The 72,089-nt window shown below is 43.8% G+C and overlaps 2 protein-coding genes across 2 annotated transcripts; both read left to right on the top strand.

Moving 5' to 3' along the window:
- The first annotated feature begins 13,247 nt into the window (after nt 1–13,247).
- On the top strand, nt 13,248–50,081 carry scrt2 (scratch family transcriptional repressor 2). Its single transcript, XM_062979108.1, has 2 exons — nt 13,248–13,508; nt 38,521–50,081. The coding sequence occupies exons 1-2, from the start codon at nt 13,295–13,297 to the stop codon at nt 39,228–39,230; spliced, it is 924 nt and encodes a 307-aa protein (XP_062835178.1). The 5' UTR covers nt 13,248–13,294; the 3' UTR covers nt 39,231–50,081.
- A 6,780-nt stretch (nt 50,082–56,861) lies between these two features.
- On the top strand, nt 56,862–63,400 carry srxn1 (sulfiredoxin 1). The gene is made up of 2 exons (XM_062979107.1): nt 56,862–57,278; nt 61,097–63,400. The coding sequence occupies exons 1-2, from the start codon at nt 57,054–57,056 to the stop codon at nt 61,298–61,300; spliced, it is 429 nt and encodes a 142-aa protein (XP_062835177.1). The 5' UTR covers nt 56,862–57,053; the 3' UTR covers nt 61,301–63,400.
- The last annotated feature ends 8,689 nt before the right edge of the window (nt 63,401–72,089 follow it).

The following is a 72,089-nucleotide window of genomic DNA, read 5'->3' as shown; positions in this document are numbered from 1 at the left end:
CATATATTATCTCACTCCTCTGCTCCTGAAAGGGGAAGATGGCCTATTCTTTCTTTATTTCCCCCCTTTCTCTCCCTCCCTCCCCCAGCTCCGATCTCCATTCCCCACCTTGTCTCTTACACTTAATTACCCCACTTATTACACCCCAAGCCTGAGAGAGAGAGAAATATCACAGGACAGCGGGCAAGGCGCTTGGCACAACTAGGGCATGAGTAATCACCAATTCGGCTGTGCGCTCTGTGTGTCTGTGTGCCTTCAAGGAAAATGGGGTGGAGGATGGAGACATGCTTCTATATATATTCATAAAGAAGGGGAGATGTGCATGTTCCCCTTCCACACATTTCCCCACAAAGCCTACAGAGGAAGGGATTTTCCAAGCAGCACAATAACAGAGAAGGAAGGTTGGAAGGCAAGGCGAGAAGAGGTGCCTTTTGGAGACTTTGACAAAGGGTTCGCCTTGAACTTGTAAAGGCCTGTGATGTCACGGCTCCTTGCTGGGGAGACAGATGGGCTCTGATGTCATAATGAACTCCGATTGTTCTCCCAGGCCATGTGTTGTAATGGGAGCCATTGTTGCCGCCGAGTGCACGGTTCGGAGGTGGGAAGCATGAATGGGGACATGGAGCAAGAAAGACACAATATGTTTGACAGGCCTTTGGGGACTTCATTATTTGCACCCGGGGCTCCGCTTGGACAAGGAAACATGCCCCCTAATGTCTCTTTGAGCTAGCTTTGTCATTACTCCATGAACATAATGATATATCTGCACCAGGCATGAGCAAACTTGGGCCCTCCAGGTGTTTTGGACTTCAACTTTCACCATTCCTAACAGCCGATAGACTGTTAGGAATGGTGAGAGTTGAAGTCCAAAACACCTGGAGGACCCAAGCTTGCCCATGACTCATCTACACTGTAGAATGAACACAGTTTGACACCACTTGTGGCTCAATGCATAGGAATTAGAGTTTGGTGAAGCACCAATACTTTTGTCTAGAAAAGGCTAAAGACTTTGTAAAATTACAATGCCCAGGATTCCTCACTCTTGGACCATAGTAGGCAAAATTGTTGGAAATAGCAACCTTCTTCAAGACACCACTAGTAATTTCTGTGTATATGATTATGTTTCTTACTGTATTGTCTATTGTATGTTTTGGCATGTAGCTTTCCCTTTACTCTATGTTTCTTCAGGTTGTGGGAGGGGCTGCTGACCAAATGATCAGATCTGGTTCTGCTCTGAGCTCAGACTCCATTTTAGAAGAACACAGAGATGTCATTAGACTTTGGACTGTTAAGAGCAAACTCATGTTGCTGTTGATTGTAAGAAGGACGCCTTGTGTTACATGCAGAGAAACCACTTCAAAACCTATCTGTTACTGGATTGACAATTTATGTACCTGTATGCTGAATACATAAAGGTTGTGAGTAAACCAGATATGTTACTTTTAACAAAGTCTACTTTATTCTTGTCTCTTAAGAGCATGATATAGAAACAAGATATTTTATGGGAGAGTAGATGTTTTGGGGCAATGAAAAGAACACTCTGAAGAACTGCTATATTTTGTGCATTGGCATAATCTCTGTTCCTAACAGATCAGAGACAACAAGGTTATCAGTCTAACAACTGGAAACCAAATTGCTTTTCATAAGGACATGTGGTTCTATAACACTGAAGAGAAGTTTTTACTCAAATGAGTTTCTGGCTCTTCTCTGGAAGATCATACTTTTACGTACAAAGAGTTACAATGTACAAATGGTTGCGGATGCCATCATTCTTCAAAAGGTTATGGCGATTCTGGTTTCCCAAAAGGTTATGGTTTCTAAAAGGTCATGCCTTTCCAAAACAAATGGTAGATCCACCCCAAGTATCTCTGTTTTTGTTTTACTTTTAAGTAATTTTTTATTCAAGAAAGAAAGAATGTAACAGAATGGCAATAGCAATACAAAGAAGCAAGGTTTTGTGAGGTATATAATCCTAAAACTACACAGCTACATTCTACCTAATACTACGACCAAACTAGATCAAAACAAAACCCAAATGCAAAATGCACACCTAGATACACAAACTAAACAAACAAGCAATAATTCTATGATTCACATTCACTATTTGATGGTTCTAATCCCCTATTATTCTAGGGTGCATCTGCACTGTGGAAGTAATGCAGTTTGACGCCACTTGAACTGCTATGTCTCCATGCAATTGAATCCTGGGGAATTGAGTTTTACAAGGTCTTCAGCCTTCTCTGCCAAAGATGGTTGCATCGCATTGAGCCATGACAGTGAAAGGGGTGTCAGACTGCATTAATTCTACAACGATGGTGCGCCCTGAGCGCAAAATCCTTGTCTAAATGGAACGCAATCTGCTGACGTAAGATGGAGACGAAGAGGGAAAGTATAAGGACCTTTTTCAAGGCAGCTGGGAAAGTGGGATAAATTATTCACTGAGATAGTCCCTGCCAAATCAGGACACTTGGAGGGTAAGACTTATACTTTGTCAAGCCATTGATCTATCTGCCTCAACTTACTCCCTGGCAAGCATTAGCTCTTCCATGGACAGGGTTTCATGTATAATGCGGAAAATGGTTCTCAATTACTTTTTTTTTTTTTTTTGCTGAGTGCAGGGAATTAGTGCTTATCTTAAAGGAAGAGTCACGCACATATGGAGATCCAGGATATGGGGTAAATCAAAGCTTATTTTAAAGTGCAATTGCATATAAATTGTGGGGCCAAGATCCTACATCGGGGTGATGTAGCATTAAATTGTGTTGCATAATGTTTGGTTGGAGCCTCTGGTGGCGAAGTGTGTTGAATCACTGAACTGCTAAACTTGCAGACCGAAAGGTCCCAGGTTCAAATCTGGGGAGCGGAGTGAGCGCCTGCTGTTAGCTCCAGCTTCTGCCAACCTAGCAGTTCGAAAACATGCAAATGTGAGTAGATCAATAGGTATTGCTCCAGAGGGAAGGTAAAGGCGTTCCATGCAGTCATGCCAGCCACATGACCTTGGAGGTGTCTACGGACAACGCTGGCTCTTCGGCTTAGAAATGGAGATGAGCACAAACCCCCAGAGTCGGACATGACTGGACTTAACGTCAGGGGAAAGCTTTACCTTCACCTAATGTTTGGTGCCGAAGAGTAATACACGCCTATCTGTATTTTATAATGTATTTTATGAATTCTGATGTAAGTTAATAATAATTTTAACTGATTTATATTGCACTGTATAATTTTTATATATGTGTTTTTTGTAAGCCGCCCTGAGTCCCCTGTTGGGTGAGAAGGGCAGGATATAAATATTGTAATAAATATAAATAAATAAATACAGTGGACCTGCTATATCCAAGGCATTTGGATCTGGTATCTGCCACAGATACAAAAAAAGGTCATTCCCCATTTTATTATATGACAGTGCTGTCAACGTTCATACGTGTGCAATGTGCAGTCACATGCATCCTGGGAATTGTAGTTTGGTGAAACACCAGCACTTTTTGACAGAGAGGGCTGAAGATATTGTAAAAGCAACTCCTTTGATTCCACAGCATTAAGGCATGACAGCTAAAGTGGTGTCTAACTGCAACAATTCTGCAGTGTAGATGCACCTTGAGTTGGAAATGGGCAACAAGTTGGAAGCAAAGAGGTATCAATGCTCATAAAGAAATTAAATTGGGATGTACCTACAAATACTGCAGTTTGATACCATTTCAGTGCTGTGGAGTCGTGGGAGTTGTAGTTTTACAAGGTCTTTAGCTTTCTCTGCCAATTGTGCTGGTGACTCACCAAACTGCAACTCCTTGAGTTATGGCAATTCTAAGTGGTGTCAAACTGCAAGGATCAACATTAGTTCATCCTTTGGAATCCTGGGATTTGTAGTTTGATTAATTACTTAGAGCATTCTGCCAGAGAGTTCTAGTCCACTGTTCTGAACTAAAGCACTAGAGCACTTTGACAAAGATCTTTAAGTACCTTACTAAACAATAAATCCCAGGTATCGATTGGATGGAGTGCCCTCAAGTTGCTATAATTGCACAGCGTAGAAAGATCTCCACAAATTAAGAGAGGCCATCGACATATATAGCAAAAGCTTTCAGGAAGGAACATTGCCTTGAAGGGTGTCTTCTCGTTCAGGTCCAGGAACAGGGCTATAGATATGTTTTGGGGGAAGGGGCAGGAGGAAGCTAAGGGTTAACATTTCTTCTTTAACAGAAAATTTGGTCCCAGAGGCAGAAATAACACGGAAAGCGTAGGGACCAAAAAAGAAGAGCAAAGTTTTTGTTTCAAACTGAGAATATGTGCATGTGAAATGAAACAACTAGGTCAGGTAAGCCTTACATAAGTAAGCAAAAATAGCCTTGTGCTTCCAGAGACCGCTTGAAAGCTTCTCGCAAAATGCATCCGAGGATAACTTTTTCCTTTCACCAGACGTCACTGTTCTTTCTACTTCCATTTTTCTGGCCAAACAGATACATTCTGTGCTTTAAAGAAAAACCTGCAGGGGATAACTAGTGAAGAAAGCTTCTCTGCTCCCTGTTTTTTCTCTGTTTTGTTGTTAATGGGCTGGCTGCCTACTATAGAATGAATGCAGTTTGACACCACCAGAACTGCTCTGGCCACATGGTATAGAATCATGGGAGTTGTAGTTTTCTACAGGAGAAAAGGGGAGCTTTATAGAAAGGAATGTCAACTATTATTATTATTACTATTATTACCAGCTTTATTTCTATCCCACTCTTCTCACCCTTGCAGAGGACTTAAGAGTAGCAAACAGATGACAATATTCAATGCTGCACATGCGCAATACAAAATACAATACATCAATATAACAAACAATTAAAACATATAAATATAAAACCATTAAAACAAATATCCAGTCTTGAGGTTGTCATTTGCATGCAACCATTGTGCAGATTTAATATTGCAGGGTGGGACCGAGAACATGACCTCCCCTGCAGATCCTAATTCTCTAACAGGTTCATAGGCACCTTTGGACAGGTAAGTTGGACCGGAACCAACACTTTTAATTGTACTCAGTAGCAGATTGACAGTCAGTGGAGCTGACGTAAGAGGGGAGTTGTATGCTCCCTGTATGTTGCTCTGATGAGCAACCTGGCTGCTGCCCATTGGACTACTTGGAGCTTCTGAACAGTCTTCAAAGGCAGCCCCATGTAAAGCATGTTGCAGTAGTCTATTCGAGATGTAATGAGAGCATGGACAACCGTTGCCAAGTCTGACTTCCCAATGTATGGGTGCAACTGGTTCACAAGATTTAATTGTGTGAAAGCTCACCTGGCCACTGCTGAAACCTGGGGTTCCAGGCTCAGCAACGAATCCAGAACTCCCAAGCTGCGCACGTGTGTCTTCAGAGGGAGTGTAACCCCGTCCAACACAAGCTGCCTGTAACCCTATACCCTGTTCGGCCTTTCAACTGACCAGGATTACCTCTGTCATGTCTGGATTCAGTTTCAATTTGTTCACGCTCTTCCAGATCGTCACAGCCATCAAGCACTGGTTCAGGACCTGGACAGCCTCCTTAGTGACAGATGGGAAGGAGTGACAGAGTTGGGCGTCATCTGCATACAATTCCAAAAGCTTTCTTAGTTGAGACAAGCCAGTCCAGTCAACCTCCATATCCATGGATTCTGCATCAATGGGTTAAACATTTGAATTTTTTTTTTCTAAAAAGAGAAACTTACAAAAATCTAAGAACATACCATTAGCCCTTTGTATCTATGGATTCTGCATAAATGGATTCCACCATGCACAGCTTGGAAGTATTTTATTTTAAAAATCCCCCAAACACATCTGGATGTTGCCATTTTGTATATGGGAAACCAGTTTACTATTTCACTGTAAAAGGTAAAGGTTTCCCCTGACTTTAAGTCTAGTCGTGTCCGACTCTGGGGGTTGGTGCTCATCTCCATTTCTAAGCCGATGAGCCGGCGTTGTCCATAGACACCTCCAAGCTCATGTGGCCATGGGCATGTTACCTTCCCGCTGGAGCAGTACCTATTGATCTACTCACATTTGCATGTTTACGAACTGCTAGGTTGGCAGAAGCTGGAACTAACAGCGGGAGCTCACTCCGCTCCCCAGATTTGAACCTGGGACCTTTCGGTCTGCAAGTTCAGCAGCTCAGCGCTTTAACACACTGAGCCACCGGAGGCTCCAATTTCACTGTATGCAATAAAAAAAGATAATCTACAGATTTTGCTATCCACGGTGAGTTCTGCAACCAAACTCAAGCAGATGCCGAAGGCCCACTCCACTGTGCTATCCTGAGAACTGCAGGCCCTGCGAGAACAGAAGGCAAGGGAAACAAATGGCCTTGGCTTCCCTCCAAGGGCTATAAAATTCATTCTCTGGTGATGATGTGGAGGACAGGATTCATCTCATCACTGAGCTGGCAACGCTTCGTGGATTTCCGAGGGAGCCCTTCCAAGAGGCCGTTTGGCCGGGGAAAGCGGCAGGCAATGACAGCAGGCCAGAGCCATATACACCATTATTCAAAGTCTGGGTGGATTCCGAGTCGATGCTTTGCTCAATGGCACAGAAGGAAGATGGCCCTCAGGTAAAATGACAAATGAGCTCTGAAGACAAAGGTGAGAGTCCCTCTGTTACCCCCAGCTAGGTTAATATCCCTGACCACGGAGGCTGAAATGTATTAACTCCACTGAGATTTTTGCAAATGCTCCCTACCACTCCATAAAACTTGCCAGTGCAATTAATTCTAGGCTGCATCAATAGGAGCATTGTATCTAGATCTGGTATGGGCAAACTTTGGCCCTCCAGGTGTTTTGGACTTCAACTCCCACAAATTCCTAACAGCCAATAGGCTGTTAGGAATTGTGGGAGTTGAAGTTCAAAACACCTGGAGGGCCAAAGTTTGCCCATGCCTGATCTACACTCCTGAATTATTAATTTATTATGACACAGCAAACAAGATAGACATGCTGGATTTCGTATCACAAAATCACAAGTTGAACACTTCCCAAGTGTCTAGGACTGTGTGATGTATTTTTGGATGATGCGTGCAGATCCCAGTAGGGTGGCCTTTTGCAGTTGGCAGATCATGATTTTGTCAATGTCTATTGTTTCCAAATGCCGGCTGAGATCTTTTGGCACAGCGCCCAATGTGCCCATCACCACCGGGACCACCTGCACTGGTTTCTGCCAGAGTCTTTGCAGTTCAATCTTGAGGTCCTGATAGAGGCTGAGTTTTTCCTGTTGTTTTTCATCAATGCAACTGTCACCTGGGATGGAGACATCAATGATCCAAACCTTTTTCTTTTCCACAACTGTGATGTCTGGCGTGTTGTGTTCCAGAACTTTGTCAGTCTGGATTCGGAAGTCCCACAGTATCTTTGCGTGCTCATTTTCCAATACTTTTGCAGGTTTGTGATCCCACCACTTCTTTACTGCTGGGAGGTGGTACTTGGGGCATAAGTTCCAATGGATCATTTGGGCCACATGGTTGTGCATCTGTTTGTAGTCTGTCTGTGCGATTTTCTTACAGCAGCTGAGGATATGATCAATGGTTTCGTCAGCTTCCTTGCACAGTCTGCATTTTGGGTCATCAGCTGATTTTTCGATCTTGGCCTTAATTGCATTTGTTCTGATGGCTTGAATTATTCTGAATTATTATTCACTCCTGAATAATAATAATAATAATAATAATAATAATAATAATTATTATTATTATTATTATTATTACCCCACTTTGACAAGTCTTGAAATGTCACAATTCCTAACAGCCTAGAGCCTAGGACACAAAACAATGGTTGAGATTTGATAGTATTCGTTGCTCATAGATCTTTACATTGATGTTGCTTGACTACTGCATTTCTATTTTACTGTTAAAAATTTAAGTGGTTGTTAACATGCAATTAAACTGTCTACTGAAATGAAAGCAATTGAAAACACATCTTACTTAGTCACAAATAGCTACTTTTTCGGTATCAAAGCCACATTTCAGTCCAGTTATATGTAACAGCGAATTGACTTCAACAGGGCAAAGAGGCCTGGTTGTCACTGCTTTCAAAAGTTGCTTTTGAAGGAGTGATTAGAAGTAGCTTTGGAGAGTTTTTGAAAAATGTTTTATGCAAGGTTTTCCACCCTCTCAAGAAGTAATGGAAAATAATAGAAAGCGTGAAGTTGTGCAGGAAATCATGTAATGTTGACACTGCAATCAGCAAGCAATTGGTTTATTTTTTCAAACATTACAATTAATAATTGGATTGTGAGAGCTGTTTGGTATTGGAGTGGACTCCTTGAGTTGATGGAGTCTTTCACTGGAGGCTGTTAAACTGAGTTTGGATGCTCACCTCTTGGAAATACTAAACTGTGGATTCCTGCCCTGGTTTGGGGGTGGACTGAATGGTCCTTGGGGTCCCCTCAGTTATCTAATTTCCCAAAGTCACTTTCCGAAGTCAACAGTTTTCCTACCAAGGCTTCCATGGAAAACCTTGGTAGGATCCTGCTGGTGAATCCCAGTCTAAGGTCCCATGTATTGAGCCCTGAATCCAAACAGATATAAATCCCATGGATTCAGTGGATCTCCTCTAGCCTTTTGGGTTCACAACACTGGAATTGCACAATGATTTCTGGTGATTTTGCATAATAATAATAATAATAATAATAATAATAATAATAATAATAATAAGAAGAAGAAGAAGAAGAAGAAGAAGAAGAAGAAACCACGGTGGCACAATGGGTTAAGCCCTTGTGTCGGCTAAACTGCTGACCTGAAGACCTGAAGGTTGGCAGTTTAAATCTGTGAGATGGGGTGAGCTGCCATCTGTCAGCCCCAGCTTCCCATGCAGGGATATGAGAGAAGCCTCCCAGCAGGTTGGTAACACATCCAGGTTGATTCTCTTATACCAGAAGCAACTTGCAGTATATTCTCAATAATAATAATAATAATAATAATAATAATAATAATACGCCATCAGAACAAATGCAATTAAGGCCAAGATTGAAAAATCAGCTGATGACCCAAAATGCAGACTGTGCAAGGAAGCTGACGAAACCATTGATCATATCCTCAGCTGCTGTAAGAAAATCGCACAGATTGACTACAAACAGAGGCACAACTATGTGGCCCAAGTGATTCATTGGAATTTATGCCTCAAGTACCACCTCCCAGCAGAAAAGAACTGGTGGGATCACAAACCTGCAAAGGTAATGTAAAATGAACACGCAAAGATACTGTGGGACTTCCGAATCCAGACTGACAAAGTTCTGGAACACAATACACCAGACATCACAGTTGTGGAAAAGAAAAAGGTTTGGATCATTGATGTTGCCATCCCAGGTGACAGTTGCATTGAAGAAAAACAACAGGAAAAACTCAGCTGCTATCAGAACCTCAAGATTGAACTTCAAAGACTCTGGCAGAAACCATTGCAGGTGGTCCCGGTGGTGATCGGCACATTGGGTGTCATGCCAAAAGATCTCAGCTGGCATTTGGAAACAATAGACATTGACAAAATTACGACCTGCCAATTGCAAAAGGCCACCCTACTGTGATCTGTGCGCATCATCCAAAAATACATCACACAGTCCTAGACACTTGGGAAGTGTTCGACTTGTGATTTTGTGATACGAAATCCAGCATATCTATCTTGTTTGCTGTGTCATACAATGTCGTTGTGTCAATAATAATAATAATAATAATAATAATAATAATAATAATAATAATAATAATAATAATGTATTATTATTGTATTAAGAATAATACAGTAAAATAATAATAATGTTTATTTATATCCCACTTTTTCTCTCCATAAGGAGACTCAAAGGAGGAACTTGACTCCAGAACCCAAGCTTATTGATGACTTTTATTTTCATCCTGCCATTTTCCAATATAGGGACTCAAAGCGGCTCCTTTTGTTTTCCATGCACTTTATCTTGGCCTGCTTTGGGAAACTGCTCACTTGGCGAATGAATGGATCCCATTTGATGGAAGCCAGCTTGCCTGGAAGATGAGGAGGATGAGGAAGGGTTTCTTTTGGCCTGGGATGTTAATTTTGCACCAAGACAAAGACATCAGGGACGATGGGAGAGGCAGTGGAGGGGGAGAGAGGAGGGGAGGAGAGAGAGCATCCTTCCCCCTCCTCTCTCTCTCTCTCTCTCTCTCTCTCTCTCTCTCTCTCATATCTTCCTCCTCCTCCTCCTCAGACACGTGTCCCTATTGTTCTGCCTTTGGCTGGACACAGGGGAAGGGGAGGAAAGAGTTAACCAGCCCTCCCCCTCCCCATTATGCCTATAGGAGAAAGGGGGATGTCAAAGCAGCAGCCCTGCACCCAGCGAGGGAGGGGGAGGAGAGGGAAGAGGGAGGGGACACAGAGGAATTCCCCCCATTGCAAGGAGGGAGGGAGGGAGGGAGGGAGGAATGCCTATAATGGGGAAAGACTGGGGAGAAGCAAAGAAGGCTGGGGCCTTTCCAAATTGCTGGGAAGGAGAGAAAGGGAAAGAGGGACAGTTTCCCTTTGCCTTCTTCACCCTTCCATCCCTTTGCACACATTTAATGTTTCAGGATGTAAAAGAATGAAGGAAGGAGAGATAGAAAGATAGGCAGAAATGGTTAGAAAAATTGGTAATTAGGTAGGTAGTTAGGATAGAAAAATAGAAAGGAAGAGAGGAAGGGAAGGAAGAAGGAGCTGGAAAACGAGGAAGATAGTGTTCATTTTCATGGTTTCCCCCTTTCTGTTGAAAGTGTCCACATGCTTGTGGATTTCAGTGGCTTCTCTGTGTAGTCTGACAGTGTGGTTGTCAGAGTGGTCCAGCATTTCTGTGTTCTCAAATAATATACTGTGTTAAGGTTGGTTCATCAAGGGCTCTGCTATGGCTAACTTCTCTAGTTGAGTTAGTCTGCAGTGTCTTTCATAGAATCATAGAATCGTAGAGTTGGAAGAGACCTCATGGGCCATCCAGTCCAACCCCCTGCCAAGAAGCAGGAAATCGCATTCAAAGCACCCCCAACAGATGGCCATCCAGCCTCTGCTTAAAAGCCTCCAAGGAAGGAGCCTCCACCACAGAGAGTTCCACTGCCAAATAGGTCTCACAGTGAGGAAGTTCTTCCTGATGTTCAGGTGGAATCTCCTTTCCTGTAGTTTTAAGCCATTGTTCCGTGTCCTAGTCTGCAGGGCAGCAGAAAACAAGCTTGCTCCCTCCTCCCTATGACTTCCCTTCACGTATTTGTACATGGCTATCATGTCTCCTCTCACCCTTCTCTTCTGCAGGCTAAACATGCCCAGCTCTTTAAGCCGCTCCTCATAGGGCTTGTTCTCCAGACCCTTAATCATTTTAGTCGCCCTCCTCTGGACGCGTTCCAGCTTGTCAACATCTCCCTTCATCTGCGGTGCCCAAAATTGGACACAGTATTCCAGGTGTGGTCTGACCAAGGCAGAATAGAGGGGGAGCAGGACTTCCCTGGATCTAGACGCTATTCCCCTATTGATGCAGGCCAGAATCCCGTTGGCTTTTTTAGCTGCCGCATCACATTGTTGGCTCATGTTTAACTTGTTGTCCACGACGACTCCAAGGTCTTTTTCGCACACACTGCTGTCAAGCCAGGCGTCCCCCATTCTGTATCTTTGATTTCCATTTTTTCTGCCGAAGTGAAGTATCTTGCATTTGTCCCTGTTGAACTTCATTTTGTTAGTTTCGGCCCATCTCTCTAGTCTGTCAAGATCGTTTTGAATTCTGCTCCTGTCTTCTGGAGTGTTAGCTATCCTTCCTAGTTTTGTGTCGTCTGCAAACTTGATGATCGTGCCTTCTAACCCTTCGTCTAAGTCGTTAATAAAGATGTTGAACAGAACCGGGCCCAGGACAGAGCCCTGCGGCACTCCACTTGTCACTTCTTTCCAAGATGAAGACGACACATTGGTGAGCACCCTTTGGGTTCGTTCGCCTAGCCAATTACAGATCCACCTAACCATAGTTTTATCTAGCCCACATTTTAATAGTTTGTTTGCCAGAAGGTCGTGGGGGACTTTGTCAAAGGTCATGTTTCTTGATTCATGTTTGGGCAATGCTGAGTTTGGTGGTCCCTCTGTAGACTTGTCCACAGCTGCATGTTATACAGTAGACTCCTGAAGAAGTAAGAGGATCTCTCTTGTCCTTGGCTGAACGTAGCATTTGTTGGATTTTCTTCATCCCTCCTCATTTTTCAACATTTTCGCTTATTCAACATTCTGCCAGCCCGTTTATGTTGGATAAGTGAGACTCTACTGTAGTTGTTAGAGTGGACAAGCATTTCTGTGTTCTCCCCGGCTTCTGCCAACCTAGCAGTTCGAAAACATGCCAATGTGAGTAGATCAATAGGTACCGCTCTGGCGGGAAGGTAACGGCACTCCATGCAGTCATGCCGGCCACATGACCTTGGAGGTGTCTACGGACAATGCCGGCTCTTTGGCTTAGAAATGGAGATGAGCACAAACCCCCAGAGTCAGACACGACTGGACTTAACGTCAGGGGAAACCTTTACCTTTACCTTTTAGCCAGATTTTGCTCATTTTCATGGTTTCCTCCTTTCTGTTGAAATTGTCCACATGCTTGTGGATTTCAATGGCTTCTCTTTGTAGTCTTGGGCTCGGGCTGTGGCGCAGGCTAGAAAGTAGCTGGAAAGCAGCTGCAATGAATCACTGCAATGAATCACTCTGACCAGGAGGTCATGAGTTCGAGGCCCGCTCAGAGCCTATGTTTGTTTGTCTTTGTTCTATGTTAAAAGGCATTGAATGTTTGCCTATATGTGTAATATGATCTGCTCTGAGTCCCCTTTGGGGTGAGAAGGGCGGAATATAAATGCTGTAAATACATAAATAAATAAATAGTCTGACATGATAATTGTTGGAGTGGTTAAGCATTCTGAACAAAGGGTTCTTCTCGCACCCTGGACTTTCCACAGATATATATATATATAAACCTTCCTTGCTTAGTTTCTCCATACCACCCAGCCTCTGAGGATGCCTGCCATAGATGTGGGCAAAATGTCAGGAGAGAATGCTTCCTGAACATGGCCATACAGCCCGGAATACACACAACAACGCTGTGATCCCGGCCATGAAAGCCTTCGACAACACATTGATCCAGGGGCTGTTGAGCCCCCCATATCCCCCCTTGCATAGAAAGACATCAAAGGCGATGCTGGTGCTGACCTCAGCGATTCCTCCGAGGGAGAAGCCCCTCCCCTCTTTCCCTCCTCCCCGTCCTTCCGGCCCCGCCCCCTCCCCTCCCCCTCCCTCCCGGAGCAAGTCCTCGTCGGCGGAGCTCTCCAAAGTGCTGAAACCTCCGGGCCGCCAAGATGCCGCGCTCCTTCCTGGTCAAGAAGACCAAAGCCGACGCCTTCCAAGGCGGAGCGGGCCAAGACGAGGAGGAAGAGGAGGAGGACGGAGAGGAGGAGGAGGAGGAGGAGGAGGAGGAGGAAGGCGAAACCCCCGTCTACCACCCCTTGGAAACTTCCTACCCAGAGCTGCCCTCCGGAGCCAGGCTGGGGGGCGCCGAGCCCGCAGAGATGGGTAGGCGGACGCGGAATGTGTGCGTGGGTCCGTGGTGTGGGTGGAAGTGGAGGGTGAGGATAATGGGGAGAAAGGGGCTCGCTCGGACCCCAACTGGGTGCTTTCTTTTTGTCTGAAAGGGGGGAAGGGAGAATCTCGCGTGGACGTGGCGACCGTAAATGTGGGCATGAAGCAGAGACAATTATGAGAGAGATCCACAGAACTGACAGCTTGCGGCTTTGCGGTCCGGAAGAAATTGGGTTCTTTGGATCCCGAGTGTGTTCTCGCGTGGAAGTGGGGAAGGTGGTGGAGACATCAGTGAAAGTGGGACAATGTGTGAATAAAAGGGAGACTATTACACCTTTTGGGGTTCACTGGGACCTCTACTGTGTTCTCGCGTTGAAGTGGGTTAGGTGGGGAGACACCCGTGAAGGAGTAGTTGGTGGGACAATGCGTGAATAAAAGGGAGAATATTCTAGCAGAGCGATCCTTATGGGGTTCACTGGGACCTCTACTGTGTTCTCGCGTGGAAGTGGGTTAGGTGGGGAGACACCCGTGAAGGAGTAGTTGGTGGGACAATGCGTGAATAAAAGGGAGAATATTCTAGCAGATCGATCTTTTTGGGGTTCACTGGGACCTTCACTGTGTTCTCGCGTGGAAGTAAGGGTGAAGGAGTGGCTAAGTGTGAATAAGGGGGTGGTCTCACACAATGGGCATCCTGAGCCTTTGGGGTTAGGGAGAAAGGGGTTCTTTGGATCCCGAGTGTGTTCTCGCGTGGAAGTGGGTTAAGTGGAGGAGACACCAATGAAGGTGGGACAATATATGAAGAAAAGGGAGAATATCATAGCAGTGCAATCCTTTTAGGGTTCGCTGGGACCTCCACTTTGCTCTCGCGTGGAAGTGGGGGTGAAGGAGTCGCTACGTGTGAATTGGGGGGAGGTCTCACACAATGGGTATCCTGAGCCTTTGAGGTCAGGGAAAAAGAGTTATTTGGATTCCGATTGTGTTCTCGCGTGGAAGTGGGGAAGAAGGGGAAATACCCGTGAAGGAGTAGCTGATGGGACAATGTGTGAATAAAAGGGAGAATATTGTATCAGATTGATCCTTTTGAGGCACACTGGGACCTCAATTGTGTCCTCGCGTGGAAGAGGGGGTGAAGGAGTCGCTAGGTGTGAATAAATGGGTCTAACACAATAGACATCCTGAGCCTTTGGGGTCGGGGAGAAAGGGGGTCCACTTGAAACCCTATTTTATTATTGTATCAACGGGAGATAGAATCTCGAGTGGACGAGGCAATGGGGTCGGGAGACCACTGAAGGAATAGCAGATGGGACAATGTGTGAATAAAAGGGAGAATATGAAAGAATGATCCCCACAGAACCTGCAGTTTGATCCTTTTGGGATTCACTGGGACCTCAGCTGTGTTCTCGCGTGGACTTGGGGGTGAAGGGGTCGCTCGTGGGGTGATGAATAAGGGGAGGGGGTAGGTCGCACAAAATGTGTATCTGGGAGAAAGGAGGTTCACTTCAAACCCTATTTTATTATTGCGGATTTCGTATTGTGTCCACGGGAGACAGAACCTCGCGTGGACGTGGCAATAGGGTAGAGAGGCCTGTGGAGGACTTTCTGGTATGTGAAATAAAGAGGAATAAAAGGGCTTCACTTGCCTTCCAGCTGTATTATTAGGAAGTTGTGTTAGCTTCAGGTTGTGTCCTCTGTAATCAGAAGAGAGAGTTTCCTAAATAAAGGAAAGTGAATCTGAGCACAATAGGGAGCGGATCACAGAATCATAGAATAGTAGAGTTGGAAGAGACCTCATGGGCCATCCAGTCCATATCTACTTGCTTTGGGGTTGGGGAAAATCATAACAAGGTGCCAGTGTAGTTCCCACTTTCATTCTTTACAGGGTGGAGGAATCATAGTGTTTCTGATTCAATCGGATTCAGAAACGAGAGCTAATGAACCTACACCCCCCCCCCCCTTTATGCCCTTCCTTGATGAGTGCTTTCCTTTCTCAAGCCAAGAAAAAGCGGCCCCTTTAAGAGAGCAAGGAGGGAGAGGGGAGGGTCTTTGCTCTGAATGTCCTAAAATCATTGTCTGCGGGGCGGACCCCAAAGTGGGCAATCTCTCCCGATTTCCTTGAGCAGGAATCGACCTTCCCAAGGTCTGTCTGCTTGGGGAACAACGTGTGAACCGCTTTCCCCTTTTCCTTTGGGGAAATCTGGACGGAAGAAGGAGGGGGGAGGTCTTGGTGACCCTCACAAAGAGGGCTGGAGGGGGAGGGGGCCTCAGCCATGGAGCCAGGAAGGGCAACAAAGAGTCTCCGGGAACAAGGACCCCGGGGGATGCTTGCACAGCGAAATCCAACATTGCTGCTTCCTCGTCCTTTTTGCATTTGGCCAACTTGCAGCTCTTTTCAAGGGAAGAGCAAAAGACCCTTTCCATCCACCATCCTGCAAAGCTTCCCAAATGGGATGAGCCTTCCAAGCACAATGTAGGCAGGAAAGTGGCCATCTCACCCACAAAGAAGCCTGCATAAACTCTATTTCCAGCCCGGAAAACATACAACAACCCTATAATTCCAATGTGTGCAAGGAGTGTCTTGGGAGTGCAACCACACTGTAGAATGGATGCAAATTTGGCACCGCTTGAACTGCCATGGTTCAAGGTTATGTGATCCTAGGAACTGCAGTTTTACAAGGGCTCCATGCAGTCATGCCGGCCACATGACCTTGGAGGTGTCTACGGACAACGCTGGCTCTTGGGCTTAGAAATGGAGATAAGCACCAACCCCCAGAGTTGGTCACGACTGGACTTAACATCAGGGGAAAACCTTTACCTTCACCTAACCTTCTCTTAAATCTAATGGCGCTCCATGCAGTCATGCCAGCCACATGACCTTGGAGGTGTCTACGGACAACACTGGCTCGTTGGCTTAGATATGGAGAAGAGCACCAACCCACAGAGTCGGACATGACCGGACTTCACATCAGGGGAAAACCTTTACCTTTTTAACCTTCTCTTGTAGCCCCAGTGACGAAGTGTGTTAAAGCACTGAGCTGCTGAACTTGCAGACCAAAAGGTCCCAGGTTCAAATCCAGGGGGCGGAATGAGCGCCCGCTGTTAGCCCCAGCTCCTGCCAACCTAGCAGTTCGAAAACACGCAAATGTGAGTAGATCAATAGGTACCGCTCCGGCGGGAAGGTAACGGCGCTCCATGCAGTCATGACCTTGGAGGTGTTATGGACAACGCCGGCTTTTCGGCTTAGAAATGGAGATGAGCACCAAACCCCAGAGTCAGACACGACTGGACTTAATGTCAGGGGAAACCTTTACCTTTACCTAACCTTCTCTTAATCCTAACGGCGCTCCATGCAGTCATGCCAGCCAAATGACCTTGGAGACGTCTGTGGACAACGCCAGCTCTTCGGCTTAGAAATGGAGATGAGCACCAACCCCTGGAGTCGGACACGACTGGACTTAACGTCAGAGGAATACCTTTACCTTTACCTAATCTTCTCTAGCAGTAAGTTGCAACTCCCAGGGTTTGCTGTAAGTTTTCCATGTTCCAGAAGCATTCTCTCCTGACGTTTCCCCCACATCTATGGCAGGCATCCTCAGAGGTTGGGGGTTATGTTGGAAACTAGACAAGTTGGGTTTATTATATCCAGGGTGGGAGAAAGAACTCTTATCTGTTTGAGGCAAGTGTGAATGTTGCAGTTGATCACCTTGATTGGCATTGAATGGCCTTGCAGATTCAAAGCCTGGCTGCTTCCTGCCCAAGGGAATCCTTTATTAGGAGGTGTTTGCTGGCCTCCTTTGTTAGGAGGTGTGGGGAGGTGTTCACTTTCAACAGACCTCCCAATGTGTTGTCAATGGCTTTCATGGCTGGAATCACAGGATTGTTGTGTGTTTTCCGGGCTGTATGACCATGTTGTGTGTTTTCCAGGCTGTACAGTCCAGAAAACACACAAGACCCCACAATCTTTGAGGATGCCTGCCATAGATGTGGGTGAAACGTCAGGGGAGAATGCTTCTGGAACATAGCCATACAGCCCAGAAAACATACAACAATCACAGGTATACTTCTACCAGTTGTCCTCCCTCTTCTATGATTCTCTTGTTTCTAGTTGTCGATTGGTAAAATCCATCAATAGGCCTTACAGCCCAGAAAACTCACAGCAACCCAGTGATTCTGGCCATGAAAGCTGAGCAATGAGTGTCTTTGGAGTGCAACCACACTGTAGAACGGATGCAGTTTGGCACTGCTTGAACTGCCATGGCTCAAGGGTATGGAATGCTAGGAATTGCAGTTTTACAAGAGCTTTAACCTTCTCCAGCAGTAAACTGCAACTCCCAGAGCAAGTCCAATTTCATTGAATTCTTGGTTTCCTCATGTGATTTGTACTGGTCCCAGTTTCGGGAAGCTGAGATATACACTGACCAGTCTCCACTCCAGTTTGTTCTCAACCAGTTTTTGTTGGTTTTCCTATAATGAGCATCTGCACTGCCATATAAAACAGCTTGAACTGCATGATAGGAGTCTATGCCGACCACATAAGGTAGATCCAAAATGTACCTCACAACCTCTAAGGATGCCTGCCATAGATGTGGGTGAAACGTCAGGAAATAATGCTTCGGGAACATGGCCATACAGCCCAGAAAACTCACAGCAAACCAACTTTTGTAATACCTTGCTTATGCCACTCTTACATCCATTAAAACTAACTCCCCTAGAACATTTATCATTCTTTTTTCTTTTGAGGATAGTTTTTTTATTTTTCCCCCTTTTTTTGCACTTTTTCTTTTCTGTACTGAAATAGATTCAGCTACTCCTCTGAGAATTATAAATATCTTGGGACAATCTGCACGCATAAAGTGGAGAGAGAGGGAGAGTACAGGTGCCATCTACACTGCAGAATAAATGCAGTTTGATGCCATGTAGAGTTTCAGGTCTCAAAGCGATAGAATCAAGGGAGTTGTAGTTTTACAAAGTCTAGATTTCTCTGCTCCACAGCGCTGGTCCCTCACCAAAGTGGATTCCATAGCTTTAAAGCATGGCAATTAAAGTGATGTCAAACTGCATTTATTCTACAATGTAGACACACTCAGAGATGCTCACAACCACTCAATTGAAGTTACATCCTATCTTTCTTCCAATCAGGGACTTGAGGCAGTTTGCCATGTAAGATTAAAGCCATAGATGCAGGCAAAACTTCAGGAGAGAATGCTTCTGGAACATGGCCATAGAGCCCAGAAAACTCGCAGCAACCCATTAAAATACAATTAACAGGAACTCTCAAGCAACTGGCAAAAATGGAAGGAAAAATACTTTGAATAAAAATGGAAATAAAATCAATTTTAGCAGAAATGTATAATCATGTTACATTAAGTTGAGTTTGTCATTATTTGCTCTTATTTGCTTTTATGGTATGTTATGGTATGGAGTATAGTATTAGTTAGGCCTGTTTTTAATAGTACCATAAATCTCAAGCTACTAGAAACTACGAATATCTGATATCTACCAGTCCCTATGGAGACCAGTTAACTGAGAGTCTACTGTAAAATGTTCCAGATCCAAACCTGTCCTAGGGTGCATCTACACTGTAGTATTAATGCAGTTTGACACCACTTTAATTGCTGCGACTCAGTGCTATGGAGCAATGGTAGTTTGACAAGGTCATAAAAGTCTCCTTGTGGAGAGAAGAAGCAGAGTATATAATAATAAAAATAATAATAATAATAATAATAATAATAATAATAATAATAATAATAATACATTACACAGTCCTAGATGCTTCGGAAGTGTTTGACTTGTGATTTTGTGATATGAAATCCAGCATATAGATCTTGTTTGCTGTGTCATACAATGTTGTTGTGTCAATAATGTAATAATATAATAATGATGATGATGATGATGATGATGATAATAATAGCCTTCTCCACCAAATAATACTTCTGCCTCACCAAACTACAACTCGCAGGATTCCACAGCATTAAACCAAGCAGTTAAAGTGGTATCAAACTACATTAATTCTACAGTGTAGATGCACTCCAACAAAAGGAGACAAGGTGCTGAAGATTCCTGGCATTGGTGGCTTTCTCCTCTGCCTTTCCTTTCCTGAATTTATGACTCAAAATAGAAATAGCTCCCATAGAGAAAGCCAGATTTTGTAAACTCCAGTCCTTCAATTCCACTGCATGAAGGGCATGCAGCTTTCCTAGGAAAACTTGCTGTGCCCTTTTCCGCTGTGTGTCAGCATTTTCCCTGAGTGTGCTTTTCTTTTCTTTTTTCCTTGCCATCTGCGTTGCTCGGGGGTAGATTAAAGGAAGTGCTGGCGCTTGTTAATATAATCCTTTGTTGGGCAGCATTATTGTCTTGAGGACGAGTTCCTGTCCAGGAAGAAGAAGTCCTTTGGTGCCCACTGCTGATATTTTTGGAAAGAGTTATTATTTCCATCCTGTAGCTCAAGGCTGGCCAGATGCAAGGGGCTGCAATTCCCATCACCCTTCATCAGCATCAGGATGGGAATGATGGGAGTTTCAATCCAATGTCCATTGGAGAACATGTGGTCCTCAGCCCTGCTGCGACAACATGAAAAGGAGTTTTCAACCTTAATCAAAAACCCAGTATTCTTGAAATATGGCTATGAGTCCAAATGACAATTCCTCATGAATAAAAACTATTCCACACGAATCAATATTCAGGCCTCCCACTATGAAAATGTCCTTTAGTCTCCATACCTCTAACATGCCATTCATCTGAACATTTAGGAATCTAGAAATTTAGTACAAGGGCAGTACAAAATGGAATTTCAATAGGGAGATATGTACAGATAGAGGATGGGTGACACCTGGCTTGAAAGCAGCCCCCGTGAAAGGGATTTGGGAGTCATAATAGACCACATGCTGCAGCTAAAAAGGTCAATGCAGTCCTACGATGCACCAAACAGAGCCTTGCATCTACATGGAAGGGAGTCACTGTCCCACTGCTTTGGTCAGAACTTCTACCATTCAAGGAGATGGACAAACTGGAATGAGTCCAGAGAAGGGCAGTCAGAATTGTCTAAGGCTTGGAAGCCAAATGTTATGCAGAGTGGCTTAAGGAGCTTGGTATGTTGAGCTTGGAGAAGAGAAAGTTGAGAGAAGAGGACATGAGACCCATATAAATAGTTTAAAGCCTGCCACATTGAGGAGGGAGAAGCTTGCACCATGCTTCTCTGGAGACTAGGACACAATTGAGCCATGGATTCACACTACAAGAAAAGCGATTCCACCAAAATATTAGGAAAAACTTCATGATGGTAAGAGATTTTGGAAGTCCTAGTGGAATCTCCTCTAGAGGTTTTTAGACACAATGGATTAAACCCTTGTGCTGGCAGGACCGTTGACTTGAAGGTTGGGTTGCTGACCTGACGGTTGCCAATTTGAATCCAACCCGCAGAGAGCACGGATGAGCTCCCTCTATCAGCTCCAGCTCAATGTAATGGAATCATGTAATTTTACGGTGCCCCTGGTGGTGCAATGGGTTAAACCATTGTGCTGGCAGGACTGCTGATTGAAAGGTTAGTGGTTTGAATCTGGGGAGTGGGGTGAGCTCCCATCTGTCAGCTCCAGCTCCATGCGGGGCCTCCCACAAGGCTGGTAAAACATCAAAAACATTCGGGCGTCCCCTGGGCCATATCCTTGCAGACAGCCAATTCTCTCACACCAGAAGCAACTCAGTTTCTCAAGTTGCTCCTGACACACACACACAAAAGCAGAGGCTGGATGGCCATCTGTCCAGGGTGCTTAGATTGTTTGGTTCCTGCATGGCAGGGAGTTGTCATGTTTTCCAGTTCTATGATTCAACAATTTTGTGAAAGTTCTAAGTGTGAATGATTTTCAGCATCCGACTGTCTGCAATGCAAGGACGGTGACGATTAAGGAGAAAATCCTTGTGGTGCAGAATTGTTATTTGTTTTCACTTTTGTCCCTCCGAAACTTTAATCCTCTTATGCATTTATGTTGACTTATGCAAGTCCGACCGAAAGGTCATCTGCTCTAGTATTCCAGATCTTGTAATTGCTAGTGATGCTTAATAGTCTGACTTGCCAACCTTCTTCTTTTGGGAGTTGGGAAATACATATGATGAATGTTTCTTCTCTTTCCTTTCCTTCAGTGAATTCAAAGCATATTAGCTGCCCTCTGCCCATTTATTTTCATCATAGCCCTGTAAGGTAGGTCTAGCTGAGAAAGAGTGATGGGTTCAATGTGGCTGAATGGGAATGAGAAGGCAGGATCACCAAAGTCCCAATCCAGCTTTATCACCACTACTACTCTATACTGTTGTTTCTGACTTGTGGCAACCCTAATGCAAATCTATCACAACTTTTTCTTCACAAGATGTTTTCACGTGGGTTTGCTTTTGCCTTCCTTTGAGGCGGAGAGAGTGTGACTTGCTCAAGTTCTCCGATGAATTCAGTAGCCGAACAGAGATTCAAACCCTGGTCTCCACAGTCGTGCTCAGTGCTCAAATCACTACAGCACACCAACTCTTTAAAAGTGACTGATGCAACTTTTTCCTGCAGTTGCATAAGCCACTTTTAAAGTCTCTTAGGCAAGATTTGTCCAGAAGCATTGGCTTTCCTTTGAGGCCAAGAATGCACATCTTGCCCAAGGTCATCTAGAGGGTTTCTGTGATGAACCAGGGATTCAAACTCCAGAGTTGTACTGCAGTGTTCAAACTAGTGGTGCTTTCATATACCGATGTACAGGTATACATATTTATTGTATGTTGGAAAAACAAAGCACCCTTCTTTGAACTGAGAAGGTTTTCTTTAATAATTTATTATCCAAAATCAAAACAGAGCAGATAAAAGCCAGGTTAGGTTCACATCTGAAGCCAACATGGTATAGTGTTTGGAGCATCGGATTACAAATCTGGAGACCTGGGTTTGTATATCTGCAGTGACCTTGGACAGGTCAAACTCTCTCAGCCTCAAAGGAAGACAACGGCAAACTTCCTCTGGATGTATATTGTCAAGAAGAGGGTTATAGAAATCACCTTGTGCCATAGTCATTCGAGTGTGGAGACTTGGGTTCAAATCCTGTCTCAGCTATTAAACCTGTTGCTGAATTTAGCCAAGCCACACTTGCTCAGGCTCAGAGGAAGGCAACAGTAAACCTTTTCTGAACAAACCTTGCCAAGAAAACCCCATTGGGTTTAAAGTTGCTATAGGTCAGAAATTAATCGGAAGCACACAGAAATAACAAAGTTCAAAACTATTTGTCTTGCATTGTTTGCATTAAAATGTTTTTTTTCCTCATGGTGCTATGTTTCAGGCAGATGTATTTGCACAATTTTGGATAATGTGAAAAAATAAGAATTCCAAGAACAGCCACTTCCTATGCTGGGAATAATCTTTGCACATTCAGCAAAATCCCCCTTTTTGCATTCCATTTTTAAATGCAAAAGGAACAGGGTCTGCGGGGAACAGTTGACTTCTGGGAAGATATATTGGAAATGAGAAAATAAAAAAGATCTGAAGACTGAGGCTGGGGAATATGTGAGTGACAGGAGCCAGGAAATGCTAGAGATAGAAAAGCTAAGGGGATTCTCAAATCCTCCAACCTAACTACCCACTCCTTATTACTGAAAGCTTTGCTCATTCTGCATCTGACAGAAGAGATTTCACAGCAGGGCTCAGATTGACAAGAATATATTTTTTTTCTGCTGAAAAATCGAAGCAAGGCATTTTCTTAGGCAAGGAATATTTGGAGATAGTTTTTGCCAGGAGCCTACAGCTCCAGTTTCCCATTCAAGTCTTGATTAGGACTGTCCCTACTTAGCTTCCAAGATCAGATAGAAACTGCTACTTTAGGGATATTTAGATCCTGAGCAAGGTAGGCTAAACATATTACAAATACAATTAGAATTCAGAAAAAATTGAAGATTCGACAGTGTTTAATCTACTGGCTGAGTGTCCCCTATGCAAAATGCTTTGGTTTTGGTTTTTCCTCCTGATTTTGGCATGCCTGTATTTGCATATATATACAGATCCTGGAATTGGGACCCAAGTCTAAAAACAAAATTACTTTATATACATAGCTTGGAGCTAATTTTATACACAATATTTTTAATAATCTTGTGCATGAAACAAAGTTTGGGTATACCGAAATATCAGAAAGCAAAGGTGTCACCATCTCAGGCTGGTTTGACACTGCATAATATGACAATGTAGATCAACATCAACCCATTTTTGGATTTGGAAATATTTCAGAATCCCAGATTCGAGATTTATTTATCGTATCAGAAGCAAACTGAGGGTACAGTTGTAATGTATATTAAAACACACACAAAGTTTAAAAACTTGACATTATACTAAATGTCCTTTGACCAGAAACTGGCCACTTGAAGTGCCTCTGGTGTTGTTATAAGAAGGTCCTCCATGTGCATGTAGCAGGGCTCAGGCTGCATTATAGTAGGTAGCCTTCGGTTTGCTCTTCTCCACATTTGCATGTCGTGGACTCCACTTTGTGGCCCCATTTAAGATATGCTCAACATGTATCCATTTTTAAAATTTTTTAAAAGAAACCAGCACATTGGTTAGACAGAACTATTTGTGAAGAAGGGTAGCACAAAGAAAATCCAACACATTGTTTAGGCAGAAGGGACAGGACTTTAAAATGCTTTCAGCCTTCTGTGGAAGGAGTGTAGGAAGAATGTCAATCTAACTCTCTGATCGTAAATCTGAAAAAATGAGATGTAGAGTCATGTAGATTCTGGATTTTGGTGACTTCTGGTCAAGGGACCATTGGACCATGGCAAAGAAGTGAATTTGCTTTGTGTTTTAGTCCCAACTTGAAACAAGCTATCCAAAGATCCAAAATTTTGGTCTAGCTATCCAAAATGCCAGATCTAGAATGCAGTTACACTATAGAATGAATGCATCTTGTGACACCACTTGAATTGCCACAGCTCATTGCTATTTGACCCTGGGAGTTGTAGTTTCACTAAGCCTTTAGCCTTCTAAAATGGTGGTTGGGACCCCTGAGGGGGAGTTGTGAGGGGGTGTCAGAGGGGTTGCCAAAGACCAATATTTTCTGTTGGCCATAGGGGTTCTGTGTGGTAAGTTTGTCCCAATTCTATCGTTGGTGGTGTTCATGGTGTTCTTTGATTGTAGGTGAACTATAAATCCCAACAACTATAACTCCCAAATTTCAAGATCCATTTCCCCCAAAGTCAGATGTTCAAATTTAGGCATACTGAGTGTTTGCACCAAGTTTGGTCCAGATCCATAATTGTTTCAGTCCGCAGTGCTCTCTGGATGTAGGTGAACTACAACTCCAAAACTCAAGGTCAGTGCCCACCAGACCCTTCCAGTATCTTCTGTTGGGAGTTCTGTGTACCAAGTTTGGTTCAGTTCCATCATTGGTGGAGTTCAGAATACTCTTTGATTGTAGGTGAACTATAAATCCCAGCAACTACAACTCCCAAATGAAAACATTTCACCACACAAGTATTCAAATTTGGGCGTATCGGGTATTTGTGCCAAATTTGGTCCTGTAAATGAAAGTATGTCCTGCATATCAGATATTTGCATTATGATTCATAAGAGTAGCAAAATGAGTTATGAAGTAGTAATGAAAATAATTTTATGGTTGGGGGTCACCACAACATGAGGAACTATATCAAGGGGTCACAGCATTAGGAAGGTTGAGAACCACTATTTTATGCCAAAGAGTGTTCATGCCTCACCAAAGTACAACTCCCAGGATTCCATAGCATTAAGCCGCAATTGTTAAAGTGGTGTCAAACCGCATTCATTCTACAGTGTAGATGCACCTTGAGTTGTCTGGAGAAGATTCAGGCACCTTCTCCAGTGAAATTCTCTCCTTCCACCAGCGTTTTCTTTAAACAGGCGTTTGGGAATTCGCGGGTTGTGCAGAAGGATCATTAATGGGGTGGGTGTACTGTACTTTTGTGCACATGGTTATATATATTTTAAAACTGCTTCCATGCTGCTTTAAATTACTGTCATTGCAATACATTAGTTTACTGAACCGTTTTTCGGAAAAAAAATAATCTTTTATATAACAACTTTTTTAGCAGCACTTTGTTTTCACTTATGCTGTGTGCTGACCCATGTTGAGAGAAAGGCAGGATAGATCAGGCATGGGCAAAGTTGGGACCTCCAGGTGTTTTGGACTTCAGCTCCCACCATTCCTGGCCTCAGGCCCTTTCCTTTCCCCCCTCAGCCGCTTAAGCGGCTGAGGGGGGAAAGGAAGGGGCCCGAGGCCAGGAATGGTGGGAGTTGAAGTCCAAAACACCTGGAGGTCCCAACTTTGCCCATGCCTGGGATAGATGCTATATAGATAAATAGTTTGAACTCACTTTCGGTGCCTTGGCTCAGTGCTATGAATCCTGCAAGTGGTAGTTTTAAAAGGCACTTCACCTTCTCTGCCCAAATATATTGGTGCCTGACCAAGCTACAAATCCCAGGCTACCATAGCATGCATCCATGGGAGTTGAACTGGTGTCAAGCTGCATTAGTTCCACAGTGTAGATGCACCATAGGAGACACTGTTTCAGTGTCTTAAGGAAAGAGGCTGTTGGTGGAAGTCAGGCAAAACAAAGGCAAATTGATCGGCCAAAGCTCAATTTGGAGGTAAGGGGAGGAATACCCGATCAATGGAAAGAGAAAGTCACAAAATCATATAGATCAGTTTCCCCCAGAGAGACAGGGTAGGCGGTGAAGAAGGAAGGAAGGAAGGAAGGAAGGAAGGAAGGAAGGAAGGAAGGAAGGAAGGAAGGAAGGAAGGAGAGAAGGAAGGAAGGAAGGAAGGAAGGAAGGAAGGAAGGAAGGAAGGAAGGAAGGAAGGAAGGAGAGAAGGAAGGAAGGAAGGAAGGAAGGAAGGAAGGAAGGAAGGAAGGAAGGAAGGAAGGAAGGAAGGAAGGAAGGAGGGAGGGAGGGAGGGAGGGAAGGAAGGAAGGAAGGAAGGAAGGAAGGAAGGAAGGAAGGAAGGAAGGAAGGAAGGAAGGAAGGAGAGAAGGAAGGAAGGAAGGAAGGAGGGAGAGAAGGAAGGAAGGAAGGAAGGAGAGAAGGAAGGAAGGAAGGAAGGAAGGAAGGAAGGAAGGAAGGAAGGAAGGAAGGAAGGAAGGAAGGAAGGAAGGAAGGCAGGAAGGAAGGAAGGAGAAAAGGAAGGAAGGAAGGAAGGAGCGAAGGAAGGAAGGAAGGAAGGAAGGGATAATTTATAGACCCCCAACTGAGGAATTTTATCCTTGGTGGAGGATAAGGAGCCACGGTGACACAAAGTTGGATTACTGACCTGACAGTTGCCCCCCAGCAGGATGGTAACACATCCGGGCGTCCACTGGGCAACGTCTCTGTAGATGGTCAATTCTCTCACACCAGAAGTGACTTGCAGTATTCATTTATTTATTTATTTATAGTATTTATATTCCACCCTTCTTTCTCACCCCGAAGGGGACTCAGAGCGGATCACAATGCACATATACACGGCAAACATTCAATGCCATTAGACATACAACACAGAAACAGTGGCAATTTAACATTCCAGCTTCATGAAGGTATACTCGATTCTGGCCACAGGGGGAGCTGCCGCTTCACCATCTACTTGTGACACCGAGTCCTTGATGGAGTACTTCCTCATTCTTCCGCACACACGCTGCAGGACATTTTTATGGTGCCGTAAATTAGTTAAATTAACCTCCCCACATAAAGCGGTACCTCAATTTCCTACTCGACAGATGCAACTGTCATTCGGGCTGCATAGGTCAACAGCAAGCTAGACTATTTAATGGCCGGGAGCTCACTCCGACCCGGGATGGCTTTGAACTCATGACTTCTCAGTCAGTAGTGATTTATTACAGCTGGCTACTAACCAGCTACGCCACAGCCCGGTCCTGCATCACAGCCTAGTATGTTCTCAAGTTGTTTCTGACACAATTTTTTTTTTTTTTTAAAAAAACCTTTGTGCAGTGGTTTAAGCGTTCAGTTGTGATCAAGGTTTGAATTGTCATTGAGCCATAGAAATCCACTTTGTCCAAGTCACACTCTCTCGGCATCCAAGAAAGGCAATGGCACAATAATAAAAACTACTGCAAAATCAAATCAAGACATTTCAAGTGATCCCAGGTGGAGGAGCCCCATTGGCTCAATTGCGGAATGGAGAATCTATACATTGGCCAATCCAGTTGATTCAATAGCTCTATTCTAGTCAGAATTATCATTAGGATTTGGGCCCTAGTTTTCCCTTGACAGTATTTTGAACTATACCCAGCTATGGACTCTTAACTGGCCAGGTAGAGGGACCTTTAAACTGAGGTCTACTCTATCACCTTTATTATGTTGTAACTGCCCTTTGTAACCATATCAGGTTCATTTTAAAAATATAGCTAATTAAGTAGTTTTTATCTTTTACACGATGTGTTGTTTAAACTGCTTTTGTTGCTGTAGCATGTCTTCAAATCATGTCAGTGTGATAGAATCACCTTCTTTGGAGCTTTTTAAACAGAGGATGGATGGTTATCTGTTGGGAGAGCTTTGAATTGTGTATTCCTGTATGGCAGAATGGGGTTGTACTGGATGGCCCCTCGGGTCTCTTCCAACTCTATATTTCTAAGATACTATGGGGTCACCATATGTCATTAGGGCTTTGGTTGTGTCTTCCTACATGGCAGAAGGAATTGGACTGGTTGGCCTTTGTGGTTTCTTCCATCTCTGTGATTTGTTGCACAGTGTTAAACTACAACTTCTGGAGACCAGTGTTTGGATCTCTGGTTGGCCATGAAAACCCACTGTATGAGCCCATAGAAGTCAAACACCCTCAGCCCCCGAAAACTATGTATTAGATTCGCCTATCATTGACATTTCCATTTTAACATTAGGAAGAATGTCCTGATAATAAGACAGTGATGGCCAACCTATGACACGCGTGTCAGCACGGACACGCCTAGCCATTTTTGCTGCCACGCTGCCACATGCAGATTGACTGGATGAGTATGTCTTTTGTGGCCAAATTTGGTGTGATTTGGTCCAGTGGTTTTGTTGTCTACTCCATGGGAATTATGCACATTACATTTATATATATATATATATACACACATATATACACATATATACACAGTAGAGTCTCACTTATTCAACATAAACGGTCCGGCAAAATGTTGGATAAGCGAATATGCTGGATAATAAGGAGAGATTAAGGAGAAGCCTATTAAACACCAAATTAGGTTATGATTTTACAAATTAAACACCAAAACATCATGTTAGACAACAAATTTGACAGAAAAAGTAGTTCAATACGCAGTAATGCTACGTAGTAATTACTGTATTCACGAATTTAGCACCAAAATATCATGATGTATTGAAAACATTGACTACAAAAATGCGTTGGATAATCCAGAACGTTGGATAAGTGAATGCTGGATAAGTGAGACTCTACTGTATATAGAGAGATAGATAGATTATTATTATATCATTCTATTATTCTATTATTATTGTAGTATATTATTATATTATTACTATTATTATATTATTCATTATTCATGACTACATTGAAACTAGAATAGAGAGAAATCAGCGTGGAAACTGCAAGAGGGACCATAGATTGTTGTACATGGAAATAAGGGTAGTAAATAGTTTTTGATTTATTGAATACAGTTATATATTACAATTATTTTTGTAACAACATTTTTGTTATTTAAACTATACATATTGCAAAATTATGGGGTTTTTTTCCGAAGTGGCACACCACCCAAGTCATGCTAGGTTTTTTGGTGAATTTTGACACACCAAGCGCAAAAGATTGCCCATCATTGTAATAAGAGCTATTTGAATGTGGAACACACCACCTGGGAATGTGGTGGAGACTCCCTCTTTGGAGGCTTTGAAGCAGAGGCTGGGCGGCCATCTGCCAGGAGTGCTTGGATTGTGTCTTCCTAAATTTATTTATTTATTAACAGCATTTATATTCCGCCCTTCTCACCCCGAAGGGGACTCAGGGCGGATCACATTACACATATAGGCAAACATTCAATGCCTTTAAACATAGAACAAAGACAAGACAAACATAGGCTCCGAGCAGGCCTCGAACTCATGACCTCCTGGTCAGAGTGATTCATTGCAGTGATTCATTGCAGCTGCTCTCCAGCCTGCGCCACAGCCTGCCTCAATGGCAGAATAGGGTTGGACTGGATGGCCCCTGGGGTCTCTTCCAACTCTATATTTCTAAGACACTATGGGGTCACCATAAGTTAATGTTGACTTGATGGCAAATAATTCTAGACTCAAAGTTAAATTGGTACAGTCAAATTCTCTGTAGGCTTTTAAGCAGAGGCTGGATAGCCTTCTGTTGGGAGGGTTTGGATTGGGTTTTCCTGCCTGGCAAAATTGGGTTGGACTGGATGGCCTTTGTGGTCTCTTCCAGCTCTATGTTTCTATGATTCCCAACCTCTATCAGCCTTAGGGTCACCATAGGTCAGAAGCAGCTTGAAGGCACACAACAACTATGGTGAAGAGTCAGTGTGATGACGCACTTTGCGCATTAGACTTAGCCTCTGGGGTTGAAATCCTTGCTCAGACACAGAAGCCTGCTAAGCGACCTTGGGCAAGTCATGCTCCTCAACCTAACAGAAAAGCCATAGGAAGCCTAGCAAATCGTGCCAAGAAAACCCTAGGACAGGGTTTCCATAAATCGCAGCCGACTTGGAGGCAACAGCAAGCCTAATTGGACCTGACAACGCTTACCCCCGGCCATGGCGACTCATTCCTTCTCTCCCCTTCTTTGCCTTTCCCCATCCGCTCAAGCCAAGCAGTGGCACATGGAGGTCACAGGTGCCTGGCGCATCGGGGTGGATCCTGCCCTTTCTGAGGTGGCGCATTGATCGCACAGAAAGGCCCGCCTGCGAGCATCCTTTCCACACGGCCGAGTCCCCACTCAGGGCATAAGTGTGCATTGAAAAAACACATAGGGAGGGGGAGAGGAGGAATCTTCCCTTTGTGAACCAGGAAAGAGAGGCACTTTGACTGCATTAAGGAGCAATCAATGTCAAGTGATCTCAAGGAGGAATCTCAAGAGTCAGGGGGGGAAAAGCATGAGAGGGAATGAAAGAGTGCTCTCTCGCTCGCATTAGGACTGGCTGGCTCTTTCCTTCCCTCTCCCTCCCCCTCTTTTTCCCCTACTTTCTCTCCCCTTAATTCAGAAATACCTGCTCAGGAGCTTTGAGGCCTCCTTTTTTCCCATAGCATGAAAAAGCTGAGCCAAGCATAAAAACGCCGCATGCTATTTCTTTCTCGATAGAGGCAGGGGTGCCCTTGAGAAGAGAAGAGAAGTGCTTCTGGAGCATACCAGCACATACAGGTTTGAATCATGCTGACTGAGTACCAACTGAGCAAATGCCTTCATTATTTTATTTTTATTTTTTGCACCAGGAAGCAAGGTAGGTCAGAGGCTTAATGGGGCCGGTTCTGCAGCAAGCAAGCATTAGGGCTTGCTTCCTTGAATCATCTTCAACCAAGATGAGGAAAAGAAAACACAAGCTGGGATAAGACTCGCTTTCCAGTTCTGCTCATACGTTTCCTAGGATGAAAACCAGAATATGCCCAGATCGGAAACTTATCGATGACATGACATGTAGACTCATAATGCAGGCCCCATCTACACTGCCATATAATCCAGTTTGAAACTGCACTATATGATCAGCGTAGACCAGGAATGGACAAACTTTGGCCCTCCAGGTGTTTTGGACTTCAACTCCCACAATTCCTAACAGCCGGTAGGCTGTTAGGAATTGTGGGAGTTGAAGTCCAAAACACCTGGAGGGCCGAAGTTTGCCCAGGCCTGGTATAAAGTCTTGTAATCCAGTTCAATCCATTTAGATTGCATTATATGAGTCTACCTTGGCCATATAATGCAGCTTTAAACTAGTTCATCAATGGCAGTTTAGTTGCGTTGAACTGCATTATGTGCATCTATTATGCATTATATGGCAGTGAAGACAAGGCTATTAACACAAGTTAAGGGTGCATTTTTGGAGCCCCCGGTGGCGCAGCGTGTTAAAGCGCTGAGCTGCTGAACTTGCGGACCGAAAGGTCACAGGTTCAAATCAGGGGAGCAGAGTGAGTGCCCGCTGTTAGTCCCAGCTCCTGACAACCTAGCAATTCGAAAAACATGCAAATTTGAGTAGATTAGTAGGAATCGCTTCAGCAGGAAGCTAATTGTGCTCCATGCCGTCATGCCAGCAACATGACCTTGGAGGTGTCTACGGACAACACCAGCTCTTTGGCTTAGAAATGGAGCTGAGCACCAACCCAATGACTGGACATTAAGTCAGGGGGAAACCTTTACCTTTACTACACTGTAGAAATAACATTTTGGTGCCACTTTAATTGCTATATCTCTATGCTATGGAATAATAGTAGTTGGAGTTTTAAAAAATCTTTAGCTTTCTCTGCCGAAGAGAGCTGGTGCCGCCTCAAATGACATTGCACGGAGCCATGGCACGTAGTGGTGTCAAACTGCATTACTTCAACAGTGTAGACACAACCTTGGAAATCCTGCAGCAGTTTGCATTTGCCTGAACTACTGAAAAGGGCAAAATGACATCCAAAGTGTTAATGTCATTCATAGGCTGTATGTACATTGTAGAATTAATGTAGTTTGGCACCTCTTGAACTGCCATGGCTCAATGGTATGGAATCCTAGGAGGTGTAGTTTCATAAGGCCTTCTTTAGCCTTCTCTGGTGCCTACGCAAACTACAAATTTCAGTATTCCATAGCACTGAGCCATGGCAGTTCAATTAGTCAATCTGCATTCATTTTGCAGTGTAGATCCACCTTTAGCTGGACAAAGGAGATGGCAGAGGATTAATTAGGAGTGTCCCAGGCAAACAGGAAGATTTGGAGGCTCTGTGCTTACAATACAATCAGTATTTTTGGTTTTGGAACAGAGCTAGTTTTCACATAGCATTCTTAAAGCACCTCTGAGCATGCACAGAGAGCATTTCCTGCACAGTGCTCACAATACTGCTGTGATTTTGGGTTTCAAAATAGGGCAAGTTGGCTTAAAGTATCTAGAATTTAAGATATCCCTGCCCGTTCCTTAAAGACCCTCTGAGGCTGCACAGAGTGCATTTCCCATATGCTTCCGCCTCCGGCAGGCTCCATCCTTTTCCAAATTCACCTGCGCAGCACACCAGAGATAAGGAACTCATTTTGTGATAATCATTTCGAGCCGCTTGCGAGGCAAGAAGCACAGAATGAGCGATTCCCATCGATGTACACGTCTCCTTTTTTGCACCCTTGGGGATGGAAGAGCCTTTTCCTGAAAGAGTTTGCAAGCTCTCGGTTCAAGGAGAACGAAGGAGGGAGGGCAACCATGCTGCGCTTTCCGGGGAAGGTGTGAAAAATTGCTGAGGAAAGCAATTTCGCTTTCTATTTTTTTCCCACCAACCTGTGTGTGACTACACTTGGTAAACAAGAGAGCAAAGCAGAGAAAGAGAGGAGAGAAAGCTTGAGTCTGGGAGGGAAGAAAGAAGGCGATATCGGCTAAATCCCTTGAAGGTCACATTCCCAACATCACCCCCAACATCAGCAGAAAATGTGAATTTTTAACCCATAGCCAAGGACACCTTCTTGCCTTGACAGAAAGCCCAAAGAAGTGTCTAATGTGTATACGTGTGTGTAGATATATATATAATCTGTTCATACAGAACTGCACACAAAACTGATATTCTAGAAGGGACACAGGAGTAGAGTCATGGAAATAAGGTCATTTCCACTTTGTGAATCTTTCTTTACTGTCATAGACCAGCATAAGATTTTGTGATTTTGACCTTCAAAAGACAGCATAGGCTGAATCTACATTGACCACATAATGCAGTTCCTGCACTATATGGCATTGGATACATTATATAATGCATTCAATGCAATTAAGCTGCATTATATGTGTCTGCACTGACCATATAATACAGTTCCAAATTGCATGACAAGACAGTGTAGATCTGTTCAACGAGTGGTTTCAGTGGAATTGTTTTTGGTCCTCAGCAAATCCATCCTCTGTTTAGAGATACTGTTGCTGTCCTTTCTTTGGAAAGAAATAAGCAATAGAGCAAAACCTTGGCACCCCTAATTTGGAAGCAGACAGTTCTCTCTTTCTTAAGGTGCATCCACACTGTAGAATTAATGCAGTTTGATACTGCTTTAACTGCCATGGCTCAATAGTATGGGATGTTGGGAGTTGTAATCTGGGGAGGGCTCAGCACTCGTGAGAAGAGAAGGCTCCAAACCTTATGAAATTCAGGACTTGCACTAATTTTATTCTTAAAGGAAGCAGCGAGTGAGTAGCTGTAGCTATTTTTTTTCCTGCTGCAAGAGGTTGGCACATTTTGGGAAGACTGATCACTCTCGTTCAGCTCCATCCATTTGCCTAGAAAAGCTTGCCCTGCTCTGGTTATTCTGCTTACAACCAATGCTTGGGAAGCAAGAGTATCCAGTGGCCTGTTGTCAGCAGTTTGGAGTTAAGACTCCCCGGGGTTTTTCAGATGGAAGAACTGGGCACCGCATGGCGCACAATAATGTGTTTGCACATGTGCGCATCGGAGAGGAGAGGCATTCACCCCCAGCTTGAAGCATAGGAAATTATGGCAAAAAATGCTGCAGATGAATTGTTGATAGAGGTTTTGCTGGAGGGGGTGGGATTTGCTGGAAGCCCGCTTTCTTTTGCACAAAGGCTCCTCTTACTGGACACTTTGGAGAACTGCAAATGAAGCTGGCCTCCTCCATCCCATGTCTCTTCCATTGCATTTTTCTTAAGAATAGAGACGGTTCTTGTTGTTGTGAGTCTTCAAATTGTTTCAGACTTTTTATGAGGTTTTCCTGGCTAGAGTTGCTCTGAATTCTGCCTTTGTTTTACTCTGAGGCTGAGGGACTGTATCCATGGCTGAACAGAGATTGAAACCTTGGTCTCTCCAAGTTGTATGTCTAGTACTCAAATGGGATGTCAAAATACACTTATGGTTCTTTTACCGAGTGGCTTTACTCTGCCCCCGGTGGCACAGTGTGTTAAAGTGCTGAGCTGCTGAACTTGCAGACCGAAAGGTCACAGGTTCAAATCCAGGGAGCATAATGAGTGCCACCTGTTAGCCCCAGCTTCTGCCAACCTAGCAGTTCAAAAACATGCAAATGTGAGTAGATCAATAGGTACCGCTCCAGCAAGAAGGTAACAGCGCGCCATGCAGTCGTGCCGGCCACATGACCTTGGAGGTGTCTACGGACAATGCCGGCTCTTCAGCTTAGAAATGGAGATAAGCACCAACCCCCAGAGTCGGACACTACTGGACTTTACATCAGGGGAAACCTTTATCTTTACCTTTCCTCTGAGGCTGAGAGAGTGTGACTTTGCCCAGGATCACACAGTGGGTTTCCATAGCCAAGTGGGAATTCGAACCCTGGTCTTCCAGAATCATAATTCAACATATAAACCACTATATTGCACTTCCTTCCTACATACTTCAATTCACTGGGCATTCAACTGAAACTATAAACTAAAGGTTAAGTATCCCTTATTCAAAATGCTTAGGACCATGTGTGTTCTGGATTTCGAAGATTATTGGATTTTGGAATACAGTAGAGTCTCACTTATCCAATATTCGCTTATCCAATGTTCTGGATTATCAAACGCAATCTGCCTTTTAGTAGTCAATGTTTTTGTAGTGAATCTTTTCAATACATTGTGATGTTTTCGTGCTAAATTCGTACGTACAGTAATTACTACATAACAATGCTGTGTATTGAACTGCTTTTTCTGTTGATTTGTTGTAAAACATGATGTTTTGGTGCTTAATTTGTAAAATTATAATGTAATTTGATGTTTAATAGGCTTTTCTTTAATCCCTCCTTATTATCCAACATATTCGCTTATCCAACAATTTGCCAGCCCGTTTATGTTGGATAAGTGAGACTCTACTATACTTGTATTTGCATATATTATGAGATATTTTGGAGCTGAGGCCCAAGTCCAAACATGAATTTCATCAATACTTTATGAATTTTTTATGTGATATCATCCAACTATTTTTAGAGTTTATATGCTTTTACTTTCCATTGTTGCAGGCTGTTTTGGCTGGATTGCTGCAAACTCCTGCACAGCTTTAATATCTTTTTTGCTATGTGAAAAATATAGATTCCTAAGAAATAGGCTTTCCAGGCTCTGTCCACTGGGCTATGTTGGATCTGTTAAGTCTGAAAACAGGGCATAACCCAAGGTGCAATGCAGGAGGCTGGGCTCCCATATCTCGGCTAGCAGAATGCAAAATACATTTATTGGGAAACGAAAAACCTGGGGGATTAAAGAAAAAGAAATCTCTCTCTGGTACAGACACACAGAGAGAGCTAATTTCCTTTTCCAGCGAAGCTTTCGAAAGCAGCTAATTCTGCCAGCACCGGGCGCATAAGGCTTGGATAGAGCTCGGCAAACAAAGGAGCATCATGCATGCCTTTCCACAGCAATAAGATGTGCTTGTCCTGCCTTCTCTGGGGAAATAAGAGGAACTAAAGTGGAAAAGCAAGAGGTAGCCTCCTTTGCCAGCCTTTCTTGTCCAATTTCCTCTCCACTGATGGAGGGAGACGCCGAGCTGAGTCGGGTCAGCACACTTGTCCATGTATGTGATATATATATAAAGGAAGAATATATGGCATTGGCTACCAAGTAGACTAGTAAAGCCTTCTTCCACTGAATGACCTCTGGAGATATTTGGCACATGCTTTCAGCCAAGATAGCTGGGGAGGATAGGAAGTGTGGTCCCACCAAGAGCAGTTAGCTCCAAGATCATACATTCTGGGGGTAATCCGGAGTGTCAAACTTCAGATCGGCCCCATGATGGTTTTGACTGTCAGTTTAATGGTGCTGGATAGTCATCCTTAGCATTCCCATCCCATTCTCGTTGTTGTAGTGGTCAGCAGGCATGACGTGGCTAGTGTTCATCGCTCATCACCTGGAGTGATGTAGACCAGGGAAGAAAAGAGGGGGAATTGTCCCTTCTCTTCTCCAATCACCAACGTCACTCCAGGCAACAAGTGACAGACACTAGCCATGTCACTAGCTGTCCATGGCTATGATGAGAGCCGAAGGGGAATGGTGAATGCCATCCCATGCTCACAGGCTGCCTAAATCTGGGGAACACGGGGTGGCCGTGTAAACATTTGCAGCTGGGTCTGCCTCTGAACTGGCCCAGACTTCTTACACAGACCCGAAGTCACTTTTTGCTCCAGATTCTGGAGGATAATTGATCAACCTGCAAATTAATGCAGTTCGAGGCTGCATTAAGCAATCTTGATCTGTGTTAATCCAAGTCAGCTGTGTGTGTGTGTTTTGCAGCTGCAACAGAGATGATTCACCCCCTTTTCATGATAAAACATTAGTGTTGATGAGCCCCAGGTTGGGGAAGGCTGACTGAGAAGAAATGAATGGCAATGGGTGCCTGCTGTGCTCTGGGGAGATGGTCAAGATACTTAAGAAGAGCACTTCTTACTATCCATCCTCCAACTTTCCCAATTTGGCAGGAACAATCCCAATTAGAGTCACCTATCCACATTTGCTGAGGTTACAGGCACAGGACCCCCACAAAACTGAAACCTCTCTAGAAATGTAAGTCATACAGCATGACTCTGTGGTATAAATGATAATCAAGGTGGCCAACTGCAACATACACTTGCTGCAAAGAGACAATAGTTTTTTCTCACACCCTGGACATTCCACAGATACTTAAACTCCTCTTGCCTAGTTTCCAACAGACCTCACAACCTCTGAGGATGCCTGCCATAGATGTGGGCAAAATGTCAGGAGAGAATGCTTCTGGAAGATGGCCACAGCTCAGAAAACTCACAGCAACTCGGATGGTAGACTGTTTCCCTGAATTGAGCAAGATGATGCAATTTTACATTCCGTTGAACTGTACAGTGGTGGTGAGAACATTTGAAGAACTAAAAGAGAGTCCTCTGTACAACTGTGATACCTCTTCCCAATCTGGACTCCTTTTAGCTGTCCTGAATGCTGAATTTCTAGTAACTATACACATCCTAAAAATGTGTCTTTCATCATTTCTTGAGCTTAGCTAAACATCAGCAAGAATAGATATGGATATTTTCTGTAATCTGCAACATGTTGACAGTCTCGTAGAAAAACCAGGGAGATACACACAGAATCTGTGAACGAATTGTAGGAGATCTTTGACACACCAAGGTCAGTGGTGGAGTCTATGGGTAGAGAAATTAGGATTCATCACATCTGTTCAAGGCAGACTTGTAAAAGCAACATCTAGGCAATTTCACCAACCCCAATGGAATATTGTAGAATAAATGTATACATCCCATTTCTGGACTTTTTCTGCAGTCAGCTTCAAGAAAGGCTTACAAGGCACAGGGAAGTAGTTCAGGAACCGCACGTGTTCCTCCATATTAATTGTAGCATCTAAAATCCAATTTGAACAAATGCATAGAACTTTACAATGAACGCCTTCGAGATACCGACACACTGATGGAAGAATTTGGCCTGTGTAGTAGAAAATGGAAAAATATGACACCTGCAGAAAAACCATCTTGTGTTTCCAACAGGCATTGTGGTATTCTTCTTTAACCACTAAATCAGCAATTAAAAGCCATTTTCCGGGTCTTTTAGACTTGAACATTTGTAGCTAAAATAGAAATTTGATTTAATTTAGTCTATATAAAATATCGAATAAGTAATAGAATTTAAATTATTTTGTGTTATGGACCTACTCTTCATGATTTGCTAAAAAAATTATTTCCTCCCCCTACCCTCACCTTTTTTTTTCTGGCTACAGGCCAGGTAAATCCCCCCAACCTTTGATGCACTATTTTGTGTCTGCATATAAATTGGCATGCCATGTTGGTTAGAACAAGGGGAAAGGACTATGTGAGAGCTCAAGCCCATGTTTCTGGGCATCTGTGATTTTCTGAAACTCTTTTGCTAACCTCTCTATTAACACAATCTCTATTGTGTCTCATAGGTTATCTCCAAAGTTGCCTCTCATCGTCCGGCTATAAGAACGAGAAGAAGAAGCCGGGGCTCCACTTGCCCTCCTCGGACCCGATCTACGTGCCAATCCATGAGGATTACAGCGACCCGGAGAGCCCCCAGTCCAGCCTCTCCTCCCACTACTTCCATGGCGAGGCTGCCGTCACCGAGAGCTACTCGATGGATGCCTTCTTCATCACCGACGGGCGCTCCCGGCGCCGGAGTGAAGGCCCTCGGCGGGGGAACCACCGCCACTCCTGCAATGAGTGCGGCAAGACCTATGCCACGTCGTCCAACCTCAGCCGGCACAAGCAGACCCACCGCAGCCTGGACAGCAAGATGGCGAGGAAGTGCCCAACCTGCAACAAGGCATATGTCTCTATGCCAGCGCTGGCCATGCACATCCTGACCCACAACCTGAAACACAAGTGCGATGTCTGTGGTAAGGCTTTCAGCCGGCCCTGGCTGCTGCAAGGACACATGCGCTCCCACACGGGCGAGAAACCTTTTGGCTGCTCTCACTGCGGCAAGGCCTTTGCTGACCGCTCCAACCTGCGAGCCCACATGCAGACCCACTCAGCCTTCAAGCACTACAAGTGCAAGCAGTGCGAGAAGACCTTCGCCCTCAAGTCGTACCTCAACAAGCACTACGAGTCGGCCTGCTTCAAGGGGGCTGAGCACAGCTGCGAAATGGAAAACTGAGAGGCCCTTTCCTCTCGTCCTGGGAGCAAAAGGGACCCCCGCCAGCCACATTCAGGGATCCGAAGTTAAGCAAAGAAAGCAAAAGGAGAACACGAGTGCAACCAAACCGATCCAGCTTTCTCAGCTGCTTTTAACATATCCTGGTTTCCTGCCCACTTCCACCTTTGTCCTCAGCTGACTCCAATTGCTGCAAAATGAGTCCTAATTGGAAAACTAGTTTGCACATGGTTAACTCAGCAGAACAGAGAGGAGCAGATTGAATCTTGCGCTTCCCTGTAGACTCAAGCAAAAGGAAACTGCTGCAGCACCTCCACGCTTGTCTGTTCTTCCATAATAATAATTCTGGCTACTTGGACCCACTCTGACGTTGCTTTACCACACATATCCCAGTTTTCCATTACAAAAGGTTAAAAGGTATGGCAACCTCAGGGCTTTGGGAATGAACTGCAAATCATTCAGTTAGGAGAAGGATGTTCTTGGAGAGAACCTTGGATGTTGTCAGTTCACTGGATGCTCTTCCTTCATCCAACACTTTTATGAGTTTGGAAGGAGATTGACAGTCAACACTGAGCTCCAACAACATTTGAATCCTGTTTTCTTTTTTTCCCTCCTCCCTTTTCCATATCATCAACTGAAGCAATAACGTTATCCGGTCTTGCTGGAAAGGGTCGGATGTTCTCCGAAGCAAGGCGACACTTGACTGTTTTTCAGGATTGCTGAAAGAGAAGAAGAAAGACGGGATCTCTTTTCTCTTTTTCAGACAACTCGGGGCGGGGTGGGGTGGGGACTGTGGGTTTATTTATTGTTTAATTTATTTACAGTATTTATTTCAGTGCTGCTCCTTCTCCCCTTTTCGGGGGGAAGAACAAAACGTTTCAGTGTCGCGCTCTTGGGAAGCGGCTGCCTCGGGAGTACAGAACAAATGCATATAAGCTGTGAAAACCTGACAAAGGGGATTGTGAAAATGGGGTTGTGTGTGTGTGTGCTGCTGTCGAATGTCAGGTACGGAATGGTTCAGTGAGGCGTCTGTTCACGGTTTTGAACGCAAGGAAGAGATTACCATATTATCTACTGAGTGTCGTGAAAATGGGATTTTCTTTTGTATTTGAATGAAGGATCTGAGATGCGCAGCAAAAATAGCTGGACGGGAGGGAGAATTTCTTAGCACATGCATGATTGCCAGGTGGGGTACGATACTCTGTAAATGAATGCATATGAAACAGGCTTGCCAAACTTGGTTACCGTTCGCACCAAGACAAAACATCCAGATTGGTATTACATATAGCTTGAGAGGCAACTGGAAATTTAATTCAGACATCAAACTAGGATAAGTCTCATCCAGTGAGCTTGATGGAAAAATAATAGTGTAGGCATGTATTGTTCTACCATTGTTTGCTTTCAAGTTGTTTCTTACTTAGAGCAACTCAAGGGTGAACTGATTCTGGGGTTTTCTTGGCAAGATTTGTTCATTGCCTTCCTCTGAGGCTGAGAAGTGTCCGCTGCTTAGTTTGCTAGACTTAGGTGCACTGGAAAATGAATGCAGTCTGACACAATTTTAATTTCCATGGCTCCATGTGATAGAATCCTGGGAGTTGTAGTTTGGTGAGGGATCAGCACTCTTTGGCAGAGAAAGCTGAAGACCTTGTCAAACCTCAACTTTGACGATTTCATGGCATTGTGGAAGTTAAAGTAGGGTCAAACTGGATTAATTTTACAATACAGATCACCTTAAAGAGTGATTGTGAATACAGAATAGTTACAGATGAATGAGAGTCCATCCTGAATTATTGAAATGTTCTAGATTTTGTTCCTCTTCTTATCCTGGGTTAAAATAAATTGACCAGGAGTACATCTACCAGGGACAAAATCTGGAAATTTCTGGCATTTTCAATTACAGTAGAGTCTCACTTATCCAACATAAACGGGCCGTCAGAACGTTGGATAAGTGAATATGTTGGATAATAAAGAGGGATTAAGGAAAAGCCTATTACACATCAAATTAGGTTATGATTTTACAAATTAAGCACCAAATCATCATGTTTAACAACAAATTTGACAGAAAAAGTAATTCAATACGCAGTAATGCTATGTAGTAATTACTGTATTTACGAATTTAGCACCAAAATATCACGATGTATTGAAAACATTGACTACAAAAATGGCTTGGATAATCCAGAACGTTGGATAAGCGAGTGTTGGATAAGTGAGACTCTACTGTAGTTAGGTTGCAAACTAAATCTAGATATGTTGTCAAAGGCTTTCATGGCCAGGATCACAGGGTTGTTGTATGTTTTCCGGGTTATATGGCCATGTTCCAGAAGTATTCTCTCCTGATGTTTCGCCCACATCTATGGCAGGCATCCTCTGAGGATGCCTGCCATAGATGTGGGTGAATCATCAGGAGAGAATACTTCTGGAACATGGCCATACAACCCAGAAAATATACAACATCCCTGTAAATCTAGATAATTCATCATTCCTACTTAAGTCACAACTGTGACACTGTTGTCACAATTGTTACTCCACCCCAGTCTGCTTTGTCAGCATCAACTGCATGGAGAGAAGGAGAATGTTTTCATTAGGTTTGTGGAGGTCAGGGCAGGAGAGGTTACTGTGAGTGCATCTACACTGTTGAATTAATGCAGTTTGATACCACTATAATTGTCACAGCTCAGTGCTATGGAATCCTGAGAGTTGTATAGTTTGGTGAAGCACCAGTCCTTATTGGCAGGCTACAGACCTTATAAAACTACAATGCCCATGATTCCATAGCATTGTGCAATGGTAGTTAGAGTAGTGTGAAGCACTCTTGAGTACCCTTCAGGTGAGAGAAAGCAGACTATAAATATAATAAATAGGCAAAGATATTCCCCTGACATTAAGTCATGTCTGACTCTGGAGGTTGGTGCTCATCTTCATTTCTGAGCCGGCATTGTCCATAGACACCTCCAAGGTCATGTTGCTGGCATGACTGCATGGTACACCGTTACCTTCCTGCCAGAGTGGTACCTATTGATCTACTCACATTTGCATGTTTTTGAACAGCTAGGTTGGCAGAGGCTGGGGCTAACAGCAGGAGCTCACCCTACTCCCTGGATTCGAACTGTTGACCTTTTGGTCAGCAAGTTCATCAGCTTAGCAGTTTAATCTGCTGCGCCACTGGAGGCTCCAAATATATCAATAGTGTCGAACAGCATTAATTTTACAGTTTAGATGCACCTTTTGTTAAATTAGGCCCCATCTATACTACCATATATGCAGTTTGAAACAGTGTACCCTCATATGAATCAGTTTCAAACTGCATCATATGGCAGTATAGATGAGGTCTTAGCATTACTCAGCTAAATAGTTGGTGTAGAATACTGGTCACAACAATGTATACGTTTCGACAACTCCTGCTGAAATTCCCTCTTCGACGCAAGGAACTCTCAACAATTTTCCATCTTAGATCATAGAATCATAGAATAATAGAGTTGGAAGAGACCTCATGGGCCATCTAGTCCAACCCACCGCCAAGAAGCAGGAAATCGCATTCAAAGCACCCCCGACAGATGGCCATCCAGCCTCTGCTTAAAAGCCTCCAAAGAAGGAGCCTCCACCACACTCTGGGGCAGGGAGTTCCACTGCTGAACAGCTCTCTCACAGTGAGGAAGTTCATCCAGACCCAGTCTAGGTTATCTGGAAATTCTAATGGATGTAATCTAGATCTGGAGTTGAAGGATCTCTTTGTTCATCAGTTTTACGGAGGAACCTTTGAGCATCTTCCATAACTCTGCAGGAATATGGGAGAAGGGGAGCATTGCATTTAAATAAGAATTCTTCCTCTTGAATGGCATTTCCCTTAAAATTTCTAGCATTACAGAGAGTGAGAGACATTGAAAATTAACCACCTTCGGGAACATAAAGTACTATTCTATTCCACCATCATGGTCCTTCTATTACTTTGAATGACTCTTTATTATTCTTTGAATGCCTAGAGTATACTTCTAAATATTCCGTTGAAGTTTTAAATTTCTGAAATGCTAGAAAATTGGGACTGAAAAAGTTTCAAAAGGGGGCAGATTTGTTATTTGGTGGACAAAGTCCTCCCTTTGCTAACCCGCAATGCTCAGGCCTTGTCTAAACTGGCCCAGATCCCCAATCAGGACCCAAAGGCAAATTCATGGCCCAATTTACACTGCCATATAATGCAGAGTAACTGCATTGAACTGGATTATATTGCACTGTAGAAGACTCACATAATCCAGTTCAGTCTGCATTATATGAGTTTGCACTGACCATTGTAACACAGTATGTTGTCGAAGGCTTTCATGGCCAGGATCACAGGGTTGTTGTGTGTTTTCCGGGCTGTATGGCCATGTTCCAGAAGTATTCGCTCCTGACGTTTCACCCACATCTATGGCAGGCATCCTCAGAGGTTGTGAGGTATGAAGAAACTTTCTCCATACTTTCTCCATACCTCACAACCTCACAACCTCTGAGGATGCCTGCCATAGATGTGGGCGAAATGTCAGGAGAGCATACTTCTGGAACATGGCCATACAGCCTGGAAAACACACAACAACCCATTGTAACACAGTTCAACTGATTTATATGACATTGTAAATGGGGCCTTAGATATCCAAAATGATACCCAAGGATTTCCAGATTATAATGTGGGGTAAACTGTGTGTTTCAATGAGGTTTCAATGATTCAGCTATTCTACCCAATGATAGGGCTGGTCACTGTGGCACAACAGACCTATTCATTTTTTTGTGATTTCAGTAAGGCAAAGGATTGAAAAGGTCAAGAAGGAGAGTCCAGTTGATTTTCATGTAGCTGTTTCTCAGATATTTATTGCATTGTTAAGAATCTGGTTCAGCAGTGGTGGCATTTTGGAGCACATCATGGTTTGCTTCTGCAAAACTGCGATGGTCCATGGCCACGTCTACTCCATGCCTATGTTCTCCCTCTGGCTCCAGCAAATGGGGATGGTGTGGCCCATTTTTCTTGGCATTTCAGCAAATCTGGAAGCCTCTCTGCTCAGCTCTCTCCTTGGCACCTTTGCCAGCCAATCGGAGGCACGGGATCGGGGTGCTATTCACACCATTCATGTGGGGAAGGGAGTGTGGGGTGGGGGGAGGATTTGAATGGCCCATCTGTTTCCTTTTGACGAGGAAGTTCTTTTTAAAAGAAGAAGGGAAAAAAATCCGAGCGAATGAGAAGGGGGCAGCTGCTGCCATAAATTTAGAAATATCTATTTAAATGTTCTAATTTATCCTATTTATGCTATTTATTCTTTACCAACTCATAAGGGGAGCGGGTGGGGAGGGGGGAGGAAGTGGAAAAAATGTATTTTCTTTGCATGCATGCATTTTAGTCAAGAGGGGGTTGATGTCGGTAGCAGGCAGCAGATGCATGAGATAAGGCTAGCAGCAGATGATATTTGCGCAGTGATTGTTTAAAAAGAAGAAGAGAAAGAAAAGAAAAAAACAGTTCAGAGGAATCTGAAAAGCAGGATCTCATCTCATCCATTGACTTTCATCTATGTCCAACAGGGTTTTTGTAGTCTTTTAAAGAAACACTATTTGGCCAGAACGTAAGTCACTGAACTGCCTTATACTGAGTGAAAGCTTGGAAACATTGCTTTTTGGGGAGAACCATCCCCAGCATCCCCAGCAAGCATGGCCACTTGGGTTCTGGGAGCTGTAGTCCAGGAATGGGAACATCTCAAACTCCCCACTTCATCAGAAATTTGGTTCACCCAGCCCTAGTGTTGCAGGATGGGGACCATATAACCCTCCCAATGCATTCCAGCATTCCTCATCACTTGCTACATGGTTACAATCCATTGAATATTTTTTCCCCCTCTGAATCACAGTGTAGCTATGAGGGTAGAGTTAGAATGAAGGCATTGTCCCCTATGTAAGAATTCTTCTCACCCATCCCAAGAAGTTTTCACCCAGTCCCCAGAGTTCTTGCACTGCTGAGAGATACCAAATTTTGTCCGCACTCTTGGAATGAAAATGGGATCATAGTGCTATAATTATGTCCTGTGAAAAGGTCCTTGGAGGCAGTGAAAAGGGCAATTCGCTCTTATTTTACAATCAGAGAAAGGGTGGTTTGATGAATTTAGAAGTACAGTAGCGTCTCACTTATCCAACATAAACGGGCCGGCAGAATGTTGCATAAGCGAAGATATTGGATAATAAGGAGGGATTAAGGAAAAGCCTATTAAATGTCAAATTATGTTATGATTTTACAAATTAAGCACCAAAACATCATGTTTGACAACAAATCAACAGAAAAAGCAGTCCAAAGCATGGTAACGTTATGTCGTAATTACTGTATTTATGAATTTAACACCAAAACATCGCAATATATTGAAAACATTGACTACAAAAACATTGGCTACTAACAAATTGACTACAAATAAAGATAGAATTGCATAAAATGAACTTACAGTAGCAACATTGTCGGAAATTAAATCCATAAAAAGTTCAATCCTTGCTGTCTAGAGAAACAGTTTTGGATTGGGGCAGGTGGCAAACTGCGTTGGATAATCCAGAATGTTGGATAAGCAGATGTCGGATAAGTTGGACTCTACTGTACCATGAATTCCAGTCTTGGATGAGGGCCCAAGCTGCTCCAATCTAGTTATCTCTCTGCCTCTTGGCCACTATTTTATGGGTCAATAAATGAGAATATGTTTAAGGCCCCATCCACACTGACCACTTAATGCAGTTGGTATTGGAAAAAGTGGTTTCATTATGTAGACAATTACATAGGAAATCCTGGAACCAGACTGAAGCCCGTATGATGATAACACAAAGCACTGATGTGCATTAAAGGGTTTCTTTTGTGCACTTTTGTGGGAGTTTGTTGTCTGGCCACTGCAAGTTGCATTAAGTGGTCAATGTAGATGGGGCTATAGGAACATAAGTCACCTTTAATTCTCTCTTTTAAAAAATGTATTGTCTATCTGTAGCCAATGTTACCATCAGAGTAAGACTTTGGGGCAGAATTGGGAGCAAAGGGGCAAGGGGAAACTTCAAAGATAGCAAGGCTCACTTATCTTCTAAAGAGCCTCATGCCGGGGGATACCATGTCCCAACTGCACTGAATTGATTACTGAATGAAGAGTTGATATATAGGTCCACCCAAGTGATTCCATGTTTGGCTCAGGTTAGGACTTAGATGGGATTGAGTTCCATGAAATCCAGAGTCTAAAGTTAGCTAATTGCGTTGCTGTCTCCAATATAAGAGTTAAGAGTTGAGGAAGGCCACTTTTGCTTCACCAGTGTATTTTTCATAGACTCTTATATTTCATAGACTTGGAAAATGCTACAAGAGTTGCCTAGTCCAACCTTCTGCTGTTGTGGGGCAACAAGATAAAACTGTATACTGTAACTGTATGAGCAAAAGCCATGATGGGAAAGAAATGCTTTGGGGGAAATAACTTTTCTGTATCACTGTCCCCTTCTTAATGGTCTGTGTTTTGGACTAGAGTCGTTCAATTCAATTGAAGCAAAGCATCTATGTCAAAACATCAGCTCCTTCTTCCTGCTCCTCCATGGCTGCAACTTCAGGAAATGGGAGCCCATTGGCCATCTCTATGCAACTCTCCAGGTGGACACTCTGCCGCCTGCCTCAATTTGTGCCATTTGGGCATTTGGGAACTTTTGGCACCGACGACAACAGTGATGGCTTTGCCCCTGGATGACTACATGTCTTCCCAGGATGGACACCAATCTCTCAGAAAGGAAGTATCTCAGACACAATGGGACATCACCCACAGAGACATCATCTGCTCTAGAACGCATCTGATTTTCTACCTCGGACTCTACAAAACTCCACTGGCTAATTGACTTGGTTGTCACCGTGGTTGTCTGACAATGTGCCCATGCCAGGAGTGTCAAGGCCACAACTCATCAAGCATTGTCAGTATACAAACCTTTGACAACACCACCCATGAGGAACACACCTGTGTTGCATACAGTTCAAACTCATGGGGAATATGTTCTTGGACATAACCTAGGTACACGAAGCCATGGATAAGTCAATCCTATTGGAATGAAGGACTTCTGGCCTAATAATACCATTGTTATGTTAGAAAATGCCTACATTGGCCATATTTTGCCAGAATGGGGACAAATGAAATCACAGTATAGATCCCACATATACAGGGGTTGTACTGTATACGCTTCCAAAAATATCTTATCAGAGAACTGCTCTTAGGTGCTGTTGGAACACTGTAGTTAGCAGTCAAAAGCTCTAGTGACCTCCAATAATCTACCCTATATACACATGTATAAGTCTGCAAATGTTAGTCAAAAACATAACCCTGGGTCAACTTATCCATGTGTCAAGGTGAGCACTGTATCTTAATTCTTATCCAAAAAGGAACCATTCTTTCTTTGGAGCAGTGTTTCTTGGCTTCTAGAAATCCCAGCTCCTAGACTTCTGCTCCTAGAAATCCCAGCCAGCTTACCAGCTGTTAGGAATTGTGGGAACTGAAGTCCAAAACATCTGGAGGAGAAGAGTTTGAGAAACACGGCTTTGGGGCTTTTCAAATGCCTGGCAGCAGTGGTGTTTTCCCTTCTCTGTTGAATGACCCTCAACTTATCCATCGGTCACTTCAAAATCTATAATTTGGGTTCCAAACTTTGCCCTTAACCCATACATGAGTATATATGGTAATTAAAAAGAGGCTCAATGTTCTGACTTTGCAGAAGTAACTGGTGTAAAGGTCACACTGATACCTTTACTTTTACTCCTTGTTGGGCATGCAAAAGTGTCACAGGCTTCTAGTTTTAATTCCAGGGCAGGAGATATGCCTCAGCTTCCCCAAGTTTGGGAAAGACTGCTTAGAGGTCCTTGGGCAGTTTGCCGAACAATGCATTCTCCTATGTTTGTGATTTCTTTTCATAATCTTCCAATATGGCTCAGAGGCACATATCACTCCATCAGCTGCGTTGAGATTTTTCTTTTATGTAAGGCTGTAGCTACACTGTCAAATTAGTGCAGTTTGACACAACTTTAACCAGCATGGCTCAGTGCTGTGGAATCATGAGAACTGTAGTTTTATAAGGTGTGCAGCCTTCTCTTGCAAAGAGTGCTGGTGCCTTACCAAACAACAACCTTCACGATTAAACAGCATTGAGCTATAGCTATTAAACTGTTGTCAAATGCCATTAATTTTACAGTGTAGATGCACCTTGAATAGGCAATGCAGTCTTTCTCATAGTAGGAACTGGGGGAATCTTAGCTAGGGATGCAAATTCTTGCAAGCAAGAATGAATATTATCATTATTATTTTATTCATTCTAAATCCAGTCTCTCTCTCTCAATAAGGAGACTCAAAGTGACTTACAAGAGTATAGCAATACAGGCTGTTTTATCATTTTTCTCCTTGTAGTGAGGATGTCAGTGAAAACTGCAAAATTTCCAAAAACTTTTCAACCATTTGGAACCCATTGTGTACAAGTAATGCCATTGTTTTATTTGTTTTATGCACAGCAAACACAATTTTCTATAGAGAAAACAAGTTCTCTGTGCAAGAAACGGAACATTTTGAGCCTCAAAAAAGTTCTTTCTTGTTCTGAAACTGGCTTTCTATGCGGAAAGTGTCTTTCTCTGTTGGAAAAAAAGCCACACGTGTTTCTTTTACGCAAAATAAATCCTGGACTGCAAAGATCCGCACTTCTCAAGCACTCTCCTTCTCAGGGTCTTCCAACAATCCAGAAGTCTTTTGTTCCAACCGTTTTACATCGAAATATTCTTTCCATCCCTAACCTTAACTGTTTCCACGTAGATTGAGTTGTGAGTCTTTGCAGTTTCTTTGAAAGGGATACAAAAAGCACAATTGAAGCCCGTTGAAGACTTTCCCTCAGGCAAAAAGTCAATATTGGTGCCATAATGATGCTTCAGGAGTTTTGGAAATGATATATAAGCATTATATATTGGCACATATATAGACTGTGGATATTGACTCCCCAATGAACCTTCACCTGCTTGTGTTGTCACTTGCCATTGATTCAACTTCAGTGTCGTTTCCAACCAGGGATGATGGGATTTGCAGTCCAATGATATCCAGAGAGTCATGATTTTGCTTCCTTGAAGGAGATTTGTTGTTAGTTACTTTGACATTGGCTTTGATTTATGGTGACCCTATAAATGAGAGACCTGAAAGACCTCCTGTCCTCTGCTCAGGTCTTGCAAACTCAGGGCAGCCATGCTCGACTCAATCCACCAGTAATGCGGTCTTCCTTTTTTCATACTGTTTTCCATGTTGCCAAGCACTGTCTGAGTCATGATATGTCCAAAGTACAACAGCATCAGTTTCGTCATTTTGGGTTTTAAGGAGAGTTCATCCCTGATTTGCTCTAGAACCCATTTATTGGTCTTTTTGCCATAGAATTCTCTTCGAGCGCCATATTTCAGATGAGTTGATCCTTTTGCCATCCGCTTTCTTCGCCATTCAGCTTCCAAACCGTATAGAGAAATGAGAAATACAATGACATGGATCTCCTAGTATGATTTGGTTCGGAAAAGGTGTCATCCCCTTCTTCTTTCAGTGTTGGCAATGCAAGGCAGATGGTTTTCCATCCTTAAAGGAGGGCTCCGGGTTTCCTAGTTACTCGCCTGTTGTCTTTGCACTGAGAATGGTAACGGAAACCCAGTTTCCCTTCGGTGTTTATACTGTAAATACGAAATAACGGCAGCAATAATTGTCTCTGCATGATAGAGCTTTTTACACGCCAGGTTTTGGACTGGATCGATTACCGGGAGATACAGATCTTCCCAAAATGAAACTACCTGCAGTATTGTAACGCAATTCAGGGATAATAAAGGGCCTTCTTTTTCCGCTATGAAGCTGTGTTGTCTTGTGTTTGGGCACTATGGTTCGACTTTAACTGCCAGGGGTGTGTGTCTGCATTATAGAATTAATGCAGTTTGAAAGCATTTTAATTGCCATGACTCAATGCTATGGAATTCTAAAGACATTGTATATGGGATATACAATGGAATTAACAATCCTAACTTTAGTATTCAATTAAATCTTGGCACTCAATATCTTAATTCTTTCACAATTGCCATAATCCGATAGCATTGAGCCATGGCAGTTAAATTCAAATGCTATGGAATTCTGGGATTTGTATTTTGGTGAGTAACCAGCACTCTTTGGCAGAGGAGACTAAACATCTTGTAAAATTAAACCTCGCTTGATTCCATAGCATTGTGCCACGGCACTTAAAATGCTTCCAAACTACATTATTTATACAACGTGTAGATGCACGTCAGGAAACTACAGAATGTATGATTTGCTGAGCACTAGAACTCCCAGGCTGGAAATTCTAAATAGCACTCCCAAAACTGCATATTTCAAGATACCATAGGATGTCACTATAGCAGTTAAAGTGGCGTCATAATGGTATAACTGTGCAGTGTGAACAGAAACCCTAAAAGGAGCAAATATTGCTGGTCAAACATTGGCTCCATTCTTAGGTGCCAAGGATTTTATTTTGCCAGGTGAAAAACCATACAGGGTTCCCGTCTCTTTAAGAGTTGTGCAGACATGGTAACAAGCAGGTGTTGCTTGTTATATATATATATAAAAAAACCTACCATTAAAGAGAGAGGAGCCCTGTTTTGTTTTTCACTTGGCAATCCCAATGACTGCAAAATTCTCCAAAACTAGTAAGAGAGTTGAAACTTTCCCTCTTTCAACTATAAACTTGTTTTTGTAAGCCACTCCGAGCCTTGGGGGAGTGTTTTTAAGATTTTTTAAAAAAAATATTTTAAAGATGTTTTTAAATTGTTAGATTTTAGCCTTTCTTGTAAGCCACCCCGAGCCCTAGGGGAGTGAGGGCATATAAGTTTAAATAATAAATAAATAAATAAAAAACGTAGCTCCTCAACAGATGGCAGTCCTGGTCTGTGGCAGGTACTGGCTTGTTCAGTAGACTCTCCTCCACAGTTCCATTTGGCGGGAAGCCTTAGCATTGAACGGTTGTGTTGTTAAAGTGCGAAGTATGGAACCCTGGGCAAACGGTCGGTCAATGTGACTTAAACAACGTGCAGTCACTGGATTCTTGACAGCAGATGTTCCCACCTCAACATCTTTAAACTTACTTGCCCAATGATGTGCAATACTCACATCAACACAATCACCATAAACAGCTTGCATTGTCTGATGAATCTCCTTTGGGGTGACACCTTCTGCTGTAAGGAATTCAATGACTGCACATTGCTTAAGTCGCAAAGACCGACCATCTGTGCAGGGTTCCATACTTCGCACTTTAACAACACAACCGTTCAATGCTAAGGCTTCCCACCAAATGAAACTGTAGAGGAGAGTCTACTGAACGAGCCAGGACCTGCCACAAACCAGTACTGCCATCTGTTGGGGAGTTACGAAGGCGGAGGCAATACTTTTCATTCAATCCTCATATGTAGCACAAAATGGGAATTTCGTTCAGTTTCATAGAAGCCCTAAAGGCGTGCACCCAGAGCACAAGCAGAGGACCAAAAAGATCAACACACTTCAGCTTAAAGCCTTTACTGATAGTAAGATTCTCATTCACTGTTTATGATGGACACATTTCTGCAACCCAACACTGTGTTTCTTCATCATCCTTCACTGGCCTCCCAAAGCTGATGCTGCTAAAATGTTTGCGTTACACAGAGGATGAGGAGGGAAAGGGAGCTGGATGGGTGGTAAAAAGGCTTTGCAAAAAGGAGTATTCAAAACTGGAATTCAGTAGTGCTCTGCTTCTGAAAATGGCCATCCCATTTAGCCATTGATACAAGAATCAACGCAAGGATTCAACAGCCACCAATATGCATCGACCTTTATAAGAACGTCTCATCCATCCCCTGGAAGATATTCTGAGCTCTATTTAAACATTTGCAAGGTTTCGTTGGCCCTCTTGACCGAACAGGGGAAGGATTGAAATTAGCAACCTTTCTCCATTGAGCAATATAGTCCTTTGTGACACAAGGTAGAAAACTGGAACGGTTTGATTTTATGAAAAGGGCTGGCCATGTTTGCTTAAGATGGATCGTGTTCTTTACCAACACCAGCAGTTAAAATGTGACATTTGCCTACCTAATGCTTTTAAAATTAAAGAATGAAAGCAGCTGGAGAGAGAGCTTAAGAAACCTCAAACGTCAGAGAAGGGGGAAAAAACACCACATTAAAAAATGCAGTTAGGAAATAAGGGTGGGAAAAATGTAATTTAACCCTTAGCTGCTCTTCCCATTTCTACTCTTCTCTGGCTGGTAAATTGGCAGCCAATAAGGGTCTTCAAATGGGCAGATATAAACTTGCAGTGATGTTCAGGGGAAGAGGTCAAAACAACTTCAAAAAAGACTGGGAACTATTTTTAATTTAAAAAAAGAAGAAGAAGAAGCAAAGAACACACAATGATGAATTATTTTGACACAGTGAGAAACCTCACCTTGATTTCATCTAGATGCAAGTTAACTAGAGAATCTTAGAGCTGCAATGCTGGAAGATACACACTGTACGATTTGAAAAGATAGGTTTCCTACCCAAGGAACTGGAAGTCAGGAAGGAAGACTAATAATGCTACCGTACTATATTTTACCCAGAGCAAAAGATGGAAAAAATGTAACAAAATTGGGAAAAGAAATTCATAACAAATAAATAAAAAATCTGCAGCCAGTCTGAAATAGAAATGCTCCCAACTGGCTCCAGATGTGGACACATGTACCTTGATAAACCAGGTGCAGCACCGCATTGATGTCCATATGGTCCAGGAAGGATGTGACACCTGAGTGCCCTGTTCTAACATTGTAGGGTAAGACTGAAATATCAGCTCTGTTGAATTGCCTCAGGAGGGACACAAAGCTAGCATGAACCCTGAAACTGAGCAAGAAGGAAACCAAAACAGTACCTGTGCCCAAAGGATCGACAAATCCCAGCACTGCTTTCAGCCCATCGTCCTCCCAGCACTGGTCCAAATAACACTATGTAACATGATCATTGTTCCTCGGTTATAAATGTCATTTCTTAATTCATTCTATCATAAAAGCATTGAAAAAGTTGATTAAACTGCAAAAAGTTTGTTTTTGCAGGAGGGACATCCTTATTTTGCTCTAGTTTTTCAATGAATATCTGATTGAGTCTCAACCAATTCAACATAGTTTGTGGCAGCAACAAAGTTTCTGGACTAGAACTGTTGGCCTCATTTTAGGAGGCAACCCCTGGCAGTGAGACCAGGGAGAAGCCTGTTGGCAGAAACCCAGGCAAATGATCATTGTGAGTCCCTGCTGTGGCGAGCATACAGATTAGCCCCAATTGAAATCAGCCAGCAAGCAAGGAGAGAAGGTGATTTTCAGCCAAGGAAGATTTTATTATCTGGAGATAAGATGCTAGCTAGTGATGCATTCACAAAGTAGATAGCATCCAGAATACAGTTTCACAGCCCTTTTTATACACAAGCCGGCATAGGCTGCAGCCAAGCCTCTAATTCTGACCTATCACAGAGAGGGGCTTGGCTCACTGGCCAGCATGGGCTGTGAACAAGGGATGATTAAGCATCGATAAATGAGGTTCCTTTTATTGAACAGGAAATATAACAAAGTGCGTCTCTGGCCCTACCCAGGAAGGCTATTGTTCTATGGGATGGACATGATCTGGCCCATTGAAGGGGCTGATCTGGCAGTCCCAGACCCCAGAGAAACAAAACATCATATTCTGACATAATCATGCAAAATGACAGAGGTGGGATTTGGCTGTAGACATTCAGATTCCTTCCGATGCGAGCGGTCCCGTTCATCAAAGGCACAGGGTGGTGAATTGCTCTTTCCTCAAGGGGCAAGGGAGATGATTTCCCCTGCCTGAATAGAAGTTTTGTGTTGCAATATCCAGGTAAAGCCCAAAAAATAGGTGAAACTGGGAACTTGATGAGGAAGTTCCCAGCTTAGTTTCTTTTCCCTAGGTTATACAATGGTGTGGGAGGCAAGACATCTTTGGGTTCAGGAACAAGGTTTCCCCCAAAGTGAAGGAATGGGGATCTCAGGAGCATAAAACATTAAGTTAACACAACATATAGACAAAATAGGAACAGGGTTGTTGTATGTTTTCCAGGCTGTAGCAAAATATAGGAACATATAGGAAAAACATGGAGTCTTTAGGGCAATTTATATACATGAGAGACCTAGTTTTCCAAAGTACCTTTAACAAGCCAGGCTCAAGTAAGTCGTGGCCAGGGTAATCTACCCCTGGTTGTCATGGCACATCATATAGACCTTCAGAGGAAGACAATAGCAAGGCATCTAAGGAGTGCCTTTCATTGGGTTCGGCAGGCGCCAGAGAAAAAGAAAGGAAAAAAAGAGACTTCAGTGAGCGGTGACCTGTCCCACGTAAACTAGACATCCCAAGAATCTGGGGCTGGTTTTCTCATGCAACAGAACTACTACTGTCAAAGTAAGAACCGCACAATTAAAAAGGAAATAACACTTTCAAACCAGGAACAGAATTTTTTTGAAATTGTGTTACATAGTGTAATTAATTTGAGGCATCAGGATTTCATAGTACAGTAGAGTCTCACTTATCCAACACTCGCTTATCCAACATTCTGGATTATCCAACGTGTTTTTGTAGTCAATGTTTTCAATATATCATGATATTTGGTGCTAAATTCATAAATACAATAATTACTACATAGCATTACTGTGTATTGAACCTCTTTTTCTGTCAAATTTGTTGTATAACATGATGTTTTGGTGCTTAATTTGTAAAATCATAACCTAATTTAATGTTTAATAGGCTTTTCCTTAATCTCTCCTTATTATCCAACATATTTGCTTATCCAACGTTCTGCCGGCCCTTTTACGTTGGATAAGTGAGACTCTACTGTACTTCAGAGCTACAAAGAAAAAGACAAAGTGCACATGAACAGTATCTAATGCCTCCATGGTAATGCTTATCTAATGTCTATGTGGCCTGGGTGGAGATTGGGATTATTTGTTGCTTAAGGGGATGCTCTCCGGATCTGGCACTGGAGCCAGATAGGGTGACCCTGGGTACATGATACCGACATTACAACATTTTTAGGAGATAGCAGAGTTTGGCAAACAATGTAAGGCATGGGTCAGATGTCAGCAATTAAAGAACTGGGCATGTTTAGTCTGCAGAAGAGAAGGCTGAGAGGAGACATGAGGAGGGCCAAGGATCAAGATGTGAGGGGAAGTCATGGGGAGGAGGGAGCAAGCTTGTTTTCTGCTGCCCTGCAGACTAGGATGCGATGGAACAATGGCTTCACACTACAGGAAAGGAGATTCCACCTGAACATTAGGAAGAACTTCCTCAGTGTGAGAGCTGTTCAGCAGTGGAACTCTCTGCCCGGGAGTGTGGTGAAGGTTCCTTCTTTGGAGGCTTTTAAACAGAGGCTGGATGATTGTCTTTCAGGCTGTGTGGCCATGTTCCAGAAGTATTCTCTCCTGACGTTTCGCCCACATCTATGGCAGGCATCCTCAGAGGTTGTGAGGTATGGATAAACTAAGCAAGGAAGGTTTATATATATCTGTGGAAAGTCCAGGGTGAGGGAAGAACTCTTGTCAGTGGAGGCCAGCGTAAATGTTCCAGTTAATCACCCTAATTTGCATTCAATGGCTTCATCTACTGGCTACTTTCTGCCTGGGGGCATTCTTTGTTAACTTCCCCTAGTTCCCATGTCTCAGAGTGTTGCTTATTTACTGTTCTGATTTTTGAGTTTTTTAATACAGTAGAGTCTCACATATCCAACGTAAACGGGCCAGCAGAATGTTGGATAAGTGAATATGTTGGATAATAAGGAGAGATTAAGGAAAGGCCTATTAAACATCAAATTAGGTTATGATTTTACACATTAAGCACCAAAACATTATGTTATACAACAAATTTGACAGAAAAAGCAGTTCAATACATAGTAATGCTTTGTAGTAATTACTGTATTTACGAATTTAGCACCAAAATATCATGATTTATTGAAAACATTGACTACAAAAATGCGTTGGATAATCCAGAATGTTGGATAAGCAAGTGTTGGATAAGTGAGACTCTACTGTACTGGTAGCTAGATTTTGTTCATTTTCATGGTTTTCTCCTTTCTGTTGAAGTTGTCCACATATTTGTGAATGTCAATGGCTTCTTTGTGCAGTCTGACATGATAGTTGTTGGAGTGGTCAAGCATTTCTGTGTTCTCAAATAATAGGCTGTGTTCAGGTTGGTTCATCAAGTGCTCTGCTATGGCTGATTTCTCTGGTTGAATTAGTCTGCAGTGCCTAATGTGCCAGAGGCTGGATGATCATCTGTCGGGGGTGCTTTGAATGCGATTTTCTTGGCAGGGGGTTGGACGGGATGGCCCACAAGGTCTCTTCCAACTCTATGATTCCACGAACCTAAGGTCTCTCATTCATTCCACGCCATAAAGGGAAGTTTACGCTGAGAAGGAAGGGCTTCGTGTGGCTTCCTTCTGGGCTGACTGACTGACTCGTGGTGACTCAGCGAAAGGAGACGAGGAAGGGAACCGGCCGAGTCCAGCCCCGCAGAGCCTTTGACGCAGGGCGGTTGTGCAAGCCCGGACTCTTCCATTCTCCTCATTAGGGGGGAGGAGGGAGAGAGAAAAGGCTGGTTTGGGGGTCCTGGGGTCCCCTTTCCCCGCCATCCCTTATTCCTTTGCAAGGCTGAGTCTCTCTCTTAAAATCCTAGGGACCCACCAAGGAGGAGACGGGAGCTTGGAAAGGTGGGATTCCCCTCCTCCTTTCCCCCTCGCTCCCCTCCTCGCTCCCAGCCGTGGCCTGGTCCCCGCGTGGAGGAAGCACGAGAGGAAATGCTTGGCCGAGCCAAGGCGGGGAGGCAGCTGTGTGCGAGGTTGTGGGGACGGAGGAGGAGTCACTCGGGCGTGGGCATGGAGGAAGGGCACCGGGGCGGCGGGCAGAGCATCCACTCGGCCAACGTGGGCGACGTCCACCAGGTGCCCCTGCGGGTCATCCTCAGGCCCCTCCCGCCGGAGCTGGACCAGCGCAAGGTGGACAGCCTCATGCGCACCATCCAGGTACTTGGGGCGGCACACTGGAGGGCTTCGGGTCCGGCCCCTTACAAACAGGAGAGAGTTACCGTCTCCTGTCTCTTTTAATGGTTGTGTAGAGAAGCTTTGGCTTGTCGTGCCTGCCACCAGGTAGCAAGCGACACCAGCTGAAATCCCCTCTTCTATACAATGCAGGGAAAGCTCCTCTTCTAGAATCACAGCGTTGGAAGAGGCCACAAGGGCCATCTAGTCCAACCCCCTGCCATACAGGAAAATCACAAAGTATCCCTGACAGATGGTCACGCAGCCTCTGTTTAAAAGCCTCCAAGGAAGGAACTTCCACTGGACTGGACTCCGAAGTAGAGAGTTCCACTGTTGAACCAATCCTGATGGCAAGGGAATTGTTCATTGAAAGATATGCATCTTTTAATTATTATTATTATTATTATTATTATTATTATTATTATTATTATTATTTCCCAGGTGTTCACATTATAGCATAACTATTTATATACAAAGCCACCAATCAACTGTAGTAACTTTACACTTTCCAATAACCGTAAAACACATGTCCATTTGAAAGAAAATTTCAAATGCCACCTTGAGTCCCCTCGGGTGAGAAAGGCAGGGTAGATGATGTAAATAAAATAAATAAAATTTCTCCACCCTATCTCGAACTAGCATTTTACAATAATTCATCTTATCAAGCAATGTATATTTATATGTATGTAAATTATTTATTTATTTATTTATTTCTGGTGTTTCTACCCCGCCCTTCTCCCCTAGGGGACTCAGGGTGGCTTACAAGTTGGCAACACAGTGCCATCACATCAACAATACAATAAGCATTAAAAACTAAAAGCATTTACATCATAAAAACCAATATACAATAATAAACATTACCATGCACCGAGGTAATGTCCTTTCATTCACTAGACCTTGTTAATCCAGAGTCTTAAAAACCGACCGTGCCAAGCTCGAAGGTTATTCATTGAACGCTTGAGCACATAGCCATGTCTTTAGTTTTTTTCTGAACCCTAGAAGGGAAGGAGCCTGCCGGATGTCACTGGGGAGGGAGTTCCACAGCCGAGGAGCCACCACCGAGAAGGCCCTGTCTCTCGTCACCACGAGCCGCGCTTGTGAGGCAGGTGGGATCGAGAGCAGGGCCTCCCCGGATGATCTTAAGGTTCTTGTGGGCTCATAGAAGGAGATACGTTCGGATAGGTAAATTGGACCGGAGCCGTTTAGGGCTTTGTAGGTCAAAACCAGCACTTTGAATTGGGCTCGGTAGCATATCGGCAGCCAATGGAGCTGGCTTAACGGGGGGTAATACGCTCCCTGTAGGCCGCTCCCGTTATTAACCTGGCTGCTGTTGTACTAGCTGGAGCTTCCGGGCCGTCTTCAAAGGCAGCCCCACGTAGAGCGCGTTGCAATAATCCAAACGAGCTGTAACCAGAGCGTGGTTTGTCAGACCTCCCAAGGAACGGGCGCAGCTGGCGCACGAGGCGGAGTTGTGCAAAGGCTCCCCTGCCCACCGCCGAAACCTGGGGCTCCAGGCTCAGCGATGAGTCCAGGAGAACCCCCAGACTGCGAACCTGTGTCTTCAGGGGGAGTGTGACCCCGTCCAACACAGGCTGTAATCCTATTCCCTGTTCAGCCTTGCGACTGACCAGGAGGACATCTGTCTTGTCTGGATTCAATTTCAATTTGTTGGCCCTCATCCAGTCCGACACAGCGGCCAGACACCGGTTCAGGACCTGAACAGCCTCCTTAGTGACAGGTGGGAAGGAGTGACAGAGCTGGACATCATCTGCGTACAGATGACACCGCACCCCGAAACTCCGGATAATCTCTCCCAGCGGCTTCATGTAGATGTTAAACAACATGGGGGACAGTATTGAACCCTGCGGGACCCCACAAGACAATGGTTGTGGGGCCGAGCAGGTGTCCCCCAATGACACCATCTGGGAACGACCCTCCAGAAAGGACCGGAGCCACTGCAGAACAGTGCCTCCGAGACCCATCCTGGCAAGGCGCCCCAGAAGGACACCCTGATCGACGGTATCGAAGGCCGCTGAGAGGTCCAGCAGAACCAGCAGGGACACACTCCCCTTGTCCAGTTCCCAGCGAAGATCATCGACTAAGGCGACCAAGGCTGTCTCAGTACCATGCCCCGACCTGAAGCCAGACTGTGCCGGATCTAGAATATCAGCATCTACCAAGAATGCCTGGAGTTGCGTGGCCACCACACGTTCCACAACCTTGCCCAAAAAGGGGAGATTGGAAATAGGCCGAAAGTTCTCCAATTGAGTGGGGTCCAGTGATGGCTTCTTCAACAGCGGTTTGATCACAGCCAATTTAAGGCTCGCTGGAAATATGCCTTCCCGAAGGGAGGCATTCACCACCACCTTCACCCACTCAGCCAATCCCCCTCTGGCTTCTCTCACCAGCCAGGATGGGCAGGGGTCTAGGATGCATGTGGTAGCCCTCGCCTCTCCAAGCACCTTGTCCACATCCTCGAGCTCAACCAATTCAAATGAATCCATCAAAATAGGACAAGCAGGTGCCCGTGTTACATCCTTGGAGACTGCCGTTAATATGGTGTCAAAGCCGGAGCGGATCAGAGCGACTTTGTCCGCAAAGAACCAAGCAAATGCTTCACAGTGGGCTGCCGAGCTGTCAGGGATCCCATCTTGAGAGATGGGATTTAACAAACCTCTGAGAACTCGGAACAGCTCCGCCGGACGGTTCTTTGCGGATGCAATATTAGCTGCAAAGAAAGTGTTCTTTGCAGCATCTATTGCCGCGGCATACGCCTTTAAATAAAGGCACAGCCTTGTTCGGTCTGATTCGTTCCCCTTTGAGCGCCACACGTGCTCTAGTCCCCTCTTCTTTCACTTCATCGCTGCCAACTCCTCGGTGAACCAAGGAGAAGGTTTAGCTCAGCTACTTGAGAGGGGGCATTCCGGAGCAATCGTGTCTATTGCCCTGGTCATTTCCCTATTCCAAAGAGAGACCAGAGCATCAACAGGATCACCAACCGAAGTGGCGGGAAACTCTGCAAGAGCTGTCAGGAATCCATCAGGATCCATAAGCCTCCTGGGGCGGACCTTTTTAATAGGTCCTCCACCCCTGCGGAGGTTAGGAGGCGCAGTCAGTATAAACCTAATCAGGTGATGGTCGGTCCATGGCAACGGAGTGATGGTGAGCTCCTCCACACCGCCATCTTCCTCCCATCCCTGACAGAAAACCAAGTCCAGTGTGTGTCCTGCTCTGTGAATGGGGCCAGATACCACTTGGGACAGCCCCATGGTTGCCATGGTGGCCATGAAGTCCTGAGCCGCCCCCGAAAGGATGGTCTCCGCATGGACGTTGAAGTCCCCCAACACTAAAAGTCGCTGGGACTCCAACGCCAGGCTCGAGACCACCCCCGCTAGCTCAGGTAGGGAGACTGTAGTGCAGCGGGGTGGACGGTACACTAGCAGAATCCCTAGTCTGTCCCAGTCCCCCACTCTCAGATTTTACAAAAATAGCTTCAAAAGTGACATAATTGCACAGCATTTATCATAATCTTGACCTTCTTTCTAACCATGTATTTTTAATCACTCAACACTATTATAGACCAGTCTTTAAATGTCCTATCTATATACTGTGCAAAAGGCTTCCAGTTATTTTGAAAACATGGTATTGTTTTATTTCTAAGACATGACCCACGTCTTTTGCCCAATTTACCATGCAGACTTTTTCTTGTCCTTCACTTGTCTTGGCACATTTAGAAGACTAAACTTGGACTCCTTTTCCTCCCTCCTTCCTCTATTTCTCTTGTCATTCTCTCCCATTTCTAGGAGGATCCTGACCAGGTGCCCCCGATAGACATCCTCTGGATCAAAGGCCGCGAAGGAGGGGATTATTTCTACTCCTTTGGAGGATGTCACCGCTATGCCGCATACAAGCGCCTGAACAAGGAGACCATCCCAGCCAAAATCATCCACTCGACCATCAGTGACCTGCGCACTTACCTGGGCTCCTCCTTGCCTGATCTGAAGTAGTTGGGATGAACCTATGGCTCACCCATTCACCAATAATGGTGGAAATGCTGCTTTTGGTCCAGGTGGAAACCTGGACCCTGTTATGAAGCCATTGGCTCTTCTCTTCTGCACCTTCTGTGATGGGGACTCATTGGTTGAACTCCCATTTGTCCCATCTCTCCCATACCTGGAAGTTCTTCATCTCAACTCTTCGTCCTCTGGATTGAACTTGTCTTCATGGCTTGTATTTGTCTTCCAACCTAGCAGACACCAAAACCAAAATTTTCAGTGGGCCCTTACTATCTGCAGAGGAATGGTTCTAGAACTGTGTTGTCGAAGGCTTTCATGGCTGGGATCACAGGGTTGCTGTGTGTTTTTCGGGCAGTATGGCCATGTTCCAGAAGTATACTCTCCTGACGTTTTGCCCACATCGATGGCAGGCAACTTCTGAGGATGCCTGCCATAGATGTGGGTGAAACATCAGGAGAGAATACTTCTGGAACATGGACATATTGCCTGAAAAATACACAACAACCTGGTTCTAGAACTCATCGCAGATACCAGAAATCCTCTGTGAGGTGGTATATAATTTCCACTTATTGTATATACTCTCATGTATAAGTTGAGGGTAGCTTTGGGACCAATATTATGGATTTCGATAAGACCCATGGATAAGTTGAGGATTACACCATACAGAAAGGAAAGCACCAGGGACACCTCAAGAGGACGGCTGCTCCAGGATGTGGCCACTATTTCCTCACCCAAATATTCAAAAAAGCCAGAAGCAGCAGAGAGAGGAGAAGGGGTCTTCTGGGATACACTAAGCCAGATATGGCCAAATTTTGATCCACCTTCAGGTGTTTTGGACTTCATTCCCACAATTCCTAACAGCTGGTAGGCATAATCTTAAGCTATACTTTTCACAGAGTTTGAGTTCCTTCGCTTTTCAGGTTTCTTCCTAAATGAATCCTCCTACTCATATTGGTGCAGTGTGTTAAAGCACTGAGCTGCTGAAATTGCAGACCGAATGGTCCCAGGTTCGAATGTGGGGAGCAGAGTGAGTGCCTGCTGTTAGCTCCAGCTTCTGCCAACCCATCAGTTCAAAAACATGCAAATGTAAGTAGATCAATAGGTACTGCTCTGGCGGGAAGGTAACAGCATTCCATGCAGTCATGCCGGCCACATGACCTTGGAGGTGTCTACGGACAACACCGCTCTTCAGCTTAGAAATGGAGATGAGCACCAACCCTCAGAGTCGGACACGACTAGACTTAACATCAGGGGAAACTTTTACCTTTACCTTTACACATATTGGCATAACCTCCATACTCCACCCATCTCAATCTCCATACAGAACTGAGAAGACAGTGAAGTCTTTTGTCTCATCCCTGTGCCCAAACTCATGTTTGATCTACCTGTTTGTCTAATAGTTATAGTACTTTAAATGGCAGGACGTAATGCCACAGCTCTGCAGACCCTCTTTGGTCACAGCTCTCACTCTGCAAAGAAGTCGTCTAAGTGTCCGTCAACACAGTTCTAATAAACTGCTTGGTGACTGCAGTTACAAAGAGCTCCGTTTAACCTCAGGGTGCTTCTCTGTTTTTGGGGTCTATGTCATCTGGATTTAGTTGTTGCTTTTTAAAAAAGATTTTATACTGTAAAACTATTTTAATAGACATAATTTTATTTTCACTTTGAAATGATTGTTTTGCCAAAGAAACATAGATATGTACAAAGCTCAATATTTTACTATATGCTACAGTAAGAACTCTTAACTAAATCCGGATTGACAATTTGACTTTCTTACACCAGGAAAAATGATCTCTCCAGGTCAGTGGTTCTCAACCTGTGGACGCCCAGATGTTTTGCCTTCAACTCCTAGAAATCCTAACAGCTGGTAAATTGGGATTTCTGGGAGTTGTAGGCCAAAACACCTGGGGACCCACAGGTTGAGAACCACTGCTTTAGGTGCTTGCTAGGTACTCCAGAACAATTCTCTCATATGCTTCCATTGGAAGTTATCATAAAGTTGTGCTGGAGAATCCAGCCAACTCAGAGAGCATATATCTCCAGGAATAGCTAGGTCCTCCAGTACAACTCTAATAAAATGCTGTATACTTATTCTCTTATGATGTTCTTTGCTACCTTGAGATTCTTCATCTGTGAACTTTTATTAAAAAAACAATAACATAAATATAAATTTTATACAATTTAACTAAACTAAAAAATTCAGTCCTTGGTTAACTTTGTTGCTCATGTGCAAGTTAGGCAAGCCAAACATTGGAGGAGACAAAAGGACATTGATTTCTTTCCCACCTATACTCCAAAGGCTGGATCTACACTGTAGAATTAATTCAGTTTGACACCACTCTAACTCAACATGTCTCAAAGTCATGTCACTTATGGGAATTGTAGTTTTATAAGGTCTTTAGCCTTCTCTACCAAGGAGTGCTACAGCTCCCAGGATCCCATAGTATTGAGCCCTGACAGTTAGTGGAGTCAAACTGCATTAATTCTACAGTGCAGGATGCGCCCCAGGAGATACAAGAAATAGCTGTTTTTATCAAAAGCACCAGCAGATGGCATTGTCATCCTACCAAAATACTGGAAATGAGTGTGTTCCACAAATCTTGAGAAAAGGGCTGGATCATCATCGAAGGACTACATACTCCCATGAGAACCTTCTTTCTGTCTCCAAATCCTCACCATTACATCTGGGGGCAATGCAGGAAAAAGTTTCCTTTGTGGCCATGAAATATGGAGCAGTTTTGGAATACTAACTCTCAATTATGAACAAGTAACTACAATATAAGTTGCTAGCCACTTCCATAAAGGTTGCATGCTCTGCCCTGAGAAGCAAGGAGCTGTGCCCAATGTCAAAATACTATAATATTGCTGCAGATTGTGTTGCTTCTCTGATTACAGCCATAAACAGAGTCAGCTCTCCAAAGGCCATTTTGCCCAACCTCCTAATATGCAGAAAGACACATCTAATGCCCACCCCAAAATGATCCTCCAACCTCAGCATAGACTTCCAATAGCCTCCTAAAAATCTCATTCATTTGTGAACAGTTATTAGGAAATTCTTTCTAATGATTAGGTGAACCCATTGGTCAGTTTCTGGTCTTAAGCAGCAGAACAAAAGCTCACTCCATCTTACATATGGCCTCTCTTCAGGGATTGAAATGTGTCCATCATGCCATCTCTCCATGTTCTATTCTCTAAACTGAACATTCCCAGTTCTCTGAGCTGTTTCTGAGTGGGCTAGACCTATATGCAGTGTGCAAGTGTGTTGAATATGATATGCATTATGCATACGGGTGCGCAAGGTTGCACATTAGCATGCACAGCATTCCAGTTCTCAAACAAGGAAGCACTACTCAGCCACTTCATGGGAGTCAAGTCCTTATATACTTATGAACACATAAGACAAAATAGCAGTCTTTACATAACCAAAGGGATGTTCTGTACAAGAGGGAGTTAGCTTGTTTTTCGGTGCTTCAGAGTGTAGAACGTGAACCAAAAATATTCAAAATACAAGAAAAGAGATTCCACCTGAACATTAGGAAGAACTTTCCTTCTTTCTGATTGCATTATAATTCAAAAAGGATATTGAGAAGCTGGATAATGACCAAAGTGACAAAGGTCTGAAAACTATGAATACCTGTGGCTGAGTATTTTTAGCTTGGAATAGAGCAGGTTGAGAAGAACATGAGAGCCATGTCTAAATATTTGAAAGGATCTCACATTGAGAGTGGGGAGAACTTGTTTGCTGCTACTCCAGGAACTAGAATGCAATAGAGCAATGAATTCAAACTCTGAGAGAAGAGATTCCACTGAAACATTCAGTGAAATCTGCTGCTGGCTCAGAATGTGGTCATCTCTATGGAAGGTTTTTAAGCAGATGCTGGATAGGCATCTGTAGGGATTGCTTGGATAGTGTCTTTCTACAAGGCTGAACAGGGTAGGACTAGATTGCCCAGTGGGTATCTTCAAGTTCCATGATTCTTGAGTGTAAAGGCTAGTATTTACAGCAGTGGTTCTCAACCTTTCTAATGCCATGACCTCTAAATACAGTTCCTCATGTTGTGGTGACCTCCAACCATAATTCTTTTCGTTGCTACTTCATAACTGTCATTTTGCTACTGTTATGAATCATAATGTAAATATCTGATATGCAGAATGTATTTTCATTCACTGGACCAAATTTGGCACAAATACCTGATACACCCAAAGTTGAATACTGGTGGGGTTGGGGGGGGGCTGATTTTGCCATTTGGGAGTTGTAGTTGCTGGGATTTGTAGTTCATCTACAATCAAAGAGCATTCTGAACTCCAATGATGAAGTTGAACCAAACTTGGTTCACAGAATTCCCACGACCAACAGAAAATACTGGAAGGTTTGGTGGGCATTGACCTTGAGTTTGGGAGTTGTAGTTCACCTACATCCAGAGAGTACTGTGGACTCAAACAATAATGGATCTGGACCAAACTTGGCACAAATACTCACTATGCCCAAATGTGAACACTTGTGGAGTTTGGGGAAACTAGACCTTGACACTGAGAGTTGTAGTTGTGATTTATAGTTCACCTACAATCAAAGATGCCTTTGATCCCCACCAACGATAGAATTGGGCCAAACGTTCCACACAAAGCCCCTATGGCCAACAGAAAATACTGGTCTCTGACACACACACCCTCGCGACCCTCCCAGGGAAACACTGATTTATAGTGAAATAAGCTTCTTCAGAGCGTAGTGGACTTTCCATTTTTGGAGGCCTTTGAACAGATGCCGTATAGTTGTATATGCCTGCATGGCAAAATGGAGTTGGATGAGATGGCTCTTGTGTCCCTTCCCAGCTCTATGGCTCAATGAATGAACCCTGAGGCCAAACAGTCTGTTGGAAGGTCCCTTTGAAGTGATGGAGAGAAAGCCACTTCTCTCCCACATTTGCCAGAGCGGAAGAGACGGAAAGGAGACTCTATGGCTCCTTCCCTTTGAAAGCAACAAGGACTGCTGGCCTATCCCTGCAGCATCAAAGCATCCCTTTTCGCCTGGAGGAAACATCCCAACCACTTGCGGAGAGGAAAGACCCTGGACAGCAGCTCCCTATAGAAAGATAAATCTGTCAAAGGAACCATGGTGTGCTGAAAAGTTTCCTTTGCACATTTGGGGGCAGGGGAAGGCTTTCCAGTGAGACTTGCAAAGGGATTTTTTTAAAGCAGATACTTCCCTCCATTGGTTAATATGTGCCAAACCCAACCAAAGAGAATAGAAGTATTTGTCAGCAAGCGCAAAGCAGCATCTTCTCACACGGTTTCTGGCGCAAAAACCTTGTGATCATTTGCCAGGGCTTTTGCATCTCTCTGATAAAGAAAGCAACACATCTGGGGATACTCGGGAAGCATGAACAGGTAACAGATCTTGGGGAAGTGACTCTTCCAGCAGCAGCTAGTGTGACTATTAGGAATTCTGGAAGTTTTAGTCCAAAGGAATTGCTTTTCCAAACAACCATTCCCGCTCCACCACCTTCTTCTTACGCCTCCTCCACTTATTGATTTCAAGTATTTCTGCATTGCCTCCCAGTCCACAGCTTCCAAGCTTCCAAGGCAATAAACAATCAAAAGGCATCTGATTTCATCATGTCTCAATGCAGAACATTATTATGTATATATGAGTGCCTTCACGTCAACTGTTGACATGGTGACCCATGAATTTCAGAGGATTTTTTTAGCCAAGGAAAGCTTAGAGGTGGTTTGCCACTGAAACAAAGCCTACTGGATTTATTTAGCAGTTTCCCATTCAAGTACTAATTAGTACCTTGCTTAACTTGTTTAACAGAGCCGGGCTGTGGCGCAGGCTGGTGAGCAGCCAGCTGCAATAAATCACTCTGACCATGAGGTCATGAGTTCGAGGCCAGCCCGTGGTGGGGTAAGCACCCGTCAATTAAAAATAAAAAATAGCCCCTGCTCGTTGCTGACCTAGCAACCCGAAAGATAGTTGCATCTATCAAGTAGGAAATAAGGTACCACTTATAAAGTGGGGAGGCAAATTTAACTAATTTACGACGTTGGAATGAGGAAGTGCCGTCAGAGTGGATGATGAAGCAGCTGCTCCCCCCTGTGGCCAGAATCGAACATCCTCTCAGGAGAAGGTTAAATTGCCTCTGCATCTGTCTGTCTCTGTCTCTGTTTGATGTGTTTATGGGCATTGAATGTTTGCCCTATGTGTGTTATAATGTGATCCGCCCTGAGTCCCCTTCGGGGTGAGAAGGGTGGAATATAAATAATGTAAATAAATAAATAAATAAATAAATAACTTCCAAGATCAGACAGGATCCTGTGATAACAGTATAAACTTTTCTGAAATTGATCAATTACTGGTCTGACTCGAAAAGTGCACCTGTACTATAGAATGAATGCAGTCTGACATCACTTTAACTGCCATGGTTCAGTACTATTGGATCCTGGAAGTTGTAGTTTGGTGAGGCAGCGGCTGAGAGGGCTAAAGACCTTATAAAGCTATAATTCCCATGCCTCCACAGTATTGAGACATGGCAGTTGAAGTGGTATCAAACTGCATTAATTCCACCATGTATATGTACATTGTGAGAGTTTTTTTGTTCATTGTGGCCAACCACTACTGATAAACCTCACTATATCTCCTGTATGGCCTTCTCAGAGCCTCTTTCCAATATCCCCTAAATACATAGCTGTCATCACTGCAAATCATAGCTGTGAATAGCTTGAATGGTATGTCCATTCTGTATATCTCGCTCTCTCTGTGTCACTAGGTCATGATGTTCCAAGCAACCAAGCAAACACACCGGATATCCAGAAGGAGAGGAGGGCCGCTAGTGACGGGTGTTATTTATCTCTTACTTGCTCCACCGGCCCACCTGTCCCCCGTTTTCTCTCATCCTGACCTACGAGGAGGGCTCCTCATAAGGCCGACTGACAAACGACCTCAGCTGCCTCCAATCCATTTGTTCCAGTGGAAGAACAAAGAAGCTTTGTGAGAAACACCCCCCCTCTTTCTTAATCTTGCATGGCTCACCAGCATCGCTGGGTCCGGAACTCAGAGAGACTTCCTCCAAAGGCAGGCGTGTAATGCTTTCCAGGTTTCTTTTTGGGATGGACGGTGTAAGCAGCTTGCCGGTAGGCCAGCTTCAAGCAAGTTGGTGAAGTTGCTCAGGAGACAGTTTGCCTTTGGTGGGAACAGAAAACCAGAGTGGTTTGAAGCAGGGGATGGCTTGAAGGGATCCCACAAGAACACAAGTGGCAGTTGGGCACTACCATTAGACAATGTGAGAGAGTTGGAAGATATTTGGCCAAAGAGTGGTCCATGGGCACCGTGTAGCCCCAAGCTTCTCATTTGTGCCCCTCATAAACCTTCCAAAGTCTAAAGGAAGAAATGAAAAATCATCATGAAATTGTCTCCATCTGAAAAGGTGGTGGTCATGACCGCTGTATATTATATACAGCAGTTTAATTTATCCACATCTGACAAAACATATCATATGTAGGAATTTTTTAGCCCCTCCAACATGGCTGCATGGTATCTGTGGGCAAGGAGATCTTCATTTCAATATGGTTTATTATTACCGTGTTTTGGTGAAGTTTGAGAATGTAGTTTCCATGGATTCCAGAGTCTTGATATACTCTAAAATTGGCAGGTGTGGGGGATTGTGAATTAAAAAATCAGAATGGCCTCTGGGTATTTTTGGTTGGCTGTGTTGGGAATGGACGAGCCGTTAAGCTCTAATCACTCTCTTTATGAGGTAAATTCCCATTAAAATGGCAGAGTAAAAATTGCAGCGGTGAGACTTACGTGCAGTGTGAGTTTTGGAAGGCCTCTGTGTCATCAGGAAGGCAAAGGGATGCAAAGTTAGCTTTAAAGTTTAAAAGCATTTATTGAGGTAAAAAGAAATCCATTGATAGATAAAAAAGGTTTGGACCTAACTATCTAATCTATCCTGTTCTAATACACATAGACAGATTAAAATAACAAAGCTCTAGATAAGCTACATCTTGACTAATAGAGGACAGAGGTGCATCCTCTCTGGAACAAAGCAGGAAGCTGGAATGGCGACCAAGCCTTCTTCTCTAGGGCCATAAACATTCCAAAAGCCAAATTGGGGAAGTTATGTCAAAGCCCTGGGAGAGATCACATTTCTAGAAACATCAAAGGGTGGGTTGATCTAAATAGGACGGGAAGCCGGAAACAATGGTGAAGCCTAATCAAAGCATACAAGGAACTGGGGAAGGTGTCCCTAATTCTTTTCTAGGCTTCCTATCTAACCATAGAGACTTATGCAGTACAGGATGACATTTTTTCCAACAGTCTGAACATGTCTTTGAGTAGCTTGCTGGGAGTGGGCACAGAGGACAAAGTTGCCAACTCTACCTTATCTCACACACAGTTGCCCATCAATGCAATGGGGATAGGAGATTATTGAATCCTAGAAATCAAGATATTCTACATCCATAGCATTGCTTTCATCCACACAAGGCTTCATTTTGAGACCATTGAGCATCTTACATCTTTATCCTCTTCCTTCAGATTTTGTCACAGCAGTTTGTGACTAGATTTGTTGAATTGGGTTCTTGCCCAGGCCTGAGCAAACCTCGGCCCTCCTGGTGTTTTGGACTTCAACTCCTACACTTCCTAACAGCTGGTAGGCTGTTAGAAAGTGTGGGAATTGAAGTCCAAAACACCTGGAGGGCTGAAGTTTGCCCAGGCCTGTTCTAACCTCTGGAGCAGTAGAAAAGGAGCTTGCTCTTTCTTCTATGGGACATCTATTCAAGTATTTAAAGATCGGTGTCTTGTCACCTCCCGATCTTCCTTCCTCCAAGCTAAACATAGCCAGTTCCCCCTGCCATTCCTTACAGGACTTGGTTTCCAGACCTTTTACCATCTTAGCCACCCTCCTGAGGACACCTTCCAGGTGTCCATGTCCTTCTTAAACTATGATGCCCAGGACATGGACACACTAGTATACATGGCCAGATAGAGTTGTAATACTGTTTCCTTGGAATCTGAGTGGAACCTTAGTACAGTATATTAGTATTGTATATCCATTAGGGCTGTGCATGGTACCTTTTTTCAAAATGGGATCTGAGAATTTGAGCAGTTCTGGAAACCGAAACTCCAGAAACAGAGCAGGCGATGCGCTTCGAATTGACTTAGTTGAAGCAGACCACATGGCAGCTGAAATTGGCTGCTTTTGGTTGCTTTTGGTTGAGCCAGCATGGGGTTTTTCCTCTTTAGCCTTGTCTGAGCCAATTAGAGCAAGAAAGCGGATTATGTGTCTTTTTGCCAAGGTGGTCTATATATACCAGGGTGAGCTCCTCCATTTTCCTGTGGTGTCCTGGCATTTAAGAGAGAGAGATATATACCTACAAAGCCATATATGGCTCGGGTTTATCTATCTCCCCATCCATTGAAACATCATCCATTCCAACCATCCATCATTCTTATTTCAATCTATCTATTCATCCTTTTGTCTATCTATTTATTCATCTATCTATCTATCTGTCTGTCTGTCTGTCTATCTATCTTTCATTCATTCCATCTACCTATTCATTCATCTATCCATCCATTCTCTCTATCTGTCTATGCATCCATCTGTCCATCCAATTTCTCCCCAAGGAAATAAGGCAAGTGTTGTGGTAATCTCTGAGCGGTTAGACTCGATTTAACCCTCTCTGAGGGAGATTCCACCAAAAATCAGCAGAGTAGCCAAAGCAAAGCTTTCAAATGCAACAGTTACTTACACGGGGTGAGCAAAGAGAAGCCTTTGACCATTTAGGACTGCAATGGACTGCAGAGTCTCAATAAAAGTTCAAAAAGTATTTATTCAGGTAAAAAGAACTCCATTATAGATAGAAAGGCTTGGAAGCTGTCTAGTCTACTCTAGACTGGTTTCTAAGGAAAAATAAGAAAGGAAAAATAACAAACATCTAAATAGTTACATCTTGCCAAGAGAGATGGCAGGACGTGTTGTTAGCTTGAAGAACAAAGGGAGAAGAGAGAACCAAAATGGTTCCAACCTCATGGTCCAGTTTATTGGGGCCATAAAACATTCTGACCAGTGAGAAGTTAGTGTCCCTGGAGAGTCACATTTCTGCTAACTTCAAAGTAAGGGATGTGACGTAAACAGGATAGAGTGAAACACAGTAAAGCCTTTCTAGGCAATGCTTTGGAAACAGGGAAAGGATTCCCTCAATCTAACTCTATCATCTATCTAACTACATCTAGACTTGAGTAGTCCAGGATGATTCCCAACAGCAAGCACCCACTTTGTTAACTTTTAGGAAGGAGCTGAATTCCTGGCTTCTTAAACAAGTCTTTGATAATGGCTAGGGTAATGTTGAAGTCCAAAACACCTGGAGGGCCAAAGTTTGCCCATGCCTGATCTGTATGATAGCAAACAAGCCTGAAATGAAAAGGCGTCAGCTCGGATGTGCATATATATGTAAAGCAATCAAGAAGGTAAACTGTTGTTGGAAACAGATGTCTGCAGATGCGAGACACTGAAAGAGATGTTAAACAGCAGTGGCACCAAGCCAGGAAAAGACCTGATGTCCCACAGAGTCAACCCACCTTCGAAATGAGTTTGGTGCTTCTTCCAAAGTTTTTCAGCCAGGATCTAGTTTCCAGCCTGAAAAGCGGACAGGCAGCAGGGTTACATTTCACATTTTACAGGTGCGTGTCTTTTCCGGCAACTTCAATTGTCTGGGTGAGAAACGCTCCAACCACAATGCCTCCCAAGAGGAGAGGAAAGCAGACGCTCCGCACCTGATATTT

Source organism: Anolis carolinensis, chromosome 4, assembly GCF_035594765.1.
Source record: "Anolis carolinensis isolate JA03-04 chromosome 4, rAnoCar3.1.pri, whole genome shotgun sequence".
Lineage (NCBI taxonomy): Eukaryota > Metazoa > Chordata > Lepidosauria > Squamata > Dactyloidae > Anolis > Anolis carolinensis.
This window is presented reverse-complemented; position numbering and strand designations above follow the sequence as displayed.

Bases quoted from the DNA above. Each gene is read 5' to 3' on its own strand.
- srxn1 (XM_062979107.1), top strand. From the start codon at position 57,054: ATGCTTGGCCGAGCCAAGGCGGGGAGGCAGCTGTGTGCGAGGTTGTGG. The intron at 57,279-61,096 runs GTACTTGGGGCG...TCCCATTTCTAG, and splicing joins GCCTCATGCGCACCATCCAG to GAGGATCCTGACCAGGTGCC.
- scrt2 (XM_062979108.1), top strand. From the start codon at position 13,295: ATGCCGCGCTCCTTCCTGGTCAAGAAGACCAAAGCCGACGCCTTCCAA. The intron at 13,509-38,520 runs GTAGGCGGACGC...TGTGTCTCATAG, and splicing joins CGCCGAGCCCGCAGAGATGG to GTTATCTCCAAAGTTGCCTC.